This window comes from Strix uralensis, chromosome 31 (genome assembly GCF_047716275.1).
Source record: "Strix uralensis isolate ZFMK-TIS-50842 chromosome 31, bStrUra1, whole genome shotgun sequence".
Taxonomy (NCBI): Eukaryota; Metazoa; Chordata; class Aves; order Strigiformes; family Strigidae; genus Strix; species Strix uralensis.
Window position 1 is genome coordinate 2,840,485 of NC_134002.1, and position 71,172 is coordinate 2,911,656.

General features: G+C 50.4%; 2 protein-coding genes and 1 pseudogene across 2 annotated transcripts; 1 reads left to right on the forward strand and 2 right to left on the reverse strand.

The window, feature by feature from the left end:
• Positions 1–8,226: 8,226 nt before the first annotated feature.
• On the reverse strand, positions 8,227–9,153 carry LOC141936124 (olfactory receptor 14A16-like). The gene has a single exon (XM_074852849.1). It carries the CDS (start codon positions 9,151–9,153, stop codon positions 8,227–8,229), a length of 927 nt encoding a protein of 308 aa, XP_074708950.1.
• A 5,992-nt stretch (positions 9,154–15,145) lies between these two features.
• On the reverse strand, positions 15,146–16,189 carry LOC141936008 (olfactory receptor 14C36-like). Its single transcript, XM_074852744.1, has one exon. The coding sequence runs from the start codon at positions 16,097–16,099 to the stop codon at positions 15,146–15,148; it is 954 nt and encodes a 317-aa protein (XP_074708845.1). The 5' UTR covers positions 16,100–16,189.
• A 30,804-nt stretch (positions 16,190–46,993) lies between these two features.
• LOC141936079 (olfactory receptor 14A16-like) lies at positions 46,994–47,957 on the forward strand (annotated as a pseudogene).
• The last annotated feature ends 23,215 nt before the right edge of the window (positions 47,958–71,172 follow it).

Sequence of the window (71,172 nt, forward strand, 5' to 3'; positions counted from 1 at the left end):
CTAAGGGGACGTCTGCAAAGATGGGGTATGGGGCCTCAAGCACGTGACCTGTGTGTAGAGGCGGAGGGACATGGCCATCTTTGGGCCAATGGCAGGGAGGTTCCAGGTAGTAAAGCATTAGCCTGAGAGTGCTTGAAGGGTGTTTTCAGAGGTGATGGAACTTTTCTTTGTGGTGGAAAACAACATGAGAAAGACATAACGGAATGAAAATAATCTTGGTAGGCTGAGAATGGTCAAGAAGTCAGAGAACTGTCACCCCAAAGGCCGTGTTGTGGAGCAACAAGTCACCCAGAGGGAGTCTGGACCATCCCATAGCTTTGTGTTTCAAGGAAGAGCCAGGGAGGATGGAGAGATATTCAGTGTTGGTGCGGCCTCACCTTGAGTGCTGTGTGCAGTGCTGGGCCCCACAACTGAAGAAGGATGTGAAGGTTCTTGAATGCACCCAGAGGAGGGTAGCAAAGCTGGTGACAGGGTTGCAAGGAATGTCACATGGGGAACAGCCGAGGACTCTGGGTTTGTCTAGTTTTGAGGAATCTGACGTTCAACCCCGTCGTTCTCTGCAGCTTCCTGAGGAGGGGAAATGGAGTGGGAGGTGCTGCTCTCTTCTCCCTGGGCTCCAGTGATAGGACGTGTGGGAACAGTTCACAGCTGCGGCAGGGGAGGTTTAGACTGGACATGAGGAAGCATTTGTTTTACCAAGAAGGTGGACAATCACTGGAACAGGCTTCCTAGAGAGGTGGACACTACCTCTAGCTGGTCAGTGTTTGAGAGGAATTTGGACAATGCCCTTAATAACAGCTTTAACTTGGTCAGTCCCAAACTGGTCAGGTAGTTGGACTAGACGCTTGTTGTAGGTCCCTTCCAAGTCAAATAGTCTATTATTTTCTATTCCATATCAGGAAGGGCAGTGAAATGCTGAGGTGAGAGCAAGGTGGGGAAGAAAGGATGATGTTGAGAGCCTGCAGGGAAAGAGCTGCAGGTGTGGGACACTGAGCACAGCCTGTGATAGAGACAGCTGAAGGCTCTGGCATAGCTGAGAGCCCCCAACAGGGTCAAGGTCTTTCCCCCTTTGCCTATAGTTATTGCCTCTGCAGCTAAGGCCTACCAGGACAAGCTTAAACCTTAATGCACCAAGACCTCATGGCCTCTTTGCCCCAACTAGGACAGACCCATCAGTGCCATACCTTAGTCCTGCCCTTGGCACCGCACATTGCCACATGACACTGCCCCAGGAAGAGCCCTGGGCATTGTGGGAGGGACAGGATCTCCCTTCTCAGGGGCTGTGGGTCAGGCTTTGGCCCTTTGGCTTCAACACATGAAGGCAGACTGAGCATCAGAACCACCTTTACATTGGGTTTGCTACCTCACATTCCTGCCTTCACCCTCCTGCTCTAACCAGCCCCTGGGGAGGCTTTGTTGGGGATGGCCCTCAGTGGGACCCAGTAACACTCCTGGGAACTGTAGGTGTTGCTTCTGACCTTGACTTCTTCAGCCGTTGGTTCAGGCTCCTCTCAGTGTCTCAGGCTCATGGTCTCAGCACCAAAGACACCCTGGGGCTCATGAAAATGCAAAAAGCCATGTCTCTTCCAATTATTTTCTTCAGTCTTCAAGTCTTGGGTTGTTAAATAGAGAGGTCTCTGGAGTGCACGTAAAGGGGGAGATTTCACTGAGCATTTAATACTGAAGTATATTTTATTTTTAAGTGTGTTGTATTACTTTTTCAGTTTACAGCAGCAGTGATGGCAGCATTCTCTGATTGATGTTGATGCAGGGGGTCTCCTCCTGCTGTCAGGAGGACCAGCTCCTGCTGGAGGTCAGACACTCCATGGACAACCTGATTCCTCACCTCCCCAGCCGGGCCATTTCTCCCATCGGCCCCCTGGCACTTGCAGCACTTCTCCTGACATCAGACTTCTCCAGCCCAGCTGCAGCTGGAGGTTACAGCTCCTCTGCACCAGCTCCCACTGGCTTCCCTCACAGACCTGGCTGCACACGGGCACAGCAGAATTTCTCTTCATTGCAAACAAACAGAAGGAAAACATGGGAGAGTTTAACAAACAACAACCGCCACTGCTCAGCTGTGTGCTAAGGGGAAGCTGCCTCCACTGAGGTTCACCATCCCCAGGGGAGAACCTCACTAGCAATGTTTCAGACAGATCCATGGGAAATGAGAGATATGAACACAGTGAAGGAGGTGGTTGAAGAGAGAATTAGACTGCTGAGAGACAAGGGCAGGCTTCTGACTCCCTGAAGCTCAGAGCTTCAGTTTCAGTTCATACACTTCCTAGAAATTCCCCTTTGGTCATGGTGGAAAAACTTCATGACTTTATTCAAAGTTTTCAGTCATCTCAGATGATAAAAAGTTGCTCAGGGTTTTTTTTTTTCAATGTCTCAGGCAGTTCTTCCCCTTTGCAGGCAGAGCTCAGCTGTCTGACCATGGACATCGAGTGCCCCTTGCAGACGCTTCAGTGTATCTGACCTATTTGCCTGGGACTGGCCGCTGTCACCCAGGCCAGGAGGTCTCCTGCAGGAGACCAGAGCCCCTCGGGAGCTGCTGATAGAGGCCGGGCAGAGGGGCCCAGGACACCTGCACTGCCACCAGGCATCTCTTTCCCTGTGATTTAGGGCATCTGTGTCCCTGTAGCTACATCCCACCCTGGTTCTGGAATTGTTTTTGTCTTTAAAATAGTAATTAAAAAAATGTTCATGAAATCCCCCAAAGACTGGTATATCAAAACAAGTCAAAACTAAACTAGGAGGAAATGAGCACAAAGAATGTAAAAAAGCTGGAAACTGTGTTCAAGATGTTTTGGGTATTCATCTTCCCTTATCTCTTAATTGTTTCATTTTTATTAACATTTTCTAGACATTACTATCATACTCAGACCTGCAGCATAAAAGACAGATATTTCTATGTCTTGAAGAGATCCCAGCACAATAAAGCCTCTCCCCACCCAGCAGCATCCTTGCCACTCCTCACCCCTTGCACAAAGAGAGTCACCACTAAGTGGCAGGCTCTCTCCCCTGATACGGGGAAGCTGGGTGACCACCTGCAGCGAAACCCCCTGGGTTTGGGTGGCCAGATTTGCACTTGTCTCAACACATCTGTGTTACAGTGTCTGCTCAAAGGGGTCCCTGAATCATCCATGTACACTCCCTTTTTATTCCCTCCAGGGTAAATGAAGAGTGACTCCTTTGTAGGTGAAGAAAGGGAAGACACTGGTCTCCCCCAACATCAGACACCTCCATACAGATATCTATGTCAAATCAAGTTGTCTAGACTTCCCCTCCCAGTCAATAGAGACAAAGGAGTTGTCTCCACTGAGGTGTCTGGAGGTCCTTTTCCTGGTGACCAGGGAATGCTCCAGAAGGGTTCCCATAGGTCCTCTGTCACCCTTCCAAGCATCCTGCGGATACTTCAGCTACCCCAGGGCATCTCAGAGAGCAACAGCTGATGGATGTGGGCAAAGGAATTACTGAAAGGAATTTGCTCCATCACCTTCTTGGGGACTGAGATGTGACTGACCAGCCTTTAGTTCCATGGATGCTCCTTCTTGCCCTGCTTGAAAATGGGTGCAATGTCTGCCATTTCCCACCCTGTTTGCCCTGACATTTCAAAGGTGACCAGGAGCAGCCTTGCAATGACCCCAGCCAGCTCTCCCAGCACCCTTGGGCACATCCCCTCTGGTCCTGTGCACCTGTGTGTGCCCAAGTGGTGCAAGTGCTCCCCAGGCACAAGTTCCTCTGCCATGGGTGCAGCCCTGCCTGCAGAGATGTTGGTCAGAGACTCAAGGACCAGGGAGGTCTGGGGGCAGATCTTACCAGGAGAAGAGGAAGGGAAAACAATGAGTTCCTCAGCCTTTATCTGATTTCAGCCCCATCTGAGCTTTCACTGTCCTGCCTCCACCCCTGTACCCCAAGGCCATGTCTGCATCTAGCTCCTAGACAACCTGTTCCCTCTCCCACCCCTGTGCAATGCGTTCTGGTGTGTGAACACTTCAGCTAGAAGATCTCTGTCCATCCTCACCAGCCTCCAGCTAGGGCCTGTTTACCTCACAGAACATCACACTGAGATGTTGCTGGGCTTTGATGTTGTTGTCCCCAAAGTTCCAAGAGGGCTCCATGGATCTTGGCTCTCCAGGATCCTGCCAAGCAGATGCTGAACCATGTGAAATGAGCTGTGCTGCAGGCCAAGGCTGTCATTCGGCTGTTTGTCCTTTTCCTCTGCCATGGTCACTGCAGCCACAGCTGCCCTCAGCATTCACATCTTCATCCAGTTCTGCCTTGTTCATGAGTATCAGAGTGCAGCCCTCGTCAGTCATCACCTGCCTGTGTCCAAAAAGGGAGGCGTGAGGCAGGGGAAAGGTCCCTGTCTGGGTGCTGGCTCTGAGGACACCTCTGTTCCAGCCCCCCGACCATTTGCAGCAGGCAGGAGGGCAGGCCCTGCTCATGGACACCCTGCTCAGCCCTGTCTGCTCTGGAGCAGACCTGACACCAAGCAGCATCTCCCCTCAGAACCACCCCTGGGACTGCAACTTGGAGGGGGCTCACCTGGAAAGAAGTGCCCAGGAGTGAGCCAACACCCAGGCTGTGTGAGGGCTGAGCAGATGCCTGGAGACCCAGACAACAAAGAAAGCAAGTGATTTAGAAGTTCTGTAAGGATGAATTACAGTTGAGGAGGTTGAAGACCCACTGTCGACTGCAAGAGGAGCCTGTGCAAGCCAGAGTGGACAGACACTGCAACAGACACCGAAACCCTCCTCCTATGCCAGCACAAAAAGTCAGGTCCAGCAACACAGCATTCTGCCCTGAGTGGGTGCCTGCAGGAAGAGGTTTCTCTTTCTCATGCTTCTTCCCTGCAGGCATAGAATTGCTGCCTTAATCTTCTCCATGGACATCCCTTTCCCCAGATTCACATGTCTGAGCTGGCCTGGCTGGCTGGTCCTGGCTTTCTTCTGTGCTCCTGCAGGGCCCCAAGCCAGCGGTGCTGCTCTGCAGATCAAGGGGACTGTGGTGTCCTGGAGCCATGGGGTCACCCTCCACTGGCCATGCTGGTGGGGTAGGAAGCAGAGTCAGCCAGAGGGGATTCACTGCTGCTGAGGCCCTTTCCATCTTCCCTGGATGGCGCAAGGGCCAAGGACAGGGCTGGACAGGGCCTTGAGAAATGGGCAGAAACATGGTGGGGTGATTCTCATGACTGGAGTGTACCAGTTGATGGCTACAAGCTCTATAGGAGGCATAGACAAGGAAGGAGAGGTGGTGGGTTGGCGCTGTATGTTAGGGACTTTTATGATTGCTTCGAGCACAAGTGTTGTGAAGACAGGGTGGAGTGTCTTTGCGTTAGAATCAGGGAGAAGACCAACAGGGCAGATGTTGTAGTAGGAGTCTACTATAGGCCACCCAACCACGACAGAGAGGGGGATGAAATATTCTGTAGGCACTTAGGACAAATCTCACCATTGCTTGCCCTTGTTCTGTGGGAGACTTTAACTTCCCAGACATCTGCTGGAAGTACAACACAGCAGAGCGGGACCAGTCCCAGAGATTACTGGAATGACTAAGCAGGGCAGAAATCTGGAGGTCTAAAGCCCAGCTAGAAATTAATCTGGCTTCAGCAATCAAGGACAACAAGAAATGTTTCTATAAGTATGTCAGTAGCAAAAGAAAGACCAGGCAGAGCCTCCATCTCCTGCTAGATACAGGAGGAAACATGGTAACAAATGGTGAGGAAAAGGCTGAGGTGCTTAATGCCTTCTTTGCTTCAGTATTTAATAACAAGACCACTTGTATTGTGGTAATCCAGCCTCCTCAGCCAGAAGACAGAGACTGGGAGAACGACCCCCCCACAGTCCAGGAGAAGATAGTCAGTGACATACTGCATCACATAGACATACACAGGTCTATGGGACCAGACGGGATACACCCGAGGTGCTGAAGGAGCTGGCTGGGGTGCTCGCCAAGCTGCTTTCTGTCATTTCCCAGCAGTCCTGGCTGAGCGGGGAGGTCCCGACAGATTGGAAATTGACCAATGTGACACCCACAGATAAAAAGGGTCGGAAGGATGATCCAGGAAATTACGGCCTGTCAGCTTGACGTCGGTGCCCAGGAAGCTGATGGAGCAGCTCATCCTGAGTACCATCACACAACACATGCGGGACAACCAGATGATCAGGCCCAGTCAGCATGGGTTTAGGAAAGGCAGGTCCTGCTTGACAAACCTGACCTGCTTCTATGACAGAGTGACCTGCTTATTGGATGAGGGAAAGGCTGTGGATGTTGTCTCCCTTGACTATAGTAAGGCCTTTGACATGGTTTCCCACAGCATTCTCCTGGCGAAACTGGCTGCTCGAGGCTTAGATGATCGCACGCTTTGCTGGGTAAAAAACTGGCTGGATGGCCGGGCCCAAAGAGTGGTGGTGAACGGAGTTAAATCCAGTTGGCGGCTGGTCACGAGTGGTGTCCCCCAGGGCTGGGTTTTGAGGCCACTCCTGTTTGACATCTTTATTGCTGATCTAGATGAGGGGATCAAGTGCACCCTCAGTCAGTTTGCAGATGACACCAAGCTGGGTGGGAGTGTTGATCTGCTCGAGGGTAGGGAGGCTCTGCAGAGAGACCTGGACAGGCTGGAGCGATGGGCTGAGGTCAATTGTATGAGCTTCAATAAGGCCAAATGCCGGGTGCTGCACTTGGGTCACAACAACCCCCAGCAGTGCTACAGGTTTGGGGAGGAGTGGCTGGAGAGCTGCCAGTCAGAGAGGGACTTGGGGGTGTTGATTGACAGCCGGCTGAACATGAGCCAGCAGTGTGCCCAGGTGACCAAGAAGGCCAATGGTATCCTGGCTTGTATCAGCAATAATGTGGCCAGCAGGGACAGGGAAGTGATCTTACCCCTGGACTCGACAATGGTGAGGCTGCCCCTCGATGACTGTGTTCAGTTTTGGGCCCCTCACTCCAAAAAGGACATTGAATGACTCAAGTGTGTCCAGAGAAGGGCAACGAAGCTGGTGCAGGGTCTGGAGCACAGGTCTGATGGGGAGCGGCTGAGGGAACTGGGGTTGTTTAGTCTGGAGAAGAGGAGGCTGAGGGGAGACCTCATTGCCCTCTGCAACTCCCTGAAAGGAGGGTGCAGAGAGGGGGGGATGAGTCTCTTGAGCCAAGGAACCATCACCAGGACAAGAGGGAATGGCCTCAAGCTGCGCCAGGGCAGGGTCAGACTGGCTCTTAAGAAGTATTTCTTTGTAGAAGGGGTTGTTGGGCATTGGAATGGGCTTCCCAGGGCTGGGGGGGAGTCCCCATCCCTAGAGGGGTTGAAGAGTCGGGTTGACCCAGTGCTGAGGGATCTGGTGGAGTTGGGAACGGTCAGGGTGAGGTTCATGGTTGGACTGGAGGAGCTTCAAGGTCTTTTCCAACCTAGATGCTTCTGTGATTCTGCAATTCTGTCACATGTGCAACCAAGAAGGGAGGTCTTGGTCCAGCCCTTGGCCCCTAAACAGATACCACTAGGTCTCTGCGCTTGTCCCTGTGAAACCATCCAGAACCTCAAACGAGCAAATGTCTTTTTGACGGAGCAGTTTCTTGAATGTATTCCCGATACCAGCTTTGGGAGAGTCGTCCAGCCTTCTGGCCCTGCCCTGAGGAACCCCTTTGGTGATGGTGGTGCTGGCATGGAGGCCAGCTCTGACACCTTGGTTCCCATGGCCTGATCCTGCCTGCAGTCACAGGGGTGTCACTGGACACAATGGGACTGTCAGAAGCTACACAAGAGGTTGGTGGTGACACAAATGCAAGGGCACAGCAGGATAATGTTGAACAAAGGAGAGCCCAGCGCTGAAAAGGCCACGTCCTGTCGCTCACGTTGGCCGTGGCTCCAGGGAAGCAACAGCCCGACCTCACAGGCAGCAGAGAGGCAGTGCCTGCCGAGACAGTGAGGGGCAGCCCTGAGGGCACTGGTCTGCTCCTCTATGGGGCAGCTGGGCCCTTGGCTCCTGAATCCCTTCTGCCTGCTGGGGCTAGATGCCAGCTCCAGAGGAGATCTAAGAGAATGGAGGAGAGGCAAATTCAGAAAAAAATCTTTCTAAACCTAAGAAGATGTTGTATGAATAATACTTGGTGACCATAAATATAGTTTAACAAACAAATGCAATCTAAAGAAAAAGACGAACAAAAGATAAATTGGGATTTTACAAAATACCTGGGATTTATATGAGGATGGACACCTTATTAATACTATAATACTATGTATTCATATAGTTTCCTCAGGGCATCCTTGATCTCCTGGTTCCTCATGCTGTAGATGAGGGGGTTCACTGCTGGAGGCACCACTGAGTACAGAAATGACAGCACCAGGTCCAGGGATGAATGCGAGATGGATGGGGGCTTCAGGTAAACAACCATGCCAGTGTTGATAAAGAGGGAGACCACAACCAGGTGAGGGAGGCACGTGGAAAAGGCTTTGTGCCGTCCCTGCTCAGAGGGGATCCTCAGCACGGCCCTGAAGATCTGCACATAGGACACCACAATGAAAACAAAACACCCAAATTCTAAAGAGACACCAACCATGATAAGCCCAAACTCCCTGAGATAGTAGTCTGAGCAGGAGAGCTTGAGGATCTGGGGGATTTCACAGAAGAACTGGTCCACAGCATTGCCCTTGCAGAGAGGTATTGAAAATGTGTTGGCCGTGTGCAGCACAGCCCAGAGAAACCCAGTGCCCCAGGCAGCTGCTGCCATGTGGACACAAGCTCTGCTGCCCAGGAGGGTCCCGTAGTGCAGGGGTTTGCAGATGGCAACGTAGCGGTCATAGGACATGACAGTGAGGAGATAAAACTCTGCTATGACTAAGAAGAGAAAGAGAAAGGCCTGGCCAGCACATCCTGAGTAGGAGATGTCCCTGTTGTCCCAGAGGGAATTGTCCATGGCTTTGGGGAGAGTGGTGGAGATGGAGCCCAGGTCGAGGAGGGAGAGGTTGAGGAGGAAGAAGTACATGGGGGTGTGCAGGTGGCGGTCACAGGCGATGGCGGTGATGATGAGGCCGTTGCCCAGGAGGGCAGCCAGGTAGATGCCCAGGAAGAGCCAGAAGTGCAAGAGCTGCAGCTCCCGTGTGTCTGCGAATGCCAGGAGGAGGAACTCAGTGATGGAGCTGCTGTTGGACATCTGCTGCCACTGGACATGGGGGACTATCAGAGGAGGAAATAAACAGTGACAATTCATTAGAAACTTTTCTGAGGGAAATCAATGTCATTTCACAACACCCCTCTCCCTACTGCACCCACGCTCCCATTTTTCCTTTTCTAGGAAAATTTTCTTCAGTTCTGTTCCTGGAACTCCAGTTGGTGCTGGATTAAAGCACCATGAAGAGCAGGGCCTCTGCCTGCAGGCTGCCCACGAGTCAGCCCTGCTCTGCAGCAGTGGGTTTGTGTAAATGCTGGGATCAGGAGCCAGAGCTGGTGTTAGACTTTGTTATATGTGAGTGTTTGTAATGCAAAAGGGCCTGTCAGCATCTGCACACCCAGTGCTAAGGAACGAGGATGGCAGAAAGCTGTTAGAGAGCTTTGGGCTTTTTGAAGCTCCCCCCATTTCACTTGGGGAGTGTTCTTGGATGTCAGAATCCCTCAGGATTTCTGCTGTAGCCAGGGAGAACAGAGCAAGTCCTGCGAGGGAAGAGGATGGGCTGCAGGTTAATGGAGGGTAAGGGGAGCTGTTCTGTCCCTCTGACTTCTTCTGAGCTAAACTGCTCAAGCATGAGAACTCCTTTTCCATTTCTCCCACCAAATACCACAAAAGCATCAAAATGAAATCACAGAATTCAGAAAGCTCCTTATATTTTGATTAATCCCTGCCTTGACATACCCCATATAATGTGTTCTCAGAAATGTCCTAGGAGTGATCTGGAGCTGTGAGCAGCCCTGACCCACGCAGCACCCTCTCCACAGCAGAAGGACCCTGCCCTGCTGGGGGTCTCTCCTTCCCCACACAGCTTCTCCCCACAGTGCCGTGGGCAGCTCCCCAGGCAGACTGAGTGCTGACCCTGGCAGGCGGCAGAGTCCCTGCCCCAGCACACAGCCCCTGGGCTGCAGGGACCCTGCTCTCAAGGACAGCCCTGGGCACCCCTGGCTGCACCCGTGCCTGCACACCCCTGCAGCCGTCCCCGGGAGAAGGCAGCCGCCATGGCCTGTCCCTCTGACAGTGCAGCAGGGAAGCCCTGCTCTGGAGCACGTCCTCCTCCTCCACACACCAGGGACATTCCTGACTTCACTAGATCCCTCCACCACCTGCAGCTGCATTGCCCTGCACCCAGAGACTTACTGTGTCAAGGGCTGTGAAGATATCTCCTCCAGTGAGCTCTCAGCATCCTGCCACTGCCGTCTGCCTTTCCCCTCTCTGTGCCCGGCTCCTCTGCCCTCGGTGCCTGCAGGCAGTGTCCTCAGCCCTGCTGCGCTTTGCAGAGGAGCTGCTCCTGGGCAGAGCTGTCTCTCTGCAGCGCTGACCACTTGCCCTGAGCTCCCTCCGTCCCAGGAGCCCGGCCCAGCTCCGCAGCAGAGGACCAGCCCAAGGCATTTTAATGACCCCTCAGGTGGGTTTGGTGATGAGTCTCTGAACATCAGACACTGAGATGCTGCTGAAGAAACCTCTGAAGAAGTCAAAGTTAGATTCAAACTCCAAAGTTTCTTGTGGCTTTAATGGGTCCCACTGAGGGACACTGTTGACAAAGCCTCCCCAGGCTCCACTTAGAGCAGAAATGTGCAGGCAGTGATGGCAGGTAGGGAAAAGCAAAGCAAAGGTGGCTCTGATGCTGAGGAAACCTGCATGTGTTTGATGAAACCAAAGGGCCAAGCCCTGAGCCCATTAACCAAAGGGCCAAGCCGTTATCCCCAGCCCCTGGGAAGGGAGATCCTGTCCCTCACCCATTGCTCAGGGCTCTTCCTGGGGCAGTGGTTGATGGAGATATACACCTCCCAGGCTCCTGAGTAGGGACAAGGGGGCAATGAGGCCCCAGTGCTGCAGGGGACTGTGCCTCCTCATAGGCATCAGTGGCAGAAATACCAGCCGTTGCCAAAGTCAGGAGGAGGTTGACTCTGTTTGGAATTTTCAGCTTTTCCACAACCCTCTGTCATCTCCACCGCTGGCTGTCCTACTGTGTTGCATCACCTGTGCCCCTGCAGTCTGTAGTCATCCACCCAGTTTTCTTACCTTGCTCTCACCTGAGCATCTTCCTTCCTTTACTGATATCTCACCGTTCTCCCTGGCTCTTTCTTGAAGTGTTGGGTTTTGGTTTTTGATATCTTCCAAAAGCCTTGCACTGACCAGACTCCTTCTGGGTGATGTGTTAAACCGCAACACTGGCCTTGGAATGAATACTTTTTCTTCATAGTGGAAAACAGCGGGAGAAGGAAATAATGCCAGAAAGTGCAGCTGGGGAAGAGGAGACTGTACACACAGAGAAAAACTCCACCATCTCTGAAACCTCTCTTCAAGCACTCTCGGGCTACTCCTATTCTGTCTGGAGTCTCCACACCAGTGAGCCTAGGCTGTTCAGCCTCTCCATACTGGTCATGTTCTTGAGGGCTCTTAATGCCATCTTGGGAGATGTCTGGGCACGCTCCAAGGTTTTTGCAGATGAAAACATAGTGGTCATAGGCCCGGAAAGACAAAGTGAGACTTTTTACCAACACCTGTAATGGCAGGACAAGGGGCAACGGTTTTAAACTGAAAGAGGGTAGATTTAGATTTGTTATAAGGAAGAAATGTTGTATGATGAGGGTGCTGAGACACTGGAATAGGTTGCCTAGAGACATTTCAGGGAGGGAGCATCCACAACTTTACTTGTCAACATGTTCTAATGTCCAAACACCCTCACAATAAATAATTTCTTCCTTCTATCTAATCTAATCTCCCCTCTTTCCATTTAAAGCCATTATCCCTCACCGTATCCCTTCAGTCCCTGATAAAGAGTCCCTCCTCTGTGATCCTTTAGGCCCCTTTGAAGTACTGGAAGGCCACTATAAGGCCTCTCTGGGTCCTTCTCTTCTCCAGGATGAACAACCCTAACTCTCTCAGCCTGTCCTCATAGAGGAGGTGCTCCAGTCCCCCCATCACTGTCGTGGCCTCCTCAGGACCTGCTTGGGCAGGTCTATGTCCTTCTTACGCTGGGAGCCCAAGAATTGGACAGAGCACTGCAGGTGGTGTCTCACAATAGTGGAGCAGAGGGACAGAATCCCCTCCCTCAACCTGCTGGCCACACTCTCTTGATGCAGCCCAGGCCACGGTTGGCTTTCTGGGCTGCAAGTGCATGTTGCTGGCTTATAGTCGGCTTTCCATCAACCAACAAGGGAGAGCTGAGGGGCACCACATTGCAGCCTGGCAGCACCTATGAGGTCAGTGACCTTATAATCATCTTCAGTCCAGCCAGCTCCCTTCAGCCTGCCTCTCCTCTTCCTCTCTGTCCCTGTCTTGTCTCTGCTGGGATGAGCAGTTTTGTAATGAATGTCTTGTCACCAAATTGCTGGGGCCAACTGCTGGCCAACCAGGATCCTGTAACAGGAGTGGCCTCACAATCAACATCACAATTTGTGGTGCCTTCGCCTGTCTGTCTCCATTCACTCCCTTGACTCCTCATCGCTGCTGCACCCTACGTTCAACAGACAAACCCAGCCCCTTCACTGGACTTTCCCTCTCCCCTGCCCCACGGGTTGCCAGAGCCAGGGTGGGACGTGTCGCGTTCAGGCTTTGCAGTGCTCATGCAGAATTATTGCCACAAAGTCGGTGCTGAGATCAGACTCAGTGCTGTGGAGCAGACCCCAGCAAGAAATAACAGCGTTCAACAGGAGATCTGCAGAGGTGGCAACCATGTTGGTTTTGCAAGGGGGCTTCTGTCCGTTCACTAAAAGGATCTGCTGCTACCAAGATGCACTTGGTGTTTCAAGCTGTCACTGGCAGAGCTCCCACCAAATCAATCTGGTGTTGTGTCTGTGGCCTCCACTCTGTTGGTGCTGGGCTGGGGCTTTTACTCCAGTGTAATCTGCACTGGTCACAGCACAAGACAGACAGCTCCTACCCCAGAGATCTCCATCCTTCTTCGTGTTAGGCCAGCACTCACTGTCCTTCACTCTGCTCAGAGTGTTTGCCTCAGCTCATGGAGGAGCTTGATGAGATTCTCCTTGAATATTCTGAGGCACAATCCAATGCTTATTGCCCTCTGCATCTACAGCATAACAAATATTCCTTTCCCTTAATATGGGGATTGACCTGATGGGTCTTCTCACATGACTCCCTTGAATTTCCCTGGTTGGAAGGTGACATTTTCACAAATTGGGTCAAGATGATGGGCTCTGTCACAGCCACATGAGGTCGCTTCTTCCAGAATTATTCAGCCTGAGGTTACCCCAGATGACCCAAGAGTGTTCTTGGATGCTCTTGTGCCTGCTAATAACAGGGCCAAGTTTCTTGGGTTCCCAATGGCCTCTTCATCTGTGGGTCATCCCCAAGAATCTGCTGGCAAGGGTACCAGGATCCATGGTGCCAGCCCACAGGAACCTGGGCCTTCCCAGTAGAACCTATGGATCTTGACCAAGACTTACCCTTGAGTTCCCAGACTGCAGGGAATGCATTGCATTTATTGTCACTGGTGTTAGTGACTATATGCTGCTCTGCTGTTCCTGTTTTCTTGAGCTCATTTTCTAAAACCTTTAGTTCTTTTTCTAAACCTTGTACTTGTTCAATGTCCACCTTTACTTGTTGAATATGTAAGCAGAGCCTATGTCTGTTGACCCTAAGATCTTCCTCTCTTTTTATTAAGACGGTTCTTTAATTTGGTAAATTCCATCTCCTTCAATTTCTGGATGTTCTTTTGCACATTCTTTACCTTCTCATCTGTTTCTCTGAGGAGATCCTGAGAATCATATCAGGCACAACCACAGGGTGCCAGTATCACAAGCTTCCTTTTTTGCTGGCTTTTATGTTTTCTAGTTTGCAATGACTAACATACATACACTTCACAGGCTGGAGAGGTGGGATTGGCTAATTTAAAAGAGAGAAACCTCCAAGGGCATTTCCCTTGTTTAACCACTTCACTTGTGGAGCTTTGTAACACCCTTTTCCTCCTGAACATATTTGTTATCTCAAGCTGCATGGATATTTGATTCCAGGCACTTCCCATACTGCCTTTACACGGGGAAACACTAACAAGAATTTTGTTGCTCCAACTGGCAAAACAAGAAAGAGTTTTAAATGTGTTTTCTGTAATCACCAAGTCCAGATTTACTTTCCTTCAGAGTCAGTTGGTTCTGAACATCGCAAGAGCCAGACCAAAGGATAAACTGTGGGTCATTTCAGTTGCCAACCCCACCCACAAATCTTCCACTTGTACTGCAGGGTGTGTGTCACAGTTTACGGACCATGGAAAGAAGCTGGGATGAGGCTGTTCCTTAGGTCAGCTTCCCAGACAAAATGCTGTTTGAGTCCAGCCAAGGGTGTGTCTGGGGACTATTCCCGATTTCTCATTTTGTGGGGTCCTAGTCACTGCCCACCCCAGGGACACACGGTCCCTGCAGATCCCCTGGGATCTCCAGGCAGCTCCAGACTCCCCTTCTTAAAGACATCAACTACATGTCACGTGTGGGACAGCTCTGGATATGGACCTCAGGTATTCACCTGAGGTAGAGTCACCCCATGGTGAATGGTCCATTCACAATCTACACTCATTAGAAACCAAGTTAGTCTTAAATCCAACCCTTGGTGCCAAATAGGTCACAGTGTGGCATCACTGACTTCTTTTCTCCTGGATCCATGAGGAAAAGGAGCTTGTGGGGAGCAGTTGCTCATGCGGTTCTTGGCATCAGCTTTGGGAAAGGAACCCAACTCTGGGGCACTGCACCGTATTATTCCAGAGATGAGGTGGGAGAGTCAGACTGGGCCCAGAGTTAGAGGAACATGTATACAGGCAGGAGGTGAGACTGAGGAGATAAATTCCTCAGTAGTAGTGAGTTGAATCTAAACATTTGGGTAGAAACAAAATAACCACAGATTACCACAAAATTCTAAGGACACTGATGATAATGATAATTATGAGAAGAAAATACTAATGAATATACAATAATAATAATAGCAACAACAGCAACTACAGGCTTGCAATAAGATGCCCTGACAGTCATTTGCAAAGAGTGATTGGAAGCTTATAGAGGAACAGCCATGAAAACAGTTTCCTCAGGGCATCTTTGAGGTCCTGGTTCCTCATGCTGTAGATGAGGGGGTTCACTGCGGGAGGAACCACTGAGTACAGAAATGACACCACCAGGTCCAGGGATGGGGACAATATGGAGGGGGGCTTCAGGTGGACAAATATTCCAGTGCTGACAAACAGGGAGATAACAGTCAGGTGAGGGAGGCACGTGGAAAAGGCTTTGTGCCGTCCCTGCTCAGAGGGGATCCTCAGCACGGCCCTGAAGATCTGCACATAGGACACCACAATGAAAACAAAACATCCAAAACCTAAACAGGCAGTAACCATGATAAGCCCAACTTCTCTGAGGTAGGATTGTGAGCAGGAGAGCTTGAGGATCTGGGGGATTTCACAGAAGAACTGGTCCACAGCATTGCCCTTGCAGAGAGGTAGTGAAAATGTGTTGGCCGTGTGCAGGAGAGAGTTGAGGAACCCAGTGCCCCAGGCAGCTGCTGCCATGTGGACACAAGCTCTGCTGCCCAGGAGGGTCCCGTAGTGCAGGGGTTTGCAGATGGCAACGTAGCGGTCGTAGGACATGATGGTGAGGAGAGAAAACTCTGCTCCAATGAAGAAGAGAAAGGAAAAGATTTGGGCAGAACATCCTGCATAGGAGATGTCTCTGGTATCCCAGAGGGAACTGGCAATGGCTTTGGGAAGAGTGGTGGAGATGCAGCCCAGGTCGAGGAGGGAGAGGTTGAGGAGGAAGAAGTACATGGGGGTGTGCAGGTGGCGGTCACAGGCGATGGCGGTGATGATGAGGCCGTTGCCCAGGAGGGCAGCCAGGTAGATGCCCAGGAAGAGCCAGAAGTGCAAGAGCTGCAGCTCCCATGTGTCTGCGAATGCCAGGAGGAGGAACTCAGTGATGGAGCTGCCGTTGGACATTTGTTTCTAGTGGACATCAGGACCTGTACATGTTGGAAAAATCAGTGAGAAGTTAGGTCAGATTTCTCTGAAGAAAAGATACTCCACTTCTTGCAGAAACCTTCCAAACTGATTCACCTCTTCCACAAAACCTTTGGCAGTTCCACCTCATGAGCTCTGTTCCAGCTGGCTGAGGGTACCCAGGGGAGCAGGGGTCTCTGCTGTGGGCTCTGGAGGAGTCAGTGCTATGCTACAACAGCAGGCAAATAGGAACATGGGGTCATCTCAGATCAAATCCCCTTCTGATAACAAAGACTTATTAATATTTATCCCCCCTATTCACCCAACTGCAGAGCAGAGCTGTAGGGATTTCTTATGTTTAGTCTGTTCTAGTGGCCCCATCCCACCTGAGGAGTGTTTTTAAGGCAGAGATCCTTGGCATTTCTGCTTCACTCAATGGTGGAATCTTGTGAGTCCTTAAAGAAAAAGGGCTTGTATCTTCATGCAGAGTGAGGGCAGCCGCTGTGTCCATCAGTCCTATCCACAGCTGCCTTGTGCCTGCACCTATCTGAGCCAGAGGACAATCGCCCTCAGGTGTTCCCTGCAAAAGAAACTGGACCCTGCTGAGAGCAGAGGATCTCAGCTCTCCCCTCCCAGCCAGGGACACAGAGGTGTCTTTACAGCTGCCCACATGCATCCCAGCAGCATTTCCACGTCCTTAGCACTGAGATGTCTTCTCCAGGGGGTTGCTAGAGAAAGAATGCCTTGGGGCAGCTGCGCCCTTCTGGAGGGCAGCCTGCAGCCAAGGAGGACCGCCAAGGGAAGGAGTCGAAGAACCAAAATTTGTGATGTCATGAAGGGGGATCAGGTCATTGCCCACCCCACCCACTACAGTGGCTGGAGCCCCAGAGTAAAGCAGGGGACTGAGATGCTTTTCCTCAGATCCATCGGCATGAGAGAACCCGCAGCACCAGTGTCTGAGCTGTGCTTGAGGCCTCCCCCTCCACACCAGTGAGTGCAGCAGTAAGAAGGGCAGCAGGGAGAAGAGGGGAACACGCCAAAGTGCTCATGCCAAGGAAGGCAGGACAGGGAGACAACACTGGGCACTCGAGCATTTCTCCTCCTCTGTTGTCAGGCTGCTGGGAGGGCAGCTCATCACCATGTCCCTGTGACATTAATGGCGGGGGGCTCTGCTGGGTGGGAGAGGAGACCAGGGAGTTGCTCAGTGAAGGTGTCTGCACTGCAGGGGATGGCAAAGAGTCATCATCCTCCCACAGCATTACTGGTAGCAACTCCCTCACAATCCTGCCCATGTTTCTGCTGCCTGGAGCTGTCACACCCGGGACCTGTTTGTCTGTCCCTAAGTCTCCTCCCTGTCAGTGCTCACAGCCCCCATCCCACCCGTTGTGTGCTCAGCTCTGCCCTGCAGACCCCTCCTGGCAGCAGGGCCCTGCCCAGGGACATCTCTATGTGTGTGCACAGTCTTAGGAGCAGGATAAACAACTGCTAAGGAGAACTGGGGACTCAGTGCCTTCTCCAGAATGGAGAAATAAATTCCCGTCTCCTTGTGTCTACTCAGGCAATGAACAGGGGAAAACACAAAGCACAGACTCTTTCCCTGTCAGTTAAATACTGCCTTGATGTACTTCTTCAAAAAGGCTCTCACTATATGTCCTAGGAGTGATGTGGAGCTGTGAGCAGCCCTGACCCACACAGCACCCTCTCCACAGCAGAAGGACCCTGCCCTGCCGGGGCTCTCTCCTTCCCCACACAGCTTCTCCCCACAGCGCTGTGGGCAGCTCCCCGGGCAGGCTGAGTGCTGACCCTGGCAGGCGGCAGAGTCCCTGCCCCAGCACACAGCCCCTGGGCTGCAGGGACCCTGCTCTCAAGGACAGCCCTGGGCACCCCTGGCTGCACCCCCGCCTGCACACCCCTGCAGCCGTCCCCGGGAGAAGGCAGCCGCCATGGCCTGTCCCTCTGACAGTGCAGCAGGGAAGCCCTGCTCTGGAGCACGGCCTCCTCCTCCAGACACCAGGGATATTCCTGGGGCTGTGCCGGCTTCACCACATCCCTCCACCACCTGCAGCTGCATTGCCCTGCACCCACAGACTTACTGTGTCAAGGGCTGCGAAGATTTCTCCTCCAGTGAGCTCTCAGCATCCTGCCACTGCCGTCTGCCTTTCCCCTCTCTGTGCCCAGCTCCTCTGCCCTCGGTGCCTGCAGGCAGTGCCCTCAGCCCTGCTGCGCTTTGCAGAGGAGCTGCTCCTGGGCAGAGCTGGCTCTCTGCAGCGCTGACCACTTGCCCTGAGCTCCCTCTGTTCCAGGAGCCCGGCCCAGCTCTGTAGCAGAGGATCAGCCCAAGGCATTTTAATGACCCCTCAGGTGGGTTTGGTGCTGAGTCCATGAACCTCAGGCAGCCATAGGAAGTTGAAGATCCCTCTGAAGACATCCATGTCAGATGCAAACCAAAAGATCCTTGGAATGTTAATTGTTCCCACTGAGGACCCTTACTGACAAAGCCTCCCCAGGGGCTGGTTAGAGCAGAAAACTCGAGGCAGAGATGGCAGGTAAACAAAGGACACATCAAGCTGGAACAAATTCTGAATAAACATGGATGTTTTACATTAAGACTAATGCCGAGGTCTGATACTCAGTCCTTGGATCTCCCTTCCCAGGGCAACATGTCCCTCAAACAGAGATCAGGGCTCTTCCTGGGGCAGTGTGATATAGGGATGGGCAATGCCAAGGGCAGGACTATGGTCCAACACCTCCCAGGCTCTTGGGTGGGGAAGGGGAGGCCATGAGACCCAGTGCTGGAAGGGGAAGGTGCTTCCTGATAGACATCAGTGGCAGAGACAACAGCCAGAGCCAAGGGCAGAAAGAGCTCATCTCTGCTGGGGGATTTTCAGACTTTCTTCATCCCTCTATCATCTCCACCACAGGCTGTCCCACCGTGTCCCACACCTGCACCTCTTTCTCTGCAGGCTGTAGTCACCCACCCTCCTACCACACCTTGCTCTCACCTCAGCATCTCCCTTCCTTTACTGAGATCTCTCCATCCTCCCTGGCTGCTCCTTGAAACACAAAGCCTGGGGCTGCTCCAGTCTCCCTCTGGGTGACTTGTTACACCACAGCACTGCCCTTCGAGTGACATTTCTCTGTGTCCATTCTGGGCCTCCCCAGCTGCACTTTGTGGCATTAGTCCTTTCTCACGGTGTATCTTTCAACAAAGTAAAGCTCCATCATCTCTGAAATCCCCCCTCAGTGACTCTCAGGCTACTCCTATAGTGCCTGGAGCCTCCACACCCCCTGGCTAAATAACTCCAGGTCCCTCAGCCACCCCACACAGCTCATGGGCACCAGGTCCCAAACCCCACCTTGGCAGACCTTCACTCAACACTCTCCAGGTCCTCCCTACTTCTCCAGAATGGGGAGCCACACCCTGGGACACACCCATGTGTGTGGGGCCACACCAGTGCTGAGTGGAGGGGGATGGTAACTCAGGGTGTCGGGGTGGCCCACGCTCCTCCAAATGCAGCCCCGTAGGCAGCTGCCCTTGTTCATCGTGTCCATCCTCTCCTGGCTCGTAGGGCATCCCTCGTAGTGCCCAGGCCCTTCTCCTCAGAGTTGCTGCTCAGTCGGTCACATCCCAGCCTGTCCTGATGTACGAGGCTGTTCGCCCCCTGCTCCCAATGATGTAGGATTAGTCACTTCTCCTTGTAAAACTTCAAGTTTGAGAAATCCCAGGTTTTGTCAAGGTTCCGATGGAATGTAGAAAAGTTTGTTCAGCATTTAATATTTGTGTGCAGCTGGTTTATCTTGACTGGGGTGTCTCTCACAAGAGAACAGCATGAGGAGTTGCAGGGCGCTACAAATCCCCTCTGCTGGAGAAACTGTGGGGTCCTGGGGGGTCTGGTACTGATAAGGCCATGGGGCTGGACCCTGAGGGGAAGATTCCCTTTATGGGAGAGAGCAGCAGGAATGTGTGGAGCTCTGCCTGGGGATGGAGGATGAGTCAGCTGAGCTGAAGGGTCATGGACAACACTGTGGTGGGTGGATGTCTGCTATGGACCCCCAGATGAGGAAGAGGAAGTAGATGAAGCCTTCTGCATTCAACTGGAAGAAGCCCTGCACCTCATGGCACTCCTAAACTCTCCCAATATTTGCTGAAGGGGCAACACAGCACAGTGAAAGTCATCCAGGAGGGTTTGGGAGTTAATTGACAACATCATCCTGACAAGGGTGACTGAGCAGGCAGTGAGGGGAGGTGTCCTGCAGGCAATCATACTTAGAAACAAGGAAGTGCTGTTCGGGGATGTAACATTCAGGGGTGAGAAAGTAGAGCTGAGGCTCCTGAGAGAACAGAAGGTGGCAAAGGGCAGGACTTCAGTGAGCAGGCTTTGGCCTGCTGAGGAACCTGCTTGGCAGAATCCCACGGGATATGACACTGAAGAGAAGAGGCGAGAGGTGTTTGATGGTCAAGGATCTCCTCTTCAAGCTCCAGAATAGCACCACCAGATATGCAAGAATTGAAGCAACACTGGAGAAGGTGCATATGGAAGAGAAAGGAGCACCTGACAAAAATAAGCATGAAGAGGCAGCACAGAGAATTTCAAATCTGGCTGCCTTCCAGCCTCAGATGTTCCATTACTCTCTGATGGAGAAATAAATTTTTGTGTTTCTATGCATGTGTCTGCGTGTTTGTGTGTGTTTGTCTGTGTTAGGGGATACTGAAGGCATGACGGGATCCCAGGACCAGCTACTGGACAGGTGCAGAGTCTAAGATCAGCTCCTGGAGAGATCACTACTGGACACGTGTCTATAGAGGCCGATGTTTCCCACTCCCACAGCCCAGCATACAAACAGCCCAAACCTCGTTTCTCCTTTCTCCACTGACAGTGGTTGTGCTTGGCCTACAGACCTCCCGAGGTCCCTTCCAGGATGGGTGATGGTGCATTTCCTTCCACCACAGCTCTTCCCTTGATGATGATTGGGAGAGCACTCACGTTCCCCATGACCATGGAAGGGAGCAGACATACATTTGTAGCAATCAGCTCCTAAATTTTGTCCCACTGAAGTCATTGACTACTCGGCAGGGAACCTCTGATGCAGTTTTCATCATGTCTGAGCTTAACCTTTGCTTTTCTTTTTCCTTCTTTTCCCTCCCAAGTTCTTCTCTTTGATCATCCTCCTACATTCCTCTACAAACAGCCCAACTCTGCTCTTTCCACACTGCCCCTGGCTTTGCTGGTTTCCTGCCCTCCTAGAATGTTTCTAACAGGCTTTTATTGATTCCTCCCTTGGTCAGTACAAAACCAGCAACTCCTTTTATTATCTGTGGTGTCCTGCACTTTCTTATCCTGTGATCTTGTGTTGATGCCTCACCACAATCAGGGTGAGCCACCTGCACACAAACATTGACAGCCAGAAAAATGGAGCTTCAGTCCAGGAGGCCTTTGAGAAACTCTGGGTTTTGGCCAACAGAAAGGTTAAGTTTTAGAAGGAGAGAGTGGCCAGTCCTGCATTGGCAGGAAGAATAACCTCTATCGTCCCCAGGTGTAAGAAATCAGGAAGGAAGGCAAGAGACTGGCATGGTGAGTGGAGACCTGCTGGTCAAAGTAAAGGGCAAGAAGGAAATGCACAGGCAGTGGCAGCAGGGACAGGTACCCTGGGATGAGTAGAGGGACACTGACAGGTTATGTAGGGATGGGGTCAGGAAGGCCAAGGTGCAGCTGGAGCTGAACTTGGCAAAGGATGCAAAGAATAAGAAAAAGGGCTTCTACAGGTACATCAGCCTGAGAAGGAAGGTCAGAAAACTTGTATCAACTCAGTGAACAAGACTGGAAAACTAGAAATAATGGACAGGGAGAAGGCTGAGGTACTTAACAAGACTTTTTCCTCAGTCTTCACTGCAACCTCTCTTCGCACACCTCTCGAGTGGATGGACCACAAGGCAGGGACTGGGGGAGCAAAGTCCCTCCCACTGTAAGAGAAGGTCAGATTCAGGACCACCTGGGGAACTGAACATATATAAGTCTGTGGGACCTGACAAGATGCATCCCAGAGTCCTGAGGGAATTGGCTGATACAGTTACCAAGCCACTCTCCAGGACATCTGAAGTCCTGGCAGTCAGGGGAAATCCCTGGTGCCTGAAAAAAGGGAACCATTGCACCCCTTTTTGAAAAGGGTAGAAAGGAGGACTCTTGGAACTAGCGACCTGTCAGCCTCAGCTCTGTGCCTGGGAAGATCATGGAACAGATCCTCCTAGAAGCTGTGCTGAGGCACTCAGAGGACAGGGAAGTGATTTGAGACAGTGTGGCTTCACCTTGGCTGACCTACCTTGTGGCCTTTTAAGATGGAGTGACAACATCAGTGGGCAAGGGAAGAGCTATGGATGTCGTCTAGCTGGGCTTCTGTAAACCTTTGGCACAGCTCCCCACAACTTGTCCAGCTGTCAGGGGTGCTCTGTCCACCCCTCATCACCACCCCGAGGTGCCTCGGCCCTTCCATGTACAGCTGCCCCATGCAGGAAGCTGGACTGATGCCAGGGAAAATGGCTGAATCCATGCTGGATGTGGGGGTGACTCTGTGCCGGGGCTGGGCTTGTGGCCAGGGATGGTGTTTCTGCTAAGCCTGGCTTTGCCCTGGGTGCTCTTGAGGCGGGTGCTGGGCGTATGCAAGGAGGAGTCCTGGGAGGGATAAAACTTGCCCTCACCTTCTCCAGCTTCACCCAGCAGTCACCACAGAAGATGAAGGTCGCAGTGCTCACCATGTCCCTGCTCTTCCCCATCCTGCTGTGTACCCCGGAAGATGCTCAGGGGAGTCCCCAATGCCATGGGAAGGGGCTTAAGGCTGGGGATGGGTCTTGGCTGCAGGACATCAGCTCTCCTGCAGAACGAAGTTGTAGTGATGAGCACGAAACCCCTTGCCTTGGCCTCTCCCTTTCCCAAGCCAGGGGCTCCTGCAGGCTCCCCTGCACCTCCAGCCCCCAGCAATGCAGCTTTCTCCCCTCCACAATTCCATCTCTTCCCCCCGCCTTCCCCTACAATTGATGTTCTTGTGCCCACAGCGTGAGTTCCTGTTAGAATTGTTGGACCCGTCTCCTCCCTGAGAGGATCCCCACAGATTTCTTGTCCTGATGCCCCCACCTCCACCCCTTTTATGCCTCCTTATCTCTTTGTTTTGGTCCCTTCAGACATCTCATCCCTGGGATCTCTTTCATGTCCTATCTGGGGTCCCCAAATCCCCTCCCTTTGATCCCTCCCGATGCCTTTCTTTCCGTCTTCCCCCTCAGTCTTTTGCTTTTCATCCTGTCCACTGCAGCAGTGTCCCCAGATCCCCTTCCTTGAACCCCTACTCCTAAACAATCTCCCAATCTTGTCATTTTTGTCCTCTGCAGTCCTCTTCCTTCTGACCCCACCAACCACTGTGCTTGAGGTCACCGTGTCCCCTCCACTTGAATTCCTTTAATCGTCACTCGCTTTCGACACAGTCCTGTCCCTGCAATATCCCCAGCCCAGTACCCTGGTGTCCACTAATTCACCCCAGTGCCCTGTCTTGGGTCTCCCCCCACCTCAACCCCATCCTCTCTGAAGGACATGAATTCCTCACTCTCTCCTTGTCTCCATCCCCACCCCTGGTCCTTGCATGGACAGGTATGCCAGGTGACACTTGGAGGAATGGGGCCAGGCAGAGCAGAAGGGATTTTCCTGCTCAGACCAGGGGGAAGCCATGGGCCTGCAGGGACTGGGGAAATCTGAGTCTCACCCCCAGCCCCACCAAGACCCAGTCCAGACCACCCCTTTGCTCTTCTTCCCTAGGCATTCTTTGAAGCAATGCAGGTTATGGCGTGGTGGTAAGTAGTGGGGTGGACTTGGAGGGCATCCAGTCTGGGGAACTGGAAGGCACACTGGTCCTCCCATCCCTTGCTGGTACTGGGGACATCCCAGAGACCAGTGAAGTCTCATGGTCTCTCAGAAGGGGGATTGAAAAAAGCAGACACCACGAGTTCTGCTGGTCTCAGACCCTCCATTCCCATGGCCATGACACTCCAGGGCATCCCAGTGTGCCCCAGTAAAAGCCTGGGTTTTACCACTTAACCCTCTGAAGCCCTTGTTCCCACACTCTAACCCCTTCACGCTGAACCCCTTTCCTAATCCTGACTTAGACTGTTTGGCCCTTGGGGGAAGCACAGGGACTGCAGGATTCTAGAGCAGCCATGAAGCGTTGGAAGAGGAACGTGAGGTGACCTGTATCTGATCACCTCGTGGGCCATGAAGAGGATTTGCTGTGGAATGTTGTGATGAGGTCAGCTGTGCCTCAGGATCTCGTGGGCCAGCAGAAGGTGCATGGCTGTGAAGGCAGCTGTGAGGTCACATCTGCCAGAATCCCTCACAGGCCAGCAGCAGATTTGGATGTTGTTTTGCACCAGGACATGTTTTTGATCCTGGTGCAGCGAGCCGTGCAGATCCCACCTGTTGAATCATTTCATTTTGCTCCTGGGAGCTCTTTCAGTGTTACAAATTACAGTGTTACTCTTACAAGTGTTTTCTTACTTCTACTGCCCCAAAAAGAGGATGTTCACATGGGCACTTGTTGCTGCACTTGTATAAAGGTCAGGACATGCAGATGGCCTGATCGCCAGTGGCAGGTGGGAGCTTCCTGCACTCTTCGCTTTTACAATCAAGTTTAACTTCTGACCAGGGGATACACTCAGCCCAACAGGGCCTGAAGCCCAGGCTGTACATGGAGCACAGCCCAGGCCTGGGTCTACTCAGGTTTACTGTTATGAGGATCACTGACTCTTCAGGGCACAGTCTTCTGGGTCAGCATCAACGAACCTCCTGATGAAGGATAGCAGGAGGATGAAGTCTCCTCTAAAGAGCTGGAGGAAGGGACACAATTTTAGGCCCTGGTAATCAGTGCAGACTTGGAAGACCATGGACCTCTGTTAGAAAACATTGGTTAAAAGGAAAGTGGAAAGTGATCGCTGACTCAACATGGGGGAATGCTCTCCTCTACGTGCACATTAACAGCTGGCCCTGGAGCCAGCTTCATTGCTGGGGGACCCTGAAAATCTCTGGGTTCAGTCGGTAGAAACCTCATGAAGCTTTACAAGGCCAAGTGGCCAGTCCTGCATTTGGGGACAGAATAACCCCATAGATGGGGGCATGCGGGGACCTGACTGGCAGAGGAGTGACCCCGAGGAGAAGGGCCTGGGCATCACTAGGGATGCCATACAAGGCAGAGGTGCATGTCACCGTGAGTAAGGCCAGCTGCCTGTGGGGCTGCGTTAGGGGGCATGTGGCCAACTCAGACAAGGGAGTGATCATCAGCACTGTGGTGGCCACATCCTGACTAGTGTGTCTGGGTGTGGGGCTCCCTGTTCTGAAGGAATGAGGAGGAACTGGAGAGGCTCCAGAGCAGATCTGCCAGGACGGGGTTTGGGGACTTTGTGGAGAGGCTGAGAAACCTGGGCTGCTTTAGCCTGGTGAGGTGGAGCCTCAGGGCACTGTACAAATAACCTGCAACTGCTTGAAGGGGGATTTCAGAGATGATGGAGCATTTCTTGGTGTGAGAGGCATCGGCCTGTCAGCCCTGCACAGCCTCTGAATCAACAGCTAGGCTGTGATTGTGATAGACAGTAAACTGTTTGTTCATCAAATTCCATTAAAGATACTGGGAGCTCGTGACATGTTATTCCATAAACTATGTAGGCCTAAGCTTAATCTTAACTATTACATTGTGTAACGACTAACTGACTGCAAGTGCTTATCTAAATTGAAATGCTGAAGCAAGGACTCCTATTGTGCAAAAGACTGAAAAGAGGGAGAAGGGAAGAAGGACAAAGGGGAGAAAGAACAAGGGAAGAAGGACAAAGGGGAAGTGTCTGTACTCTGTAAGATATAAACAAAAGCTTTGTGAGCCACTCTCAGGAAAGCAGGAAATATAAGGAATTGGTGACACGACATAGACCCAGATGGAGCGACCCCCTAGCTGCAAAGTGCGCAGACGCAGAGTACGCCCCTCAGAGAGACCCGATACCGGAAGGCGGAGGATATAAAAAAGACGGACCCTCGGGAAGTGAGTGCGCGCCGTTGGTGGAGCAAGGACTCCCCGGCTGCCCAGCGCTGTTTTGCTTGTTGACGCTTGCTAAGTAAGCAATTGAAATTTTGATTGGCTCTGACTCACATCAATTTGAGAAATCTACTTATAACAAAATTGGTGCTGTGACTCGGATAGAGGCAATCTGGTGGGAAGCCCCATACGGGGAGGCACGCCCCGCTGAGTTCAGCGGCCCCGGCTGAGTGCTATCACATCACACCCTCTACCGTTGAACTCCAAAACTTGGCAACAAGCAAAAAAAAATACCGGTAACCCCATAATCTTTGTGCACAAAGCCCCAGACGAAGACGCAGGGTTGCATGAGTATAGGCCGGTTACCGTTCAGTTGGGTTTGGGTTTACCGGAGCATGGTGTGTGAGACGTCCAGCAGGGCGAAGCGAGCGCGGACCCCTCATAGTGCAGTTCCCATATCCCGCAAGGGACTGGGTCACGAAAACGGGGAAAAAATGAATTGTGTGAGTGTGTGAAGGCTCTCTGGAAGATGGGACAGAGGAAGAGCAAGCCTTCTGATCCCATGGGTGGTGTGGGACCCAAGGTGAGGTACCCCCAAATACCACCAGATAACCCTTTAGGCTTAATGTTAAACCACTGGGAAAATTACCCCTCTAGGCGGGGTAAGGACAAAGTAGAAATGATTTATTATTGCATGGAGGTTTGGAGAGGGAAACAAATCAGGGGCGACCATCTCTATTGGCCTGGGTTTTTTAGGTCCTTTGAAGAGTGGGTCTGTCAAGCCTTAAACATTTATGTCAATTCAAAGGAACCCTTTAGTTTGGAGGAAAGTGAATATGCACAGGCATGCGAATTATATGCAGTATTAAAAGCTTTACAATTACTAAAAGGAAAAGTGGGAACTATATACACCGATTCTAGATATGCCTTCGGAGTAGTACATACCTTTGGAAAAATATGGGAAGAGAGAGGCTTAATCAATTCTCGGGGGAAGGACCTAGTACATCAGGAGTTAATATCACAAATTTTGCAAGCTATACGAGGGCCCAGAGAAATTGCGGTAGTACACTTAAAGGGACACTAGAGGGGGCTCAATCCTTTAGTACGGGGGAATAACCTTACTGATCAAGAGGCAAAGAGAGCAGCGCTATCAGCACTGCACTTGGATGATCCGATAGAGGCCAGAAAGCGGTGTGTTAATTGTGGAGATAATTACCTCCCCTGTTATGCTTGCTGGGACGATTTTGGGGTAGACGGCATAGAATGTGTATGTGAAAGACCAGGGTTTAAGTGGTGCTTTTTCCATGGAAAATCCTATGAAACTTTAAACTTTACTATTCAAGAACAAACAAAATTAAATCAAATGGAGATTAAACAGAAAGCTAATGGAAAATAGGAACTCCCGGACGGCCGAGAAGTTCTCCCAAAACCCATAACTACCAAGATAATACAGCAATTCCATAAAAACACTCATTGGGGAACTCAGGCATTAGTGGATCAATTTACAACTAAATACATGTGCATTGGGATATATGATATACCCAAACGAGTGATAGGAGAATGTCTCGTTTGTCAAAAAGTAAATAAACATCAAATAAGAAAACAAGTATATGGAGGGTGAGAATTGACTCATAGACCTTTTGCAAAAATACAAATAGACTTTGCCGAATTACCAAAGGTGGGGAGGTATAAATACTTATTAGTAATTATAGATCATTTAACCCAATTCGTAGAAGCCTTTCCCACAGCCCGAGCCACAGCTCACACAGTAACAAGGATATTACTTGAAGAAATTATACCTCAGTATGGAACAATAGAAGCAATAGACTCAGATAGGGGTCCACATTTTGTATCTAGAGTAGCCAAAAAGACTTTGGCTGCCCTGGGTACACAGTGGTAATACGATACCCCGTGACACCCGCAGAGCTCAGGGAAAGTTGAACGTATGAATGGAGAAATAAAAAAAAAAAAAAAAAAAATCAAAAAACCGACAAAAAAACAACAACTTGCCAAATTGATGTTAGAAACCAAAATGTCATGGATAAAGTGTCTCCCTTTAGCATTGTTAAATATCAAAACTCAACCCCGAACCGATGTAAGTATTTCTCCCTTTGAAATGTTATATGGGATGCCCTATGATTTAGAAATACCACCAGATCACCCCCAACTTGAAGAATTAAAGATAAAATCCTACCTGATACAGCTAATGACAAGGAGAAAACAACTACAGGCTCGGGGGATGGTAGTACAAAGGCCTCCATTGGATGTGGCCATGCATCAAATCCAACCAGGAGATAAAGTACTAATCAAATCATGGAAAGAATCTTCTTTGACCCCCCGTTGGGAAGGACCCTATGTTGCTCTTATCACTACAGAAACTGCTGTTCGGACTGCTGAGAAGGGGTGGACACACGCAAGCCGAGTAAAGGGACCTATACAGGATCCGGCCTGGAAAGTGACCAGCCCTCCTGGGGATCTACGAGTCACCCTTCGGAAAACCTGAAAGAACCTACGAAGGACTCGATGAGTGAGACCCTGATATTTTGTCCAATTGAAACTTGTATTTGTTTTCCTTTTATATGCATAAAGTGTAAAGTGTAATGTATGTAAAGAAGGCTGGGGCATTCATAATGCACATGGAATAAATCTCCGGTCTAGTTGTAATCAGTGTTATTAACGAGAACGGAGATTAACTAATCAGACCCTAAAAATTGGTGTAAAAACAGGAAAATAATTGAAGATTCTAAAACTTGATGGAAAATATTTACTAAAGGGATAAATCCTGAAAGAGAGTGCACTCACTCTAATTGGCCTACTGAATAACACCCTCAGATCCTAAGGGTGATCTGTAGAAAGCACATCCCCTGGGTCCCCTGCCGTGGACCCGAAGTCAAAGCTAAAAACTCGGAGGCCTACGTGTCCCGGAGCAGAGGTAAGCGTACCCCTGAAGAATACGGCTGCTGCCAAGAAGATGGAACACCCTGTTGCTCTAAGCAACAGAGTAGGCAGAGGAGGCAGAGATGTACTGAAGTGGGGAAAACTTTGCTACCCTACTCTGAAGAGAAAAAGACCTCTGAGAGGGAAGGGCCAGATAGGAGTGCCAAACAACCTGATAAAAAAAAAAAAGAGAAACTACATAAATCTATAGAATCCCACCAGCCTTATGAACATACCCTAACTAACCTAATACCGTGACCCTGGTCAGACATACAGGAAGTATTGTTTTGCTGATTAAGGATAGCAATTAAACTCGGACACCAGAGTGAAAGGAGTAGGCGTACTTTACTAGTGATAACCAAGTAATGTAACAGCGTAATACAGAGAACATACAGTAAGAAGAAGCAGAATAGTGCACTTAAAGCAACAGAGTAATGCATCAAATCATTATTACACGAGAGAGAGACAGAATAGTAATTAAGAGAAATACATCACCACTTGCATATATAATCATCATCATCCAGACCCGCAGTCGCTGGGCAGCCCCGGTTACAGCGAGGATTTGGAGAGCCTGTCCCGGCAAGTGGGAAATCCTACGCGGTGCGTCCACCCGTAGGTGAGGCATCCAAAGTCGCTGTGAACGGGCCCAGCCTTATATACCAGAGATCGACAAGCCAGAACAGCTGGCACCTTTGTTTTGAGCGGAAAGTTTCTGGTTTCATTCTCCTGTTGGATTCCACCCAAAGCCTGGCCAGGGCTCAGGGGGGGAGACCAAGGGAGTTTCTAACAAGGCCAAATACTTGGGTTCTCAGCCTTGAAGAAGGCTGTGAAAGGAAGGTCGGATACATTCTCTCCTCTCTACTGATTATATTTTGTCTTTCACTAGCGAGTTTACATATTTTACTAATGACTACATGCTAAGTTAGCAGCTTCAGCTTGGGGCCTGTTGTTCAGGCTGCAGTATTTCAATACTTTAGCACTTTTTACACCAGCATAAGTGGGTTGTTGTAACTTAGTACAACACCTACTAGCACAATGGTTATCAGTTATAAAATATACAGGATTCATCTATAGGTCAACTCAGGCTTGGGCCTGTTGTCCAAGCCTTAGCACTTCAGGAAACAACAGAAAACACCAGACAGGTAGAGGTGGTGGGAACAAACACACTGAGAAACCATGGAGGGAACAGCAAGGTTAGAGAAAGAGGAGGAGGCTCTCCATGGTGGAGCAGATCTTCCCTGCAGCCCATGGAGGATTAGTGCCAGAGCAGAGAAAAACTGTTATGTACTGGCTGTGACCCCCAATCCCAAACACCCCTGCGCTGCTCAGGATGGGGGACAGGAGCCTGGAGTGAAGCAGTGAAGCTGAACCTGGGACAGGGAGGAGGAAAGGTGTTGTTTTAATGTTTGTCTTTTTCCCCCATTATCTGAATTAATAATTAAATCTCTGTTTTAACTGACAATAAATTAAGGTGTTTTCATTCAAGTCAAGTCTTGCCCACAATGCGAACTGGGAAGTGCTCTCCCTGTCCTTGTCCCCACCCAGCAGCTTTCTCATCCCCATTCTTCCTATTTTCTCCCCCATCCCACTGGGGTGGGAGAGGCAGTGAGCCAGCAGCTGGGTGGCAGTTTGGTGGTTAGCCACGGTTAACCCACCACAGCAATGAGATGCCTCGGCTGGTGGATGAGGGCAGAGCAGGGAAGGTGTTTCACCTCCGTATTAACAATTCTTTTCACGCTGCATCCCGTCACACCCTGATAGGCGTGAGTGAGGTGGACTGGAAACAGGGTGAATGGCCGGATCCAGAAGGCCATGGCCAAGAGCACAAAGTCCCCTTGGGAGCAGGGCACCAGTGGTGAAGCGCAGGAGCCAATCCTGAGTCCAGTCCTGTTTAACAGGTGGGTTTGCAGATGGGAATGGGAAGGGATGGGATGCAGATGGGAAGCTCGAGGGAGCTCGTGACTTCAGGGTGTGAGTGTCTGTGAGTGAATATGGACAGAGTCTGGGGCAGGGGGTGCTTTGGGGGTCCTTGGGGTCTCTGCTTGACAAAAAATATATTTTCTTCTGCTCTAAGCCCTTCCCCACTGTGGAAAGTGGCCTTTGGAGGAGGTAGGGTGGACTTAATATACAGCAGAGGAGTGTATTTTATTTTTGATTGAACCATACCTCCTTTCATTTAGCTTTCTGGCAATTAAATATCCTCTGTGTCCATGTGCAACTTGATTTCCAAGTACAGCAGGTGGAGTTGGTGTCAATCGGCTGAAAGCTGCAGCTACACCCTGTTGTAGTGTTTTGCTGATTAAGGAGTGAAAAGAGTGAAAAGAGTATGCATATTTTACTATTGAGAACTAAATAATGTAACAGAGTAATACAGAAAATATGCAGTAAGAAAAGGCAGAATAGTGCACCTAAAGCAACAAATAGGAAAATACAGGGTAATGCATCAAATCATTACTACATGAGAGAGAGAATAGTGATTAAACAAGATACATCAGCACTTGCACCCGTTACCATCATCCAGATCCGCAGCTGGGGAGCCCCAGTTACAGCGAGGATTTGTTGAGCCTGTCCCGGCAAGTGGGAAATCCTGCGCGGTGCGTCTACCCGTAGGTGAGGCTTCCACAGTCGCTGTAAGCGGGTCCAGCCTTATATACCCCAAAATTAGCAAGCCAGAATAGCTGGCACCTTTGTTTTGAGCGGGAAGTTTCTGGTTTCATTCTCCTGTTGGATTCCACCCAAAGCCTGGCCAGGGCTCAGGGGGGGAGACCAAGGGAGTTTCTAACAAGGCCAAATACTTGGGTTCTCAGCCTTGAACAAGGCTGGGAAAGGAAAGTTGGATACATTGTCTCAGCATTTCATCCTCACTACTGATTATATTCTGTCTAAGCTGCATCTTTCACTAGTGGGCTTACATACTTTGTTAATGATTACATACTAAGTTAGCAGCTTCAGATTGGGGCCTGTTTTTCAGGCTTCAGTATTTCAACACTTTAGCACTTTTTACCTCAGCATAAGTAGGTTGTTGTAACTTAGTACAATACCTATAGAACAATGGTTATCAGTTATAAAATATACAGGATTCATCCATAGGTCAACTTTGGCTTGGGCCTGTTGCCCAAGGCTTAGCACTTCAACAAATTACTCTCACTGTATGACAACCTAAGCATGTCTTTCATTCTTTATACAATTTTTTTTTTTTTTCCATCTGTGATTATGTGTTCTACAAAGAAATTCCATTAGTCTTTCACTCATACATCAGTATCCACCCATCTTGTCAGACCCAGGGACATTGTCTAAAGGAGGAGCCAGGCACTCTGTATCTTTATGCAAAATAAATGCACCCACAGATTCTTCCTCTTGCATCCATCCTTACCAGGGCAGGAGTAAACAGGGAACAAAAACACTTTCTGGCTGCACCAGTTCAGTGCTCTTCTGCTGGTCTGGGAAGAGGGGATGGCACCGAGTGGCTGCAGATCCCTCAGGATCTGCTGGAGAGAAGACCAGGGGATATAGGGTATCCCTGACCTCCTTCTCCTTGTGCCATGGGTGCCTCCCATCTCTGGGGTTGACCCCTCTCTGCCCCCGAGGAGCTGCTGTGCCCTTCAGAGGGACTGAGGCTGTGGGGTGAGTGCCCAGAGCACCCTGCAGTGGGCGCTGCCTTGGGACCAGCCCAGACTGGGCTGTCCTGGGGAGAGAGGAGGAGAGAGGTGGGAAAGCTTGGAGGGAGCTGGTCTGGGCTGGAAATTACTGGGGATAGAAAACCATCAACATATAACTCACACTGTGTGACCACACAGGTTGAGGACTCACACCAAGGCATTTGTGGTGCAGAGCCAGGGCTTGTGGATCAAAGACATGCAGGTGCAGGAGAGAAGAGGCTGGTCTGTGCCCTTGGTGGCATGGACAGACCAGGAAGGTGGCCCAGGGCCTTCATCACCCCCCAGCCTCTCTCATTGGCCATTTCCAGCACTGGCTGCTCACCCCAGGGTTATGGGGGAGTCTTTTGCCATCCTCCATCCTCCTGCTGCTCTCAGTGCCTGGATGGGGGGAACATCCAGCCCTGCCTGGCCTTTCTCCTGGCCCAGACCCCAGCAGACCCTGGAGAAAGGCTGTCTGCAAAGACCAGCATGGGACACAGCTGGGTCTGGGCAGGGGTTGGATGATGGGGGAGCTTCTGAAGAAACACGACCGTGGGGAGAAGGAGCTATGAGGACTCCCTTGGGCGTTGAGCCGAGGAAACTTTCAGCTATCACAAATCAAATGGAGGAGTTGATTGGGAAAATCCAGCACAGATTTCTGAAGGGCAAATCATGCCAATCTAACCTGATCGCCTTCTTCAACAATATAAACCTTCTGTCAGCATGAGGAGAGCAGTGGATGTTGTTTACCTGGACTTGATCAAAGGCTGTTTCCTACAGATTTCTCCTGAACAATTGGGCAAGATACAGACTGGACGGGTGCTCTGTGAGACAGGTAGGAAATTGGCTAATAGGCTGCACTCAGAGGGTGGTGATCAATGCTTTTTATTCAGGCTGGAAGCTGTAAAAAGTTGGATCCCCCAGGAAATGACACTGGGCCCCACACTGTTTAATATCTTTCCAAATTATCTGGGTGATGGGGTTGAAATCACCCTCACAATATCTGCTGACAACACCACAGAGGGTGGTGAGGTGGACACATCAGAAGGCGGAGCCGCCTCAGAGAGAGACCTGGACAGGCTGGAAGAATGGGCCAGCAAGAACAGGATGAAGTTTAACAAAGGGGTTTAGCCTGAGGTTTGGCAAAGTCCTGCCCCTGGGTGGGAATAACCAAAGAGCCCAGCACAGGCCAGGATCTGTGTGGCTGGGAGCAGCCTTGCTGAAAGGGGCCTGTTCCTGGGGGACACCAAGCTGAAGATGAGCCAGCAGTGCACCGTTGCAGCAACAACGGCAAACAGGCTCCTGGGCTGCATCCGCAGGGGCGTTACTAGCAGAGACAGGAACTGGATCATCCCACTCTGCTCAGCGCTTGTCAGGCTCCACCTGGAGTACTGTGTCCAGTTCTGGTCCCCACGATTAATGAAAGACGTGGACAGACTGGAGATAGTCCAAAGGAGTGAGAACAGTCACTCACTGGAAGAAACTCCCCAAGGGATGTGGTGGTGTCCCCATCACTGAAGGTTTTCAAGAAGCAGTTGCACAGGTGCTAGATAATCTCATGTAGGCTCCCTTTCACACAAAAGGTTGGACCAGATGACCTGTTGAGGTGCCTTCCAACCTGGGCTGGTCTATGAGTCTAGGATTGTCTGAATATGAAATAATAGTGTTAAACTGCCCAGTTCCCAGGGGAGTCCCCTGTGCCATGCCCCAGTATGTCCCACTGGCCTCCAGGTAGGGTGTGACCCCTTCACCACTGCTGTATGAGCCTCATCATCCAACTGGCCTTTTACTCATCTCTTTGCCAACCCATCCAGACTGTAATGGCCTAACTTGGGTATAAGAATACTGAGGAAGTCCACGTCCAAAGTCTTCCTGATGTGGAGGTACATGACATCCACTGTTCTCCCTTCATGCAAAGAAGCAGTTACTTCATCAAGAAGTCAATCAGGTTGCTGAGGCATGATTTACCCTTGGGAAGTCCATGCTGACTGCGTTTGGACACATTCCTCTCTTTAGGAGCCTACAAATGTCACCCAAGAGAACTGTTATACCACATACCTCATTTCTCTGCTCTTTCAAGTATTTCCAACTGTCCAAGACACAGTGACCATTTCTAAAGCCACTTTTTCAGCTGCAGACTGTCTAGGCAAAAGCCCTTTCCATTATTCTCTGCTTTTATCCTCCCCTTACTCTTTGTTCATTCAGATATCTCTCACAGATGCACTTCCTTCCTTTGAAACCAGCAAGGTTTGCCTGGCTTTCAATAGCCAATAGTTTACTCCTCATGAAACTTTAACTTGCTTTACTTTTCTTTGTTCACAATTAGGAAAAAGAATCTGTGTCCATGTGCAGCCAGTTCTCTAAGGAAAGCAGGTGGGAGCTGGTGCAGAGGGACTGTAACCTCCAACAAGGAGAAGTTCCAGGAGGGCAATAAGAGAAATGTTGGGTTTGGGGAGGTGCAGGGGAAGGTTGTGCATTCTATGTCAGACCTCAAGGAACTGATTTTCCACCCGTCCAGACGTCCTTAGGAGAGACCCTGCATCAGTATCTATTGGAGAATGCTGACATCACCTCTTCTCTACACTGAAAAGTAACAAAATACACCCTTGAAAATAAAACCTCATTTTATTTGAAGCTCTTTGAAATACTCATCCATAACTACACGAGGAAACTGCTCCAATTATTTGTACAAGTCTTGAAGACTTGAAGAAAAGTACAGGAAGACACATGGCTCCTTAGGGCTTGTTTTATTTTAATGAGCCCCTGGTGTATTTGACCCTCAGGTACTGAGAGGAGATTACTCGAACCTCTCAAGGCTTGATATAAAAAGCAAAACGTGAAGTACCTTGAAGCATCATGGAGTCCCACTGAGGACCATGACCAGCAAAGCCTCCCCAAAGTCTCGTTAGGACAGATAATTGGAGGCCATGATTGCAGGTAGGCAAAGGGAAGTGCAGGCAGCTCAGGTGCTGAGAAAAGCTGGGGTTTGTTTGATGAAGCAGAAAGGTGAAGCCCTGACCCCCAGCCCCTGGGAAGGCAGATCGTGTCCTTCAACATTGCTCAGGGCTCTTCTGGGGCCAGTGGGATGTGGGGTGGGTGATGCTGAGTGAAGGACAATGGTTTGACAGTCCCCAGCCTTAGGAGGGGTGTGCAAGGAGGCAATGAGGCCCCCCAAGTGCCTGAGGACAACATGTCCCCTCATAGGCCTTGGTGGCAGAGACGATGGCTGTACCCAAGGGCACAAAGACTTGGGTTCTCTTGCTGACTCCCAGCCTTGCCAGCGCCCTTTGCCATCTCCACCACAGGTTGTCCTACGCTGTCCCACAGCTGCTCCTGTTTCCCTGCAGGCCGTAGACACCCACCTCGCTTCCTCACCTTGCTCTGCCCCTGGCATTTCCACACCTTCACTGACGTCTGGCCACACTCACACTCTGTTCCTTGAATCACAGAGACATGGACTGATCTCATCTGCCTGCTGGATGACTTCTTGTGCCACAGCACAACCCTTGGAGTGACATTTCTTCCTCCTCATGCCCAGTCTCCACCTTCCAAGCTGCACTGTGTGACAATGTTTTTGTCTCCTGCTGTTTCCTACAACCCTCTGGGAAACAACCCTTCAAGCAGGGAACCCCACCCCTCAGCCATCTCGTGGCCTTCCACCCTACCAGACAGAAGTCACCTCTCATGAACTCCCAGGGCTGCTGGCCTTTCAGCTTCTCGGGTAGACATGACCAGGCCTTGTACCTGCTGCTCTCCTGTCATGTTCTCAGGCAGAAGAGACACAACAACCCAAATCTCAGCCCTCTTCCTGGAGTGAGCCTGGGCCCTTGGGCAGAGGGGATGACACAATCGATGTGCCAGCCGGGTGCCTTCTCCTGGCCTGGCAGAGGCGCTGGCAGAGGGGAGCTTAAAAGCACCTCTCCCAGCCCTGAGTCCGGGGCTGACCTACCAGCTGTGACCTCACAGTCCCTTTCTCAGCCATGGTCCTGTTGTGGCCTATCACCTCCACAGGCACAAGTGACCTCACAGCCCCCTTCACAGCCATTGGCTTCCTGTTGGATTAGGAGTTCTGAGACACAACTGACCACATGATGCTGTACCCAAACATCACCCAGTCCCTGAGCAGATAGAAGTCAGCTTGTTTCATCAGATTTATCTGATGGATTTCCTGCCAAGGTTTGGAGTAGAGAAACATTCCTCTGAGGAACTGCTGTATTTATACTGGTGTATTTCATATCTCTATTTCTGCTTCTCTCTTTTTTCTTCTTCCTCTGTCTATCCTGGCTTCAAAGAGCTCTCCAAGGGAAAGATTCATTGAATCACAGAGTACCACAGGTCAGAAGAGACCCCTCAACCCCATGGTACTGGCTCTGGCTGGGATGGAGTGAGCTTCCCCCATAGCAGCCCCTATCCTGCTCTGCTTCATACTCATGGCTCCAACGGTGTTGATCACACTCCAGTGGTTTGGCTGTTACTCAGCAGTGTTCGTACTGCAGGAAGGCTGTCTCTCCAACCCCCCCAGGAGCTGGTACCCTCCGGGTAGGCAAGTGGCTGTGAGGGGACATAAATGGGACAGCTGACCTGAATTGACCAAAGGCATATTCCACAGCATATGGCATCATGCTCAGCAATAACAGCTGAGAGAAAGGAGTGCCGAGAGGAGGGCTTGACCTTCATTATTAAGATATTATTCTTCCAAAGCACCCACTACATGTACTGAATTCTTACCTCCCAGGAGGTGGCTGGACATTGTCTGCTCATGGGAAGTCGAGAATAATCATAAAATCATTCAATCATGGAATGGTTTGGATTGGAAGGGACCTTAAAGATTATTGGTCAGGGACACCTTCCCCTAGACCAGGTTGCTGAAAGCCCCATCCAACCTGGCCTTGAACCCTTCCCGGGAGGGGCAGCCACCACTTCACTGGACAACCTGTTCCAGTTTCTGACCACACAAAAAGTGAACGATTTCTTCCTAATACCTAATCTTAATCTCCCCTCTTTCAGTTTAAAAACTTTGCCCCTTGTCCTATCCCTCCACTCCCTGATAAAGAGTCCCTCCCCAGCTTTCCTGTAGGCCCCCTTGAAGTACTAGAAGGCTGTTATAAGGCCTCCCCAGAGCCTTCTCTTCTCCAGGCTGAAGACCCCCAACTCTCTCAGCCTGTCGTCACAGGGGATGTGTTCCAGCACCCTGATCATCTTCGTGGCCTCCTCTGGACAGAATCCCCTCCCTTGACCTGCTGGCCACACTTCTCTTGATGCAGACCAGGACATGGTTGGCTTTCTGGGCTATGAGTGCACATTGCTGAGTCACAGTCAGTTTTCCATTGAAGTCCTTCTCCGCAGGGCTGCTCTCAATCCACTTATCATCGAGCCTGTATTTGTGCTTGGGATTCGCCTGAACCATGAGCAGGAACTTGCACTTGGCCATGTTGAATTTAATGAGGATTGCATGGGCCCACCTCTGAAGCCTGTCCAGATCCCTCTGGATGACACATCCCTTGCCTTCAGCGTGTGACCGCACCACACATCTTGGTGTTGCTGGAGAATTTGCTGAAGGTGCACTACTGTTCGTGTCACCAACAAAGATGTTAAACAGCGCTGGTACCAACACCGACCCCTGAGGACGCCACTCATCACCACTTTCCTTTTGAAAATTGAGCCACTGATCTCAACTCTTTGAGTGAGACTGTGCAGCCAATTCCTTCTCCACCAAGGGGTTTATCTGTCAAATCCATTTCTCTCTAATTTAGAGACAAGTGTCCGAAGTTTTGCACAACTCCAGGTAAATGACGACAGTTGCTCTTCCAACTGTTCTGTGGGGGGCCAGCAACTGGCAAAACCGGTGTCTGTGCATGTCACGTTGGTGTGTATGTCGGTGGGTGTAACCAGTAGTGAATATCAAACCGGAGCAACCAGTGAGTACAAGAGGCCAGGAAGCCTGGTATTTTTGATAGCCTAAGTCTAGACTGGACACTAGAGAGCCCAGAGGGTTTGCAAGTAGCTACTGTAACAGTAAGGTGACCAAAACACCTCCTGGAGAAACTGTGAGGTCTTGAGAGTCAGCGGAGAGCTGAGGAGTTAACATGAGAGGAAAGAAAATCATGGGCAAAATTGTGGTGGGCAGATGTCTGGTCCAGACCTTCTGACCATGAAGAGTAAGTACATGAGGCCTTAAGACAACCTCACCCTGTCAATGGCACAGGCTGGGGCCTGCCTGGCTGGAAGAATCCCCGCGGGAAAGGTCTTGGTGGGTTGGGCAGGAGGCAGCCGTGTGCCCTGGCAGCAAGGGAGGCCAGCTGCCCCCACGGCTTGATGGCCGGGAGTGTGGCCAGGAGATCAAGAGAGGGCATTGTCCAGGTTACTGTGTCCAGATTTCAGACCCCCAGGACAAGAATGATGTTGGCAAGCTGGAGGGGGTTTGGTGAATGGCCCCCAAGAGAGGCCGCGCCTGGAACGCTTTGCCTGTGAGGAGAGACTGAGGGAGCTGGGCTTGTTCAACCTGGAGAAGGGAGGGCTGAGGGGCACCTCAGTGCAGCCTGGCAGCACCTCCGAGGAGGCCATAAAGAATAGAGAACTAGGCTCTGCACCATGGTGCATGTTCAGAAGATGGAAGGTGAATGTTGGGTGAAAGAGGGGATGTTCAACCTGGAGATAAGGAAAAGATTTTTCACCGATCTCAGGGCTTGTCCTTTAGCATGGTGGCCATGAACCCTGCCAGACCTTGTGTCTCTCGTGGTTTTTCAGGTCAGAATAACAGAGGTGCCCCCAGAATCAGACCCCAGGTGGGCCTCTTCCACCTGCCACACCCCCTCCCATCCCCAAGTATGTTGAAGTGACCTCAAAATCATCCCCATTCCAGCCAGCTCCCCTTGACCTTCCTCTCCCCTTCTTCTCTGTCCCTCTCCTGTCTCAGCTGGGATGAGTCATTTTATGATGAACATCTTGTCCCCAAATTACTGGGGACATCTGCTGGCCAATCAGGATACTGTAACATGAGTGGCCTCACAATCAACATCACAATTTGTGGTGCCTTTCCCTGTCTCTCCCCATCCACTCCCTTGACTCCTCATCGCTGCTGCACCCCACGGTCAAGAGCCAAACCCAGCCCCTTCACTGGACTTTCCCTCTCCCCTGCCCCACGGGTTGCCAGAGCCAGGGTGGGACGTGTCGCGTTCAGGCTTTGCAGTGCTCATGCAGAATTATTGCCACAAAGTTGGTGCTGAGATCAGACTCAGTGCTGTGGAGCAGACCCCAGCAAGAAATAACAGCGTTCAACAGGAGATCTGCAGTGGTGGCAACCATGTTGGTTTTGCAAGGGGGCTTCTGTCCGTTCACTAAAAGGATCTGCTGCTACCAAGATGCACTTGGTGTTTCAAGCTGTCACTGGCAGAGCTCCCACCAAATCAATCTGCCGTTGTGGCCGTGGGCCTCCACTCTGTTGGTGCTGGGCTGGGGCTTTTACTCCAGTGTAATCTGCACTGGTCACGGCACAAGACAGACAGCTCCTACCCCAGAGGTCTACATCCTTCTTCGTGTTAGGCCAGCACTCACTGTCCTTCACTCTGCTCAGAGTGTTTGCCTCAGCTCATGGAGGATCTTGATGAGATTCTCCTTCAATATTCTGAGGCACAAGCCAATGCTTATTGCCTTCCGCATCCACAGCATAATAAATATTCCTTTCCCTTGATATGTGGATTGACTGATGGGTCTGTTCACATGACTGCCTTGAATTATTCCCTGGTTGGAAGGTGACATTTTCCCAAATTGGGTCAAGATGATGGGCTCTGTCACAGGCATTTGACGTTGTTTTTTCTGCAGTTATTCAGCCTGAGTTTACCCCAGATGACCCAAGAGTGTTCATGGATGTTCCTGTGCCTGCTAATAACAGGGCCAAGATTCTCGGGTTCCCAATGGCCTCTTCAGCTGTGGGTCATCCCCAAGAATCTGCTGGCAAGGGTACCAGGATCCATGGTGTCACCCACAGGAACCTGGGCCTTCCCAGTAGAACCTAAGGGTCTTGACCAAGACTTACTCTTGACTTCCCAGACTTCAGGGAATGCATTGCGTTTATTGTCACTTGTGTTAGTGACTATATGCTGCTCTGCTAGAAACTGAGCTGCCTTCCTGATTTCTCAAGCCCATTTTGTAAAATCTGTAATTCCATTTCTAAATCCTGTACTTGTCTGACATCTAACTCCAGCTTTTTATTTTGTAAGCAGAGCCTATGTCTGTGGGCCCTGCTATCTTCCTCTCTTTTGATTAAGTTGGTGTCTTAATTTGGGAAATTCTTCAGCATCATGTGACATGGAATTCTTCCAGGCATGTTCCTCATCAGGCCAGAGCCTACTCTCCTGAAGTCCTGCTCTTGGCCTTGTTCCCTTCTCTCAGGAGCCTCAACTCTACTTTCCCACCCCTGATTGTTACATCCCTGACCAGCTCTTCCTTGTTTCTAAGTCTGATTTCCTGCAGGACACCTCCCCTCACTGGCTCCTCAGTCACCCTTGTTGGTATGATGTTGGCAATTAAATCCAAAAATCTTCTGGATGGCTTTCACTTGGGTATGTTGCCCCTTCACCAAATTTTGGGATAGTTTAGGTCTGCTATGAGGACCAGGGCTTCTTCTAGTTGAATCAAGAATGTCCATCTATTTCCTCTTCCTCATCAGGGGTCCGTAGCAGACATCCACCTACCACAATGTTGCCCATGACCCTTCAGCTCTCAGCTGACTCATCATCCATCCCCTGGCAGAGCTCCACACATTCCTGCTGCTCTCTCCCATAAAGGGCAACTTCCCCTCTGGGTCCAGCCCCATGGCCTTGTCAGTACCAGACCGCCAGATTGGAGAGACATGGATTTGATTGATGGACCACTCAGAGATAAGGAACTGACTGGGCAGTCACAGTCCAAGGCTTGTGGTCAGTGGCTCAATGTCCAGGTGACAAGTGGCATCCTCAGGGGTCAGTTTTGGGACCGGCTTTGTTAAATGTCTTTGTTGGTAACGTGGACAGTGGGATTGAGTGCACACTCAGCAAGTTTGTCAACGACACCGAGCTGTGTGGTGCAGTTGACACGCTTGAGGGAAGGGATGTTCCATCCAGAGGGACCTGGACAGGATGGAGAGCTGGACTTATGCAAATCTCATGAAGTTCAACAGGGCCAAGTGCAAGGTCCTGCAGAAGGATCAGGGTAATCTTAAGCACAAACAGAGACTGGGCAAAGAGTGGTTTGAGAGCCCTGGGGAGAATGACTTGGAGGTGTTGGCAGATGGAAAACTGACTGTGAGCCAGCAACATGCACTTGCAGCCCAAGAAGCCAACCATTTCCTGGGCTGCATCAAGAGAAATGTGGCCAGGAGGTTGAGGGAGGAGATTCTGTCCCTCTACTCCATTCTCATGAGACCCCACCTTCTACACTGTGTCCAGCTCTGAGGCCCCCAGCGTCAGAATGACATGGACCTTCTCAAAGAGGTCCAGAAGAGGCCACAAGGATAATCAGGGGGCTGGAACACCTCCCTTATGAGGACAGGCTGAGGGAGTTGGGATTGTTCATCCCAGAGAACAGAAGGCTCCAGGGAGACCTTCTGGAGGCCTTCAAGTACTTAAAGGAGGCCTAGAGAAAAGATGGGGAGGGACTCTTTATCAAGGAGTGTAGGGATGGGATGAGGGGTAAAAGCTTTTAACTGAAAGGGGGAAATTTAGATTAGTTATAAGGAAGATATTCTTTACTGTGGGGGTGGAAAGACACAGGAACACATTGCCCAGTAAAATTGTGGATGCCGCCTCCCTGGAAGTTCTCCAGGCAACCAGTTTCAGTGTCTCAGCACCCTCATTGTAAAACATTTCTTCCTTATAACAAATCTAAATCTACCCTCTTTCAGTTTAAAACTGTTGCCCCTTGTCCTGCCATTACAGACGCTGGTAAAAAGTCTCAGTTTCTCCTTCCTGGACTATGACCACTATGTTTTCATCTGCAAACACCTTGGAGGGTTCCCAGACATCTCCCAAGATGGTGTTTGGAGGCCTCAAGCACATGACCAGTATAGAGAGGCTGAATGCTCTGGGCTTACTGGTGTGGAGACTCCAGACAGAATAGGAGTAACCTGAGAGTGCTTGAAGAGAGGTTTCAGAGATGGTGGAGTTTTTCTTCATAGTGGAAAACAGCATGAGAATGAAATAACTCCAGTAAGGGCATCTGGGGAAGTCCAGGCTGTACACAGGGACAAAAAGTATTCACTCCAAGAGCAGTGCTGCAGTGTAACAGATCACCCAGAAGGAGTCTGGATCAGTGCAAGGCTTTTGGAAGATTTCAAAAACCAAAACCCAACATTTCAAGGAAGAGCCAGGGAAGATGGTGAGATATCAGTAAAGGAAGGAAGATGCTTGAGTGAGAGAAAGGTGGGACAGCTGGGTGGGTGAGTACAACCTGCAGGGAAAGAGGCACAGGTGATGCAGTACCGTAGGACAGCCTGTGGTGGAGAAGACAGAGGGTTGTGGAAAAGGTGAAAGCACCCAACAAACGCAATCTATTCATGTGTCTATGACTGTTCTTTCTGCCACCGATGCCTGTGAGGAAGCACAGTCCCCTGCAGCACTGGGGCCTCATTGCCCCCTTGTCCCTACTCAGGAGCCTGGCAGGTGCACATCTCCATCGCCCACTGCCCCAGGAAGAGCCCTGAGCAATGGGTGAGGGACAGGATCTCCCTTCCCAGGGGCTGGGGGTCATGGCTTGGCCCTTTGGTTAATGGGGTCAGGGCTTGGCCCTTTGGCTTCATGAAACACATGCAGGTTTCCTCAGCATCAGAGCCACCTTTGCTTTGCTTTTCCCTACCTGCCATCACTGCCTGCACATTTCTGCTCTAAGTGGAGCCTGGGGAGGCTTTGTCAACAGTGTCCCTCAGTGGGACCCATTAAAGCCACAAGAAACTTTGGAGTTTGAATCTAACTTTGACTTCTTCAGAGGTTTCTTCAGCAGCTTCTGAGTGTCTGATGTTCAGAGACACATCATCAAACCCACCTGAAGGGTCATTAAAATGCCTTGGGCTGGTCCTGTGCTGCAGAGCTGGGCCGGGCTCCTGGGACGGAGGGAGCTGAGGGAAAGTGGTCAGCGCTGCAGAGAGACAGCTCTGCCCAGGAGCAGCTCCCCTGCAAAGTGCAGCAGGGCTGAGGGCACTGCCTGCAGGCACCAAGGGCAGAGGAGCCGGGCACAGAGAGGGGAAAGGCAGATGGTAGTGGGAGGATGCTGAGAGCTCACTGGAGGAGAAATCTTCACAGCCCTGACAAAGTAAGTCTCTGGGTGCAGGGCAATGCAGCTGCAGGTGGTGGAGGGATCTGGTGAAGCCGGTAGAGCCCCAGGAATGTCCCTGGTGTCTGGAGGAGGAGGCCGTGCTCCAGAGCAGGGCTTCCCTGCTGCACTGTCAGAGGGACAGGCCATGGCGGCTGCCTTCTCCCGGGGACGGCTGCAGGAGTGTGCAGCCGCGGATGCAGCCAGGGGTGCCCAGGGCTGTCCTTGAGAGCAGGGTCCCTGCAGCCCAGGGGCTGTGTGCTGGGGCAGGGACTCTGCCGCCTGCCAGGGTCAGCACTCAGCCTGCCCAGGGAGCTGCCCACGGCGCTGTGGGGAGAAGCTGTGTGGGGAAGGAGAGACCCCCGGCAGGGCAGGGTCCTTCTGCTGTGGAGAGGGTGCTGTGTGGGTCAGGGCTGCTCACAGCTCCACATCACCCCTAGGGAATTTCTGGGGGACTTTTCAAGAGGAGGGTCAAGATTGGACTACCTAAAAGGAGAGGAGTGTTTACTTTGAGTTTTCTTCTCTTGCTTGTCTTGGTGGGCACTGGGAGAGTGGAATTTATTTCTTCTTTCTGGAGCAGGTACTAAGACCCCAGTTCTTGTTAGCACTTATCAGAATTTTTCCTGAACTGCTGCACACACAGATATGCCCTTGGGCAGGGCCCTGCTGCCAGAAATTTCTGCAGGGCAGAGCTGAGCACACAGCGGGTGGGATGGGGGTGGCAAGCACTGACAGGATGGAGACGTGTTGACAGAGGCACAGGTCCTGCCTGTGGCAGCTCTAGGCAGCAGAGACATTTGCAGGGAGGGAGAGGGAGCTTCTCAAACAAATGCCATAGGAAGGTGATTTGGGCACCTCCCTGTCATCCCCTGCAGCACAAAGACCCTCAGGGAGCTCCCCCCTGGTCTCCTCTCCCACCCAGACAGCCTTTGCCCCCAGGGTTGGGGGATTTCCAGCTGAGTCTTCTTCTTGGCATCCTGACCTGCAGTGAGGAGAAACCCCTGAGTTCCTCTCTGTCTGTCCCTATCCTTACTCCTTACTCCCTTGACAGGAGTTTTGGGGCATTTCTCTGTGTTTCCCCTCCTGACCTGGCTGCCTTGGTCCCCACCTTACCTGGGGGCTCTGGGCACGGCAGTGTGTGGGACTGGCAATGAGCTGACCCTCACTTAAGGACACCCCATCTTCAGGGCTTTGACTCTTTCCCTGGGGTCCCGCTGGGCTGCAGGCTGCCCTCCAGAAGGCACAGCTCTCCCGTGGTCTCTCTGTGCCCCATGGAGAAGACAACTCGGTGCTAAGGCCATGGCAATGCGGCTCATCGTCTGTGTGTGGGCAGCTGCAATGAGCCCTGTGTGTCCCTGCCTGGGACGGGGGAGCTGAGATCCTCCTGAGGTAGGGTGAGATGTTGGGGAGGGGTTTGGGGATCTGCACTTTGAAACTGGATTCCTCCGCTGTCAGAAGTTTCCAGTTTCATTTCAGGTGAACATCAGGCTTTGATCATCCTCCAGCTCAAAGAGAGGCAAGGAAAGGGCAGCTGAGAGCAGGGCTGATGGACAGAGCAGCTCTCCACACTGCACGAAGGGACAGTCCCTTTGCCTGCCAGCACCAACAAAGTTTCATATGGAGTGGAACAGGAATGCCAAGTGTTTCTGCCTTAGGAAATGCTCCTCAGCTGTGGTGAGACAACTAGAACAAAATAAACAAAATCAATTCCCCACAGCTCTGCTCTAATGTTAGGTGAAATGGGAGAAACAATGCTGAAAAGCTCATTTCTATCAGTAGTGGATTTAATTTGAGATCACCCGTGTTCCTATTTGCCTGCTGTTGTAGGATAGGACTGATTCATCCAGAGCCCACAGCACAGACCCCTGCTCCCTTGGGTACCCTCCGCCAGCACCAACGAGAGCTCATGAGGTGGACACGTGTGGTCGTGCAATTCCTCCCCGCCTTCTCTCGGCACTTGTAGTGACTCCAACTCCCCTCCTTGCTCGGCCACTCAGTGCCCCTTTGCCAAGCCTGGCTCCTGCTCTCCCTATCGCTTGGGAACAGTCCACCACCTCCTGACAGCCTGGTACACCTGTACCTGGGACATGGTCCAGGGAAAACAATAACAGAATTGCACACCCATCAAGTTCTTGTGCAAAGTGGTGGAAGATACCAGAATGCGCCATTATTTGAGCTGGGCTGGAGCTAAAAAGTACCTGAGAAAAGTCAGTTACCTTGGACCCTATAAATAGGGACCCCAAGTGAGACGCTCTGAGCTCTCCTGGATCGCAGTGGGCCTGTGACCAGCATCTTCCCTGAGCTGGGATGCCTCTCAGGTACCAGAATCCTTGAGGTATGGTCTGCCGTTAGAACTGACGGGAGACCAGGTCGAAGTTAACCCTCTCGAATCTCAATTCTCGCCCGTTGAGGAATGTCGATGCACTGTGAGTATTTACTCCAAACTCGACAAGAGGGAAATGTTAACTGGAAGCTGGCTTCTCTTTCACCCACTCATTGTCTCTTCCTGCCGATGTGTTTAGGTATACACAGTTATTTCCACGAGTGTGGGTACATAGTTATTTCACTGGATCCAAATATTTTTGTCTGTCTGAGTGTCTGTATGTCTTGTCTTTGTGAATGAGCATGTATATATGTATTGATTGAAGGTACCGTACGGTAAGTTAGTGTGAATCTTGTCATCTTTGAATCTGTAGTTAAGTCGCTATTTTAATTATAACATATTTTACTGATTGACTTTGTAAATCCTTAAATTGGTTAATGATCAAGTGCTGCTAGTCACTAATACAGCTCACTTAGCTGTGAAATCATTACAGTGTTAATACTTTCATCTGCGACAACCTGCCAATGGTCTCCTGAAAGAGGCAAAGGAGTTTAGTGGGGTTCTGTGAGAAGTGGAGCAAGTTTTGTTCAGAGAAGTCTACCCTAACTGCTCACTGCTTTTCCTCCATGTACAGTCCCCCATGTCCAGAGGCAGCAGATGTCCAACGGCAGCTCCATCACTGAGTTCCTCCTCCTGGCATTCGCAGACACACGGGAGCTGCAGCTCTTGCACTTCTGGCTCTTCCTGGGCATCTACCTGGCTGCCCTCCTGGGCAACGGCCTCATCATCACCGCCATCGCCTGTGACCACCACCTGCACAACCCCATGTACTTCTTCCTCCTCAACCTCTCCCTCCTCGACCTGGGCTCCATCTCCACCACTCTCCCCAAAGCCATGGACAACTCCCTCTGGGACAACAGGGACATCTCCTACTTGGGATGTGCTGCCCAGGTCTTTTTCTTTCCCTTCTTGATCTCAGCAGAGTTTTCTCTCCTCACCATCATGTCCTACGACCGCTACGTTGCCATCTGCAAACCCCTGCACTACGGGACCCTCCTGGGCAGCAGAGCTTGTGTCCACATGGCAGCAGCTGCCTGGGGCACTGGGTTTCTCTGGGCTGTGCTGCACACGGCCAACACATTTTCACTACCACTCTGCCAAGGTAACACCCTGGACCAGTTTTTCTGTGAAATCCCCCAGATCCTCAAGCTCTCCTGCTCACACTCCTACCTCAGGGAAGTTGGGCTTATCATGGTTACTGCCTGTTTAGTTTTTGGATGTTTTGTTTTCATTGTGGTGTCCTATGTGCAGATCTTCAGGGCCGTGCTGAGGATCCCCTCTGAGCAGGGACGGCACAAAGCCTTTTCCACGTGCCTCCCTCACCTGGCTGTGGTCTCCCTTTTTATCAGCACGTCCATATTTGCCTACCTTAAACCACCCTCCATCTCCTACCCCATCCCTGGACCTGGTGCTGTCATTTCTGTACTCAGTGGTGCCTCCAGCAGTGAACCCCCTCATCTACAGCATGAGGAACCAGGAGATCAAGGATGCCCTGAGGAAACTGATAACTAGATGTTATTCTGAACCAATAAACTCCTCATCTTCTTCAAAGCAATTATAATATAACTGTGTACAGGCCCAGCCTCTCAGCTTTTTCTGTTGTTGGTGGTGGTATTTTACTTGTAATGATGATGTCATCCCCTTTCTGTTTCACTGTCTGCTTTTCTTTTCTGACTGAGTGGCTGCATAAATGTGGAGCCATGATCTCTGTGTGTTTTAACAAAAGAAAGGGTCTGCAGTGATGTTTTTTTCTTCTGAGATCTTTCCTCTAAGACATTTCTGGAGCTGCAGGGACAATTCCTGCGTGCAGAGGTGGAGGGGAAGAGAGTCCCAGCATGGCAGCCCTGCCAGGGAGCACTTGGTCTTCCAGAGATGTTCTTTCGTCATTTGCACACTCTCTGGTCCCTTCAGTTTGGTGTAAGGCCTGAGTGCTCTGGCAGCTTGATCACACTCCTGCTGTGTGGCAGTTCTGTGACTGCAGGCAGGGACAGGCTGAGGTCTTCTTCCAAACCTGATCTCAAGAACATGCCCAAGGAATTAACCTGCAGATGAAAACACCAGTGAACAGGTGAACAGTGTGATTTGCAGGGTGGGAGCACGCAGCAGTGTCCTCGCACAGCCAGGCCTCCTGGGAGAGACTTAAAGGTCCAGGGTCTGGTCTGTGTCTGTGTTCACTGGACACACTGGGGAAGCTGCCTGTGCTGGTTTGGCTCGGAGAGAGTTAATTTTCTTCCTAGTAGCTGGTATGGGGCTGTGGTTTGGATTTGTGCTGAAAACAGTGTTGATAACGCAGGGCTGTTTTCGTTATTGCTGAGCAGGGCTTACACAGAGTCAAGGCCTTTTCTGCTCCTCACCCCACCCACCAGTGAGCAGGGTGGGGGTGTGCAAGGAGCTGGGAGGGGAACTCAGCTGGGACAGCTGACCCCTAATGACAAAAGGGATATTCTATACCTTATGCCATCATGCTCAGTTATATAAAGTTGGGGGAAGAACGATGAACATGGGGACGTTCAGAGTTACAGCATTTGTCTTCCCAAGTCACCGTTACATGTGATGGAGCCCTGATGTTCTGGAGATGGCTGAGGTCCTGCCTGCAAATGGAAAGAAGTGAATGAATTCCATGTTTTCCTTTGCTTACATGTGTGGCATTTCTTTACCTATTAAACTGTCTTTATCTCAACCCATGAGTTTTCTCACTTCTACCCTTGTAATTCTGTCCCCCATTGGAGCCAGGGGAGTGAGTGAGTGGCTGTGTGGGGCTCAGATGCCGGCTGGGGTTAAACCATTACACTGAGCTAGGGAAATCATCACTCTCTAGCCCCTCCCAAACACCATTTGCAGCACTGGCCTCTTACCCCACTCTGGGGAGGACCTTTTTCCTTCCACGGAGGTACATAAAATAAGTAGCTCAGAAGCCCACGTCTTCATTGTATGGAGGAGATGTAAGCATGCACATCATGTGTGTGAAGTGAAAGAGAACAGATGCCATCAGCTATTCCTGGGGTTGCCATGAAGGTGTGTGGGACAAACAGTGTCATGAGGTCACTTCACATTGACGGTAACATTACCTGGGAAACCACCTGAATGCAGCACTGGGAGGTGTTTCCTTGAACTGAGGTCTCAGTGTCCCTGTGTCCATTCCTCATGCTGTGGGGCATCTCACACGAGTGCAGAGCAGGGTGGTCACCACAGGGATGAGGGGCCTCCCAGCCTCTGGCAGTGGCAGCAGGAGGCCAGAAAGACACTACGACTGCTGCAATGCACTGCCTCTGTGTGTGCAAGGGAAGGACTCGTGTTTCTGAACACCCCTGTGTATAAGATAAGCGCATGAGGCCAGTTGAGATGTGGACACCTGACAGAGCCCTGACACTTCTGTGTGTGACTCCAGGAACAACCCCCACTCTCCCAGTGAGACTCATCTGGGCTGCCTTGGACAGGCTCATTGCAAGTGCTCCTGTTCGTTATGTCAGCCTCGCCTGTGATTCTGGACTGAGCCCTCAAAAGTGACAGAGTAATCAGAGAGGTTCTGGGGTCCATGGAAAAGGCAGATGTCAAACCCATCTTCAAGAAGAGCAGGAATGTGGAAGCGCTGGAGAACAACGAACGTGTTATGAGCGATCCAGACCAAGGGGCCTCACTGTAACAACAAGCTGCAGCTGTGTTCAAGGACATAAGCAAGGCTGAGATTGTTTTAGAAACTACATTCCTGGGCAAAAGATAAAGAAGTTGGACTGTTGAAAACAGGATGCCTACCTAATGGGAGAGCAGTGCTTGGACACCACACTGGGACCAATCATAGAGGGCAGAAGGGCACGTGAACAAGTAGCTTTAGCCTATTATCAATAAGATAGCAGCGTGTGAAGCTTTGTGATAGTGTATAAACAGCTGTGTAGCCTTTAATAAAGTGGCATCAACTTGATCACATTGATTGTCTAAGTTGTGTCCAAGACTTCCGCGTCAGCACAGGAATGAGAATTGGGAGAATTACAGGCTGATCAGCTAGCTCCATCCCTGGGAAGGAGGTGGGACATGTTCTCCTGCAACCGTCTCCAGGTAGTTGAAGGACAAGAAAGGGATTGCTGAACCAGAAGGGGCAGGGGAAAGAAGGGCATGTTGTGCACATGGAATTTTGTATGGCCTTTGACATGGTCTTCCATGGACTCCTTATAGCCAGCTTGGTGCTACCTGGGCTGAAGAAGTGGATGTTAGGGTGGGTGGGATGTTGGCTGGGGGATCAAACCCAAATGTCATCAGTGGTACAAAGTCCTGAGTGCAGCCGGTCACTAGTGGCATCCCTCAGTGACCAGCACCTGGGCCAACACATTGAACATCTTTACCATCCCCCTGTATGATATGTCGGAGTGCACTTTCAGCTCCTTTGTGGGTGATGCAAAGCTGGACAGAGGTCTTGAAGAGCCTCACCTGGTTCACCCTGCCTTCAACTTGAAAGTCGGACAAGAGGTTGTTCAGGGCTCTCTTCACATCTGAGTTACTCTATGATTCAAAGAGTCTTTCCCTTGACACGGTTTTTGACCACAGAATAGGCTGAGGAAGAAGGCAATTTAAAAAAAGGCAGAAGAAGAGATATAAAATGTGTCAACATAACTCCAGAAGTTCCTGTGAAGAATGTTTGTCCACTCAGATCATTAGTAGGAAATATATTTGATGGATGTGATGAAACAAACATACTTTGATCTGGTCAAGTCCTCGGCCATAAGGAGGGTGATGGATGTGTATGGTATTATGAGGTCAGTTGTGTCTCAGAATCTCACAATTCAGTAGGAAGCGTGTGGCTGTGAAGGGGACCGTGAGGTCAGTTCTGTCTCTGGAGGTGACAGCCCAGGAGCAGGTACACGGCTGGGAAAGTGCCTCTGCCAAAGTACCCATAGGCCTTACCCAGGAGAAGGGCTTGGACATGGGCTGTCATGTCCATTCCACCTGAGCACATGTGGGACAGCAGCAGGCACATGGCTTGGTCACGTCCATCCGAGAAGCTGAAAGGCCAGCAGCGGTCATGTGGTTTAGAAGATCCTGGTGGGGTTCCTGCTCTCTGGTCAGGTGAAAGGCCACAGGAAGGCCTTTGGGTTGGGTTCCCTGCTGGGAGGGCGGTTTCTGAGGTGGTAGAGCTTTCCTTGGTAGTGGGAAACATCAGTGAAGGTCGGGAAATGGTGGGGTGGGAGCAAGGCGGGGAAGGGAGATGGGTGCTCCAGCCTGCAGGGAGAGAGGGGCAGGAGTGGGACAGAGTAGAACAGCCTGCGGTGGGGATGGCAAAGGGCACTGGCAAGGATGGAAGGTGCCAACAGAACCCAGGTCTTTGTCCCCTCGTGTCACGGATGAGTGTCTTAGATCACTTAAAGTATCATGGGGAAAGGTATTAGCAAAAAGTGATTTTAATGTGAATTTGTAACCGTGTGACTTAATGAAATTTGATGGCAAGTTTCACTCTATTACTTACTACATGGAAGAAACACAGAAAGGAAAATTGAGGTAGAATCGAGTTAGAATGATTTACACAGAGACTGAAGATGTAGGAGTGTAATTGCATCACAAGGTTCAGATCAGACCCCCTTAATTTTAAACTCCTCCTCAGAGAGGAGTCTAGTTTCAGCTAGGTCCAACCTTAGTCCCAGAACTGATCAAGGGTTTATGTCTAATGGAATTAATATAAAGAGTAAGGAAAATATCTTGTGATTTGTTAACGTTAATTTGTTGGGGAATGAGTGATTATATATCCCACAAAATTTTGAGGTAGCAGAAATTTAAGATTTATTAACACTATGAAGGTAAACCACAAGATTAGGTTTAGGTTGAATGATTTTTGGCAATACTTAATAACTGGCCCTTAATCACTTATAAGGGTGACTGCATAACATTCATTAAAATCCACATTATAAAGTTTCCTAAATCAGAGACACGCACAAACACACACGCACAGACAGGTACAGAGTTTAACATGTGATAGTAAATTATTGGTACCAAGTGGTCACTGAAACTTAGCGAAATCTAATTGTAGTTAACTCCTCACTAGTCTTTGTCATCAATTCTCAGGAGAGAATTTTGAACCCTTTCTCTTCATCGGCATCTCTCAGCAGATGATCTCAGAAATCTTCATGAAATCTGTTCTGTGACATCCTCACAAAATCTGCCCTAAGAGGCATCCCAGCTCAGAGGGTGATACTGGGGCACAGCCTGTTGTGATCCCGTAGAGCTCAAAGGGTCACACTTAGGGTCGCTATTTATAGGATCACGAGATGATTGACTTTGGTCAGTATTTTTTTTCATTTTGGTCACAATTCTTGTCAGGTAATTCTGGTACCTCACCGAGCAGGCTACGATCCAGGCAGCAGGAGTTTCAGGTACAGTTAGGAAGTGCCCAATCGTCCTAACGCACTGTAGCTATAACCAGGACAAGAAAGTACCAGATTGTCCCAACTGGCTGCACTTGTAGCCAAGATAAAAATGTGCCAGATGGTCCCAGCCCACTTCACTTGGAACCAAGACAAGAACACAATGTTGGCTGGTCCTGACATCACAAGGTGGCCCAGGGGGGTCTGCACCACCACACCTTGGCTATGGCAGTTGGCTGTGCGAAGACACGTCCTCATGGTACTGGGGCGTCGTTGCCTCCTCACAGCCCCATGGGGAAGCTGGAAGTTGTTGTGCCCTTGTTGTCCTTTACTTGGCACTGGACCTCCCCTATGAGGACAGGCCGAGAGAGTTGGGGGTGTTCAGCCTGGGGAAGAGAAGGCTCCGGGGAGACTTTATAGTGGCCTTCCTGTAGGGGCTACTGGGCCACGTAAAGGGGCTACAGGAAAGATGGGGAAGGACTCTTTATCAGGGACTGTAGGGATAGAATGAGGGGTCATGATTTTTAACTGAAAGAGTGTAGATTTAGGTTATATATAAGGAAGAAATTCTTTACTGTGAGGGTGGTGAGGCACTGGCACAGGTTGCCCAGAGAAGCTGTGGCTGCCCCCTCCTTGGAAGGGTTCAAGGCCAGGTTGGACGGGGCTTTGAGTGACCTGATCTAGTGGAAGGTGAACCTGGCAATGGCAGGGGGATTGGATCTAGATGGTCTTTAAAGTTCCTTCCAACCCAAAGCATGATTCTATGATCCCATGGACAACCTTGCTCCTCATCTCGTCAACATCATTATTTCTCTCATTGGCCCCCTGGGACCTGCATCACTTTTCTTTATATCAGACTTCTCCACTCAAGCCCACACCTGATTGTGACAACTTCTTTGCAGCAATTTCTACCTGCTTTCCTTAGAGCACTGGAGGTAATCAGGCACAGAGAAGTTGTATTGAATTGGGAGGAAGAAAAAGCAAAAAGCACATCACACTGGGGTCTTTATTCACTCCCTTGATGATACAATCAAGGAACACACCAATCATTTTCACTGCGTACCTGGACACATCTTGTCTTCACAGATGACATCGTCGAAGCACAACAACAGTCTGTGTCAAAACTCAACTGAATCTTGAAAAGGAATTCAAAGGCACCAAGATGAGATTTTAGTATCTCAGGAGCAGCTGAAGAACAAACAGAGATACTGTGGGACCACTGCTGAGTTTAGAAAGAGCAGGTGTAGGTAGATCTGAGATGGTCTGTGTCCTCTTTGCCTCAGTTACCACCAGCGAGGTCTCCCAGGCTTTTGTGTTTTCAGTCAGGACTCAGGACAGGAAAAACCAGCGGTGGATGGGGATCAAGGCAGGGGTGACTGGAGCAAACTACACCCTTACCAGTCCATGGGAGCAGTGGGGCTGCACCCAAGGGTGCTGAGAGAGGTTTTCACCAGGACATGCTGGTCTGTTAGGATCCCAGTAAGAGAGGCACTCAGACTCTGTGAGGCATCATTTAAAATGCTGTTCGTTAGTGCTAACACCATAAGGAGAGAATCGTAGAGCTAATCTTATGTGCCTCGAGATGGTGGGAACCCCAGGGGATGTAGTGTTGAATGGGCTTCTGACCTACAAGCAGCATGTCATGCAGACCCCATCTGTCGATGAGAGTCTCCTGGTTTGGACATTCAAGCTACTCTGGGACGTTCTTAGAAGGAAACAACATTATTTCTCATTTCTGCAGTCAAAGAGGAACAACGTTCTCATGAGAACTTCTTGCTGCACTGTTAGGTACAGGCACAGCCAGGCAGGTGGCATAAGGAGCAGCAGAGAGTGGGAGCTGCCTGCAGGCTCCTCTGTGACAAAGAGCTGCTGAGGTTGTCCTGTGGCCAAGGGACCCGTGCAGCACAGCACAGGCATGAAGACCGCGCTGTACATGCAGCAGCACAGAGCAGCACAGCACTGACTGCTCAGGTTTCCCTGGGAGAAGGCTGGGCTCCACCCTGGTGCCCCAGCTGAGGTGCTGCGGCCCAAATGTGCACTGCCAGGAAGGGCTGTACGTCCATTGCTCGTCACAGGACTGTGACGTTTTTGGATTAAATAAGTAGAATAGAATAACATGGCGTAAAACAGAACAGAACTGATTAGAACAGACTATTTCAATCGGAAGGAAACTACAATGATCATCTAGTCATTGATAATCTAGACATTCCTTCCAGCCCTGTCACCAGCTTTCTCACCCTCCTCTGGATGCATACAAGGACCTTCACATCCTTCTTAAATTGCAGGCCCAGCACTGCACACAGTGCTCGAGGTGAGGCCACAACAACACTGAATGCAGCGGGATGATCACCTCTCTTGACTGGCCTCTTGGCTGCCAGGGCACACTGCTGACTCCTTTTGAGCCTGCTGCTGACCAGCACCCCCAGAGCCCTCTCTGCAGGGCTGCTCTCCAGCCACTCCTCTCCCAGTTTCCACTTGTGCCTGGCATTACTTCATCCCAGATGCAGAATCCAGCATTTGGACTTGTTATACTTCATCCCATTGATGATTGCCCAATGCTCCATTCTGTCCAGATCCCTCTGCAAGGCGTCATGTCCCTCAAGAAAGTCACAGCCCAGTTTGAGATCATCAGCAAACCTGCTCACGGTGCATTCAACTCCTGCATCCAGATCATTGATAAAAATATTCAATGGAACTGGCCCTAGAAATGAGCCCTGACGAACACTGTTGGTGACCAGTTGCCAGAGAGATGTAGCCCCTCTGAATTCAATCCTTTGAGTCCTGCAGTTTCACCATCTCTCCATCCAGCTCACTGTACTCCCCCCACAGCTGGACAAGTTTTCCAGAAGGGTACTGTGAAGGGCGGTATCAAAAGCCTTATTAAAATCCAGAAAAAACTACATCCAACACCTTCCCATTATCCAGTAGGTGGGTGACCCTGTCCTCAAAGGATATTACAGTGGTTAAACTGGGCTTTCCCTTTGTCAACCCTTGATGACTGTGTCTGCTGATTGTATTGTCCTTTTAATATCTATCAGTAGCACCCAGTACTATCATCTCCATAATTTTTCCATCTATTGAGGTTAGACTAACAGGTCTGTAGTTTCCTGGGTCTTCCCTCACACCCTCCTTGTAAATTGGAACAACACTGGATGGCTTCCAGTCAGTGGGGACCTCCCCAGACTCCCAAGACCTTTGGCAGATGGTGGAGAGGGCTCCTGCTGTTACATCTGCCAGCTCCTTCAGTACTCTGGGGTGAATCCCATCAGGCCCTGTGGACTCATGAACATTCACCTGATACAACTGATCCCTTAGATTTCAGGATCCACCAATGGAAGGTCACTGTTGCCACAGTCATGGTCCTCCAACTCAGAGGACCAGGCAGCACAAGGTCTATCGGTATTATTAAAGCGTGAGGCAAAGAAGGCACTGAAGGCTTGGGAGGTTATCTCTGCTGCCTCCAGAAGCCTTATAGATAGCTGGTGTCCTGCTCTGTTTCCCCTCCAGCAGATATTGGGGACTTCAAGTTTCCCACGAGTTGCTGTCCCAGGAATGTCTGAAGAGGCCTCACCTACTTCACCTGAGTCTGTCCCATTGCCTGTAGCAGACACCCACTACAATGTCACCCGTGTTGTGTTGCTCTGCCCACTAATCCAATGCTTCTCAGCTGACCCATCACCTCTCCCCAGGCACAGCACCATGCATTCTCACTGCTTCCTCACAGTAACAGCAACTCCTCCTCCTCATCTTCTCAGCCTTTCCTTCTAAAGAGCCTGTACCCACCCATCATCACACTCCAGCTGTGAGAGCTGTGAACCACAGCTCCATTAATGTAAATGTCCTTGGGGCTCTGGAAATCCCACCACTTCAAATTCCTCTCATTTGTTCCTCACACTGCATGAATTCCTGTGCAAGCTCTCAAAAGAGGTGTCCAGCCCTGCTGATTTCCCAGAAAGGGCAAGAGATCATTTCCATGGTGCTGTCCTGTAGCATCTCCTTATTTATGTGTATATGTCTGAGGTGTTTCCTTCTCAGCTCTATTTTGCTAATTACCATGTCCCTTCTGATCTCATCATGCAAGACCCTTGCCTTGTCAGTACCATCCAACTCTACCTCACTTGGTCACTGTATTCTTTCGGCAGTCATTACCAGTTTAATGCTCTTACCAGTTTTGCCAGCCTGTTGTCACAGACACTTTTGCCCCACATAATCAGGTGATCCACATCTCTTCAAGGCAGTTTTGAATCCTTAGACAGAGTTTTGTAGTCATAAAAACCCTGTTGCTGACACCAGCTGCCCAACCAATTGTCTACCTACACTTCTCCTCCAATCTACCCTCTCAACAACAGCACTGAGAAGTAGAGCGCCTATGCCCCCATGCCTTTGGCCGTCACATCCAGAGTCATGTCATCATGCTCGATACTTGCCAGGTGTTCTGGGGCAGTCTCAGTGGTGCTCGTGTGGAAGAGCAGCTGGGGTAACATTCCAAGGGTTGGGCAAGCTTCAGCAGCCTCTCAGCAATGCACCCTTGGATGAAGGAGAGCTGACAGAGATCCCTGGAAGCTGCTAGAGGGTTCCAGCAGCTTGCCAGAAGTCCTGGACTCCTCTGACTATCCTTACCAGCAGCAAGAGACACCATAAACTTCATCAGAGGTTTCTCAGGATCTCCAAGATTGAGGCTCACCCAGGATCTCAGACAAAGTCCCCTGAAGGCATTGCCAGGACTGTTGAACAAAACTTATGCTGAATGCAGTGTTGATCCTGATGTGAGCAGGAGGCTGGTCTAGAGCCTTCCCAAGGTCCCTTCCAACATGAATGGTTCAGGGATTTGGTCATCTCCGATGACAGCTCCTGCAATTCTTGCAGCCATGAATTCCTCCTCTGCCTGTGGGTGAGCACCAGCACGGTAACCCTAGAGCCAGGCTCTCTCAGTGCTGTCATGTGGCTGGTTGAGCCTGAAACATTTTAAGTCCAAAGTTTCATGGTGACTGACTGCTGCTTCAGACAGAACAGGCCCTGCGTACAGCCTGCAACTCCTCGGCACTGCAAAAGGATGAAGAGTGGTAGTGCCACCTTCAGAAAGTCACAGCGTGAGGGTAAAGATATTCCAACATCCCTGAGGTCCCTTACAAACCCAATAAATGGAGTAAGGTTGAAGAGCCCTGGATATCTTAGGCATGCATTTACACGCTTGGATTTGTCAGTATGGGAGTGGGCAGGAGCTGGGTTTGTTACGTGAAGAGAAGAGGTGGCTTTGGTGAGACCTAGTAACAGCCCTTTCACCCTTCCCAGGGGTTCAGCAAGGAGATGGAGCCAGACTCTTTCCTCCTGTGTGTGATGTGAGGGTGGTGGCCACTGGACATCCATGGAAACAAATGAGGAAAAATTGTGTACCCGTGAAGACAGCCAGGCCCTGGAAAAAGTTTCCCAGAGAGGTTGTGTCATGTCAATCCCTGGAAGTTTTAAACCCTGAAGGAATAAATCCCTGAGGTACCTGGTGTGACCTGGAAGCTGCCCTTGCTGTGAGCAGCAGATCAGCCTAGAAACCTCTGGAGGTCCCTTCCAGCATGAGTGACTGTGCATTTCCTTCTACCACATGTTTAGTGATGGTAGGGAAAGCACTCGGGTTCCCTATGAATAAGTCAAACATAATTATGTTCCCATCATCTGTGTCTTTCTTGTCCTTCGCCAGTCACTGCTGTCTAGATGCAGAGCTGCTTGACAGGTACCCCAAAATCACCTTGATCGTGTCCTTTGCTTCACCTTCTGTTTTATGTTTTTGCCTCATCAGAGACTTTCATCCTGTGATCATCCTTGTACCCTGTCACCCAAACAGCCCAACTCAGTTTTCACTACTGCCCCTTGCTTTGCTTGATCTGTAGCTCTTCCTGAGAACGTCGGTGTAGTTAATACTAGGTTGGGCAGCAATCCCATTAGAGTAGTACGTCCTTTAGTGTCTGAGGTGCTCTGTAAATCCTCACGCTGCCATCTTGTAAGAGACAACACCATCAGGGTGAGCCAACTGCACAGAAATTTTAACAACTGACCAAGCAGAAGACCCCTTGAGTCACTTTGCGATTTGGCCAACAGGAACCTCTTGAAGTTTACAAGGAGAAGTGGCTAGTGCTGCTTCAGGGGGGAAGAATAACCCTGTGCATCAGGACTGGCTGGGACCTGAGAGGCTGAGCAAAGACCTTGAGGAAGAGGGTCTGGGCACTACGAGGGACACCATACAAGCCAGTGGTGCATGCTCACCATGAACAAGGCCAGTTGAATATGGGACTTGATGAAGAAGAAGGTGGCCAACCAGACATGTGGTGGGCTAGTGTGTCTGTCTGTGGGGCTTCCTGCTCTGGACAAGAGAGGAGGAATTGGAGGGGGTCCAAAGGAGGTTTCCCAAGTTTTGGGCCTCAAGCACATGGCCTGTGAGGAAGGCTGAGGGACCTGAGCTTCTTCAGCCGGGTGAAGTGGAGGATCAGAGCAGCACAGTGAGAACCTGCAAGTGCTTGAAGGGTCATTTCTGAGATGGTGGTACTTGTCTTTGCAGTGGAAAAAATCAGGAGAAAAGAAGAGTGACAGAAAGTGCGCTGTGTGAGGTTCAGACTAGACATGAGGAGAGTGCTCTCTAACTTTACCCACATGACGTGCATGCTTACATCTCATACCTATAACGCAAGCATGGACTTCTGAGTTACTCATTTGGTGTCCCTCTGTGGAGGGAGAAAGAACCTCCCCAATCTGGGGTGAGAGGTCAGTACTGCAAATGGTGGTTGTGAGGGTATACAGCATGATTGTCAGTGTCATGGTTTAACCCCAGCCGGCATCTGAGCCCCACGCAGCCACTCACTCACTCCCCTGGGTGCAATGGGGGAGAGAATCAAAAGCGTAAAAGTGAGAAAACTCACGGGTTGAGCTAAAGACAGTGTAATAGGTAAAGCAAAAGCCTAACACATTAACAAGGAAAAACATGGAATTCATTCACTTCTTTCCATTTGCAGGCAGGGCTTCAGCCATCTCCAGAACATCAGGGCTCCATCACATGTAACGGTGACTTGAGAAAACAACTGCTGTAACTCTGAACGTCCCCACATTCGTCCTTCTTCCCCCAGATTTATGTAACTGAGCATGATGGCATAAGGTATAGAATATCCCTTTGGTCAGTTGGGGTCAGCTGTCCATGCTGTGTCCCCTCCCAGCTCCTTGTGCACCCCCAGCCTGCTCACTGGTGTGGTGGGGTGAGGAGCAGAAAAGGCCTTGACTCTGTGTAAGCCCTGCTCAGCGATAATGAAAACAGCCCTGCGTTATCAACACTGTTTATAGCACAAATCCAAACCACAGCCCCATACCAGCTACTAGGAAGAAAATTAACTCTTCTCCAGCCAAACCAGCACATGCAGCTTCCCCAGTGTGTCCACTGAACACAGACACAGTCCAGACCCTGGTCCTTCAAGTCTCTCCCAGGAGGCCTGGCTGTGCGAGGACACTGCTGTGTACCCCCACCCTGCAAATCACACTGTGCACCTGTTCACTGGTGTTTTCATCTGTGGGCCACTTTCTTGGGCATGTTCTTGAGATCAAGTCTGGAAGAAGACCTCAGCCTTCAGGCACTGCCCTGAGCAGATCCTCTTTCATGATGGAACTGCATTTATTGAGGCCGGCTCTGTCACAGAAGTGCCCATTGCCTGTCCCTGCCTGTGGTCACAGGAGTGCCAGGCAGCAGGAGTGTGACCAAGCTGCAACAGCATTCACCAAACCGAAGGGGTGAGAAAGAGATTGTGGAAGTGAAAAGAGAACATCTCTGGAGGGCCAAGTTCTCCCTGGCAGGGTTGCCATGCTGGGACTCTCTTCCCCTCAACCTCTGCACACAGGAATTTTACTTGCAGGTCCATAAACTCTTAGAGGAAGGACCTCAAAGAAGAAAAAGCCACTGCAGGCCTTTTATTTTGTTAAAACACACAGAGATCATTGCTCCTCATTTACGCAGCCACTCCATCAGAAAAGAAATGCAGACAATGAATTAGATAGGGGGTGACAACATCATTACAAATAAAATACCAACAGCAACAAAAGAAAATGCAGACAGCCTGGGCCTGTACAGAGTTATATTATAATTGCTATGAAGATGATGAGCAGTTTATTGCTTCAGAATTAACATCTAGTTATCAGTTTCCTCAGGGCATCCTTGAGCTCCTGATTTCTCATGCCATAAATGAGGGGGTTCACTGCTGGAGGCACCACAGAGTACAGAAATGACACCACCAGGTCCAGGGATGGGGAGGAGATAGAGGGGGGTTTCAGGTAGGCAACCATGCCAGTGCTGATAAAGAGGGAGACCACAGCCAGGTGAGGGAGGCACGTGGAAAAGGCTTTGTGCTGTCCCTGCTCAGAGGGGATCCTCAGCACGGCCCTCAAGATCTGCACATAGGACACCACAATGAAAACAAAACACCCAAAACCTAAACAGGCACTAACCACGACAAGCCCAAGCTCCCTGAGACAGGAGTGTGAGCAGGAGAAATTGAGGATGTGGGGGATTTCACAGAAGAACTGGTCCAGGGTGTTACCTTCGCAGAGTGATAGTGAAAATGTGTTGGCTGTGTGCAGCATAGCAAAGAGAAACCCAGTGCCCCAGGCAGCTGCTGCCATGTGGACACAAGCTCTGCTGCCCAGGAGGGTCCCGTAGTGCAGGGGTTTGCAGATGGCAACGTAGCACTCGTAGGACATGACAGTGAGAAGGAAATGCTCTACTGAGATCAAGAAGGCAAACATAAGGACCTGGGCAGCACATACATAGTAGGAGATTTTCATGGTGTCCCAGAATGAATTGTCCATGGCTTTGGGGAGAGTGATGGAGATGGAGCCCAGGTCGAGGAGGGAGAGGTTGAGGAGGAAGAAGTACATGGGCGTGTGCAGGTGGTGGTCACAGGCGATGGCGGTGATGATGAGGCCGTTGCCCAGGAGGGCAGCCAGGTAGATGCCCAGGAAGAGCCAGAAGTGCAAGAGCTGCAGCTCCCATCTATCTGAAGGGTTTGTTGGACACATGGGAGTGCAGGGAGAGAGAGGTGTGTGTGTGGCAGTGTGTGTGTAAAAGGCAGGAGGTGGGAGTGCATCGCATTGAGGTGAAATAGGTTGAGTTTTGATTTTGAGGCAGCAGAAGAAGGAGGATGTGCAGTTCAGTGGTGGAACATGTGTCTAAATAGAGGATTCACATGAGACTGGGGGCTAGGACATCTTTAGTGGCTGAAGAGCATTACAAGGGCTATGGATGAAGCTGCACAAGTTATGGGGATCTAACAGACATTGTCAGACCACAGTAAATGACAGTTTTGTGTTTCAAGAAATTGTGAGGACAGAGAGTCATCAGTAACTACTGGGACAGCATGGGGTCAGAGTGAGGTGGGGAAACAGGGGTGGTGGTTAAAACCTGCAGAGAAACAGGCACAGGCATAGGAAAGTGTGGGACAGGCTGTGGTGGGGATGGACCCTCGGTTGGGGTGGGGGAGCCCCCAACAGAACTGAAATCCTTGTCTTTTCGACTATGGCTGCTGTCACTTCCACTGAGGTCTCTGAGAGGACACCAGTTCCTACAACCACAGCACTTTGTTGCCTCCTCCCCCACCCTCCACAGAGCCTGGGGAGAGTCCTACCGCTGTCCTGCATCGGCATCACACCCCCCTGCATCTCACTGACCCCAGGAAGAGCCCTGAGCATCCCAGCAGGGAAAGGATCCCCATTCCCAGGGGATGGGTGTCAGGGCTTGAACATCCTGCTGATGAAACACATCAAGGCCTTTCACAGGCCCCTGAACATTTCATTTTCAACCCATAAGCAGTGCCTCTGACTTCCTGCTTCCCCAGGCCCCAGGGACAGGAACCTTGTCTCCTCATTCCCTCCCTGGCCTCTTCAGTCATGGCCCTCGCGGGGGATCACTGACACCCTCAGAAACTTGGAGGTTTGCTGCTGACTTTCCCTTCTCTAGAGGCCACTTCAATCCCTTTTCTGCACCTGCAGTTCAGGAACTTGGCACCAGAGGGCTCATTAACACGCAAATCCCCCTGACAAGCCAAGTCTCTGGGCAGAACTTCATTCCTCACTTCTGAAGTGGTTAATTTGAGAGGTTTCATGTGTGCAGTCAAAGTGAAAAATTTTCAGGACTAAATGCGAATAAGAAAAAATTTCTTCTTTTTCCACTACTCATTATTTTTCTGCTCACACATGAAGTGACATCAGCAAACTCCAATGGATATTGATCCTGAGCATCTGCTGATAGAGGCTGAACATGTCGGGAAGCCAAGACCCTCTATGTCAGACACTCTGTGGGCAATCTTTGTCCTACCTCCAACTCCACATTTCTCTCATCAGCCCCCTGGGACTTCTAGCACCTTTGTTCATATCTGAGCTTTCTCCATGACAGTCTGTATCTGCATCTTTCAGCCCATTGACACCAACTCCCACCTGCTGTACTTGGAAATTGAGCTACACATAGACACAGAAAGATGTTTAATTGCCAAATATCTAAATCAAGGATAGGCATGGTTCAATAAAAAATAAAATACACTCTTCTGATGTATATTAAGTCCACCTTACCTCCTCTGACGGCCACTTTCCACAGTGGAGATGCCCTTAGACCAGAGAAAACACTTTTTTTTGTCAAGCAGAGACCCCAAGGACCCCCAAAGCACCCCCTGCCCCAGACTCTGTCCATATTCACTCACAGACACTCACACCCTGAAGTCACGAGCTCCCTCGAGCTTCCCATCTGCATCCCATCCCTTCCCATTCCCATCTGCAAACCCATCTGTTAAACAGGACTGGACTTAGGATTGGCCCCTGGGGGTCACCACTGGTGCCCTGCTCCCAAGGGGACTTTGTGCTCTTGGCCAGGGCCTTCTGGATCCGGCCATTCACCCTGTTTCCAGTCCACCTCACTCACGCCTATCAGGGTGTGACGGGATGCAGCGTGAAAAGAATTGTTAAGACGGAGGTGAAACACCTTCCCTGCTCTGCCCTCATCCACCAGCCGAGGCATCTCATTGCTGTGGTGGGTTAACCGTGGCTAATCACCAAACTGCCACCCAGCTGCTGGCTCACTGCCTCTCCCACCCCAGCGGGATGGGGGAGAAAATAGGAAGGGTGGGGATGAGAAAGTTCCTGTGTGGGGAAAAGGACAGGGAGATCACTTCCCAGTTCCCATTGCAGTCAAAACTTAACTTGAATGAAAGTGACTCCATTTATTACTGGTTAAAAGAGAGATTTAATTATTAATTCAGTTAATTGGGGGAAAAAGGCAAACATTAAAACAACACCTTTCCTCTCCCCTCTCCCAGGTTCAGCTTCACTCCTTCAGTCCAGGCTCCTCTCCCCCATCCCGAGCAGTGCAGGGGCATTTGGGATGGGGGGTCACAACCAGTACATAACAGTATTTCTCTGCTACTCCTTCTCTCCCACGGTTTTTCTCTGCTCTGCCACTGGTCCTCCATGGGCTGCAGGGAAGATCTGCTCCACCATGCAGCACATCCTCCTCTTTCTCCAACATTGGTGTTCCTTCTCTTGTTTATCAATGTGTTTGTTCCCTCCTGTCTGATGTTTTCTGCCCTTTCTTCAATATGTTTTCACAGAGACACGACCAGTTTTGCTGATGGGCTGATCTGTGTCCTGCCTTGAGACCACTGCGGAGCTGGAAACAGATCTGTCTGGCACAGGGCAACCCCTGGCCTCGTCCCACACAGCCACCCTTGCAGCCCCTCCAGCTACCAACCCCTTGTCACATACACCCCATACCAGTCACCCACTGTGGAAAGGGCAGGTGCAAGACTTTTTTTTTTTGTTTGTTGAACTTTGGTTTCCTTTATTATTATTTTTTGACAATTAAGAAACAACTTCCTGTGAGTGTGTGTGCAGCCACTTCTCCAAATAGAGCAGGTGGGAACTGGTATAAATGAGCTGCAACCTTCAGCTACAAACAGAAAGACTGGATCTGAAAAAGCCCAGGGGCTGAGAAGAGAGACCTCAGTGGTGGGGACAGAGTGACAAAGGTTGGCCATAGAGTGTGTGACCTCCCTGAGCTTGCTTTTCCTACATGCTTTTTCGGACTCCATCAGGGCAAACGCAGTCAGTAAAAATTGGAGACTGTAGATATTTCTTGATGTAGAAGATGAAAAATGAAGAAAATTGCACAAACAATATTGAAAAAATAATGTATTTCATATGTTAATCTTTTCTAAGATACACTCTGGAAATGTCACTATTTTAAAGAATTGAAAAATTAATAAAATTTTGCACAAAGATGTTGCTTTTTACAGGACATGGCTTTCTCCACCACAAGCTGTCCCACAGTGTCTTGCATCTCTGTCTGTTCCTCACCGGGGTGTACACACCAACACACTAACCGACATCTCTCTCACCCCAGCATGTCCCCTCCTTTACTGATGTCTCTCCATCGTTGCTGCCTTTGTTGCTCCAGCAGGTTCCAAGGAGCCCTGTCAGCTCTCCTTCATCCAAGGGTGCATTGCTGAGAGGCTGCTGAAGCTTGTCCAACCCTTGGAATGTTACCCCAGCTGCTCTTCCACACGAGCACCACTGAGACTTCCCCAGGACACTTCAAAAGTGTCAGCCATGACGACATGAGTCTGGACATAATGTTCAAAAGCACTTGGGTGCAGGTGATCTTCTCCTCAATCCTTTTGGTGAAGGGAAAAGGTTCAAGAAGGGAACAGACCCTGCAGATAGACAACTGGTTGTGCCACTGGTGTTAGTAATGGGTTTCTATGACCTTGAGACCCTCCCTGAGGAAGAGATGGGATTCACCTGATGAAGTGGGAGAAAAATGCCTTTGCTAACAGGCTGGGCAACCTGGTAAGAAGACTTTAAACTGAACGGGTGGGTGGATGAAAGGAGACAATGGCCAATAATCATGTGAGGAAATGGTGGACAGGCTTTCAAGGAAAGGGTCTTGAATGATGAGATCCGAAGGGACATAGTAATAAACAAAACAGAGCTTAGGAGGAAACATCTCAAACGTGCACATAAAGAAGGAGATGCCCACAGGACAGCATGATGGAAATGCTCTCCTGCCCTTTCTGGGAGATCAGCTTGACTGGACACCTCTTTTGAGAGCTTGCACAGGAATTCTCACAGCTTGAATGTTATCTGAAATAGACTGAAAACCAGAAATTAGTTTAGAGAGGAGATACCGCTTTATTCTGCGCAGGGTGCTAGGGAGAAAGTATCCACAAATCAAGCACCCCACACCAAAGAATTACAAAGTATTTATACACTCCAATCTAGGTGTTTACATATTTCGTATAATAGTTATTGCTTAGTCATTTATCACTCCTATCCCTTATTGTTTAGTAACATACTGTGTGTTTGTCAACATTCTGCACAAGCTCAGAGGGTAAGGGTCTGTATCCGGGCAGGGGTCTTAAGCTTATTCACATAAGACAATTTTAACAAGCTTCCATGTCCCAGGATGTTTATCTTCTTCAAGGACTGTAGTTTCTGATTAGAAGTTCCTTAATAATTATTGTTGATGGTTTGAGGAACACGCTGACCTATCTGGCGTGTCCACTTTGTCCTTGTGTTTAATAAGGAACATTTGTATGGATAACAATATCTACTAAGTGGCCTTGGGCATGATGGGAAGCATTTGTGGGGCCTGCAATGTGTGATGAGAAATGGTTTTGCGGCCTACAGTTCCCAATAAACATTACATACATTCCCATCGATAAGAAACACACACAGTCTAAGCAGCTCTGAACAAGGCCTCTTGCTCAGGGTGACATGGAGAGCAGACAAGAGGAATTAGATGTCCATGTGCAGTCACAGAGCTCTAGTCTCATTTGGATAACAAAGATGTGGGGCATTGCTGACACCACTGGAGAGCTGCGATGGATGGGTGCTGCCTTTTCAGAAACACAGGCTGAAAAGTGAGGGAGGAGAGTTGTCCTGCACATGGGAGAGCAGTGGGAATGCATGGAGCTTTGCTTGGGAAGAGGTGATGTGTCAGCTGAGAAGCAATGGATTAGTGGGCAGAGTCACATGGGCTACACTGTCGTGAGTATCTGCTATAGGGAATCAGGATGATGCTGAGAGCCTGCAGGAAAAGAGCTGCAGGTGTGGGACACTGAGCACAGCCTGTGATAGAGACAAGTGAAGGCTCTGGCATGGCTAAGAGCCCCCAGCAGAGCCAAGGTCATTTCCCCCTTGCCAATGGTTGTTGCCTCTGCAGCTAAGGCCTACCAGGACAAACCTCAGCCTTATGGCACCAGGAGCTCATCACCTCCTTGCCCCACCCAGGACAGACCCATCAGTGCCATACCCTAGTCCTGCCCTTGTCACCACACATTGCCACATGACACTGCCCCAGGAAGAGCCCTGGGCAATGTGGGAGGGACAGGATCTCCCTTCCCAGGGGCTGCGGGTCAGGCTTTGGCCCTTTGGCTTCAACACATAAAGGCAGACTGAGCATCAGAACCACCTTTACATTGGGTTTGCTACCTCTCATTTCTGCCTTCACCCTCCTGCTCTAACCAGCCCCTGGGGAGGCTTTGCTGGGGATGGCCCTCAGTGGGACCCAGTAACACTCCTGGGAACTGTAGGTGTTGCTTCTGACCTTGACTTCTTCAGCCGTTGGTTCAGGCTCCTCTCAGTGTCTGAGGCTCATGGTCTCGGCACGAAAGACACCATGGGGCTCATGAAAATGCAAAAAGACATGTCTCTCTCAATTATTTTCTTCAGTCTGCAAGTCTTGGGTAGCTTATTGGAGACATCTCTGGAGTCTACATGCCGTGGAAGATTTCTCTGACCATTTAACACAGAAGTATTGTTTATTTTTAAGTGTCTTGTATTAATTTTTCAGTTTACAGCAGAAGTGATGGCAGCATTCTCTAATTGATGTTGATGCAGGGGGTGTCCTCCTGCTGTCAGGAGGGGTAGGATCAGCTCCTCCTGGAGGTCAGACACTCCATGGACAACCTGATTCCTCACCTCCCCAGCCCGGCCATTCCTCCCATCGGCCCCCTGGCACTTGCAGCACTTCTCCTGACATCAGACTTCTCCAGCCCAGCTGCAGCTGGAGGTTACAGCTCCTCTGCACCAGCTCCCACTGGCTTCCCTCAGAGACCTGGCTGCACATGGGCACAGCAGAATTTCTCTTCATTGCAAACAAACAGAAGGAAAACATGGGAGAGTTTAACAAACAACAACCGCCACTGCTCAGCTGTGTGCTAAGGGGAAGCTGCCTCCACTGAGGTTCACCATCCCCAGGGGAGAACCTCACTAGCAATGTTTCAGACAGATCCATGGGAAATGAGAGATATGAACACAGTGAAGGAGGTGGCTGAAGAGAGAATTAGACTGCTGAGAGACAAGGGCAGGCTTCTGACTCCCTGAAGCTCAGAGCTTCAGTTTCAGTTCATACACTTCCTTATAATTCCCATGTGGTCATGGTGGAAAAACATCATCACTTTATTCAAAGTTTTCAGTCATCTCAGCTGACAAAATTTGCTCAGGTGTTTTTTAAAAGTCTCAGGCAGTTCTTCCCCTTTCCAGGCAGAGCTCAGCTGTCTGACCATGGACATCGAGTGCCCCTTGCAGACTCCCCGGTGTATCTGATGTATTTCCCTGGCACTGGCCGCTGTCACCCAGGCCAGGAGGTCTCCTGCAGGAGACCAGAGCCCCTCGGGAGCTGCTGATAGAGGCCGGGCAGAGGGGCCCAGGACACCTGCACTGCCACCAGGCATCTCTTTCCCTGTGACTTAGGGCATCTGTGTCCCTCTAACTACTTCCGACCCTGGTTCTGGAAGTATTTTTATATTTAAAATCATAATTAAAAAAAATGTTCATGAAATGCTGCAAAGACTGGTATATCAAAACAAGGCAAAATAAAGTAAAGTGGAAATAAAGACAAAAACATATAAAAAAAGGTTGAAAGTGTTATTAAAAAATATTCTTTTCTTATTTCCTCATTTCTTCTTTGTTTCATTTTTACTGACATTTTCTAAACATTCATATCTTACACAGGCCTGCAACATAAATGACAGATATTTCTATGTCTTGCAGAGATCCCAGCACACTAAAACCCCTCCACACCCAGCAGCATCCTTGCCACTCCTCACCCCTTGCACAAAGAGAGTCACCACTAAGGTGGCAGGCTCTCTCCCCTGATACGGGGAAGCTGGGGGACCACCTGCAGTGAAACCCCCTGGGTTTGGGTGGCCAGATTTGCACTTGTCTCAACACATCTGTGTTACAGTGTCTGCTCAAAGGGGTCTCTGGATCATCCATGAACACTCCCTTTTTATTCCCTCCAGGGTAAATGAAGAATGACTCCTTTGTAAGTGAAGAAAGGGAAGACACTGGTCTCCCCCAACATCAGACACCTCTGGGCAGATGTCTATGTCAAATCAAGTTGTCTGGACTTCCCTTCCTAGTCAATGCAGACAGAGTCTAGAGTTCCCTTCCCAGTCAATGGAGAGAAAGGAGTTGATTCCACTAAGGTGTCTGGAGATCCTTTTCCTGGTGACCAGGGAATGCTCCAGAAGGGTTCGCATAGGTCCTGGGTCACCCTTCCAAGCACCCTGTGGGTACTTCACCTACCCCAGGACATTTCAGAGAGCAACAGCTGATGGATGTGGGCAAAGGAATTACTCAAATGAATTTACTCCATCACGTTCTTGGGGTCTGAGATGTGACTGACCAGCCTTTAGTTCCATGGATGCTCCTTGTTGCTCTGCTTGAAAATGGGTGCAATGTCTGCCATTTCCCACCCTGTTTGCCCTGACACTTCAAAGATGACCAGGAGCAGCCTTGCAATGACCCCAGCCAGCTCTCCCAGCACCCTTGGGCACATCCCCTCTGGTCCCATGCACCTGTGTGTGCCCAAGTGGTGCAAGTGCTCCCCAGACACACCTTCCTCTGCCATGGGTGTAGCCCTGCCTGCACAAATGTTGGTCAGAGACTCAAGGACCACGGAGCTGTGGGGGCAGATCTTACCAGGAGAAGAGGAAGGGAAAACAATGAGTTCCTGACCCTTTTCCTGGTTTCAGAACCAGATGAGCTTTAGCTTTCCTGCTGGCACGCCTGTACCCCAAGACCATGTCTGTATCTGCTTCGTGGACAATCTGTTTCCTCTCCCACCCCTGTGCAATGCCTTCTGGTGTGTGAACTCCTCAGCTAGAAGATCCTTGTCCATCCCCACCAGCCTCCAGCTAGGCCCTGCTCAAATCCCAGAACATCAGACTGAGGTGCTGCTGGGCTTTGATACTGTTCCCAAAGATCCCAGAGGGCTCCATGGATCTTGACTCTCCAGGATCCCACGAAGCAGGTGCTGAACCATGTGAAATGTGCTGTGCTGCAGGCCAAGGCTGTCATTCTGCTCTTTGTCTTTTTCCTCTGCCATGGTCACTGCAGCCACAGGTGCCCTCAGCATTCACATCCTCGTCCAGTTCTGCCTTGTTCATGAGTATCAGAGTGCAGCCCTCATCAGTCATCACTCACCTGTGTCCAAAAAGGGAGGGGTGAGGCAGGGGAAAGGTCCCTGTCTGGCTGCTGGCTCTGAGGACACCTCTGTTCCAGCCCCGTGACCAGCTGCAGCAGGCAGGAGGGCAGGCCCCGCTCATGGACACCCTGCTCAGCCCTGTCTGCTCTGGAGCAGACCTGACACCAAACAGCATCTCCCCTCAGAACCACAGCTGGGACTGCAACTTGGAGGGGGCTCACCTGGAAAGAAGCACCCAGGAGTGAGCCAATACCCAGACTGTGTGAGGGCTGAGCAGGTGCCTGGAGGCCCAGATAATGAAGGAACCAAGTGATTTAAAAGTTGTATGAGGACTAATTACAGGGGAGGAGCTTCAAGACCCGCCATCAACTGCAAGAAGAGCCTGTACAAGCAAGAGTGGACAGACACACAAACAGCCGTTTTCTAAAACAAGGGGAGACAAATCCCAGGTGGAGTCCACATGGCATGGGAATGCACCAGAAGGAGAAACTCCTTGCTGTCGATGAACACCAGGAACGTATTTCAATCAGAGGTGGCATTCAGCTTCCCTGATTCCCCAAGTCTACCAGTAGGAGCTTCAGGCTCCAGACCCCGGCCTTTCAGGGTGTTAAAGCTGGATGCAGTGAGGTTCAGAGGTAATGTAGAGCTGTCTGAGGCAGTGCCTCCCAGGCTCCCCTTGCAGTTGGTTCAGTGGAGGAGACAGTCACCTGACTTGTTTTAGCTGGTCACATAAAACAAGACAAGAGATGGTAGGGTAATAAGGCTCAGCGTAGACCTTGGGAGCTCTATGGGAAAACAGAATCACACAATCATCTAGGTTGGAAGGGACCTAGAAGATCTTCTAGTCAACCATTAACCTAGCACTGACAGTTTCCAACTACACCATATCCCTAAGTGCTATGTCAACCCGCCTCTTGAACACCTCCAGG

Coding starts and splice junctions, on each gene's coding strand:
- LOC141936124 (XM_074852849.1), bottom strand. CDS start 9,153: ATGTCCAACAGCAGCTCCATCACTGAGTTCCTCCTCCTGGCATTCGCA.
- LOC141936008 (XM_074852744.1), bottom strand. CDS start 16,099: ATGTCCAACGGCAGCTCCATCACTGAGTTCCTCCTCCTGGCATTCGCA.